The sequence below is a fragment of the Homalodisca vitripennis genome, chromosome 5, assembly GCF_021130785.1.
Source record: "Homalodisca vitripennis isolate AUS2020 chromosome 5, UT_GWSS_2.1, whole genome shotgun sequence".
Lineage (NCBI taxonomy): Eukaryota > Metazoa > Arthropoda > Insecta > Hemiptera > Cicadellidae > Homalodisca > Homalodisca vitripennis.
In genome coordinates this window covers 111972786-112044874 of record NC_060211.1, presented here as the reverse complement: position 1 = coordinate 112044874, position 72089 = coordinate 111972786, and the positions used below count along the sequence as shown (strand labels likewise).

Sequence of the window (72089 nt, the reverse complement as noted above, 5' to 3'; positions counted from 1 at the left end):
TTATGAGGACTGAAAGTTCTCAGTGTGCGGGAGTTGCCAGACTCTGAAGCTACACGAAGCTGGAAGTTGCCAGAGGACAGTACCTGCCAGAGGTTGAGAACTGCTAAAGATCAGAAGCTTCTAGGTCCGGGATCTGCAGGAGGCCGGAGAATTTAATTATGGAACAGTCTAAGAGAACGTAACGCATAAAACGATAAAATTGGTTGTCACGAAGCGTGGTTTCGTTTTAAACAGTTGCAGAGAAAATAAACAATTACAATCAATCAATCAAAGTTAAATATTAAACATGGTATATTGAGTAACCTCTGATAATAATAAAAAATACTTATTTTTAAGTATTTTATAAAAAAAAATCATTCATGAAAATGAGGTCATAACTGGAAAATTAAAATGGATTACAACAATACACTAAAAATAGGGATGGTAGCGCTTTCTAAATGGCTTTACAGAACAGAACTAGTCTTACCGATTTACCGAGCAAACTTTGCCACGTAGTACCCATAAGGATTCAGGACATATTCTCTTTTAAAGTCAAACCTGGAATCTGCCGAAGACCAAAATCTGCCAGATACTATGAGCCACCAGAGGCTGAGGTCTGCTAGAGCCCAGGAGAACCCAAAAGCCAGGAGCTGCTAAAGGCTGAGAGACCTCTAAGATTGGGACTTGCCAGAGGCTGAAACCTCCTAGTCTCGGATCAGGCAGGGTGCTGGTAGAGGACGGGGGCTGCTGAAAGCCATGAGCTGACAGAGGCGAGGAGCTAAAGGAGGCCGAGACCTGAAAGAGGATATGATCTTCCGTAGGATTGGAACTCCATAAGGCCGTTAACTGCTTCAAATCGAGACCAGATAGAGGAAATAGAACTAGCTCGCATTACTGAACCAAATCTCTACTACTCAATCCCCATATGGATACAAGATCTATTGTCTTTTAAAATCAAAAACAATGTTAGTGTTTGTGAAGTAGTAATTGTTAGTATTTCTCCCCGTAAAATACAATACTGTTATAGGGAAATATGGAAGAAAATGATGAAGTAGGCTTTGAAGTAGTTGTAGTTGGGGTAAGAATAAAGAACGCTTACATTCCTTCCAGGCCGTATTTCAAGTTTTAGCGGCTATCTGCCGCCCTTTGTTTCTTTCATAGCCAAAGTTGTATTAAAAACGTGATAGTTATAAACAACATTATAAGTTGAAACCAATTTAATCTTGTTATCTTTTATCAACAATAATAATGCATTTTAATGTACCAACACTGTAATATAATTATTTGAGATGAAATAAGAACATTTCACAATAAGAAACCAACTAATATATTAGAGTCGTACATATGCAAGCTGGCAAGTAAAATGTACATATTTATTCAGGAAAAAACAAAACAGAACTTTGTATCATTTGTCTCTCTATATTAATCAAATAATCTTTCTTCTCGATTTAGAGACTTAGAATGAATTGAGAAGATCTTCGAAAGTTAATATCTTGGTCATCTCAGACTCGATGGTTAAAACAGCCACACCAACTAAACGTGATTTAGTTTTCATTGATCTCGTGTAGATTTTTATCACAAAATGATCTTTCTGCTGAACAGTTTGTTGTAAGGATATTCAAAAAGAAGTTTCAGTGTTATTTCAACATAGGGGTATACATCTTAAACTTCGTTACATGTCTTGTACATATATAGAGATCAAACTACATTTTGGACGATCTTGCTCTTTAAGTTCTTTTGAGAAACAAAATAAGTAAAAACATTCTACAGATGAATCTCCTATTGAATAGAGACCTTGTTATAAAAACTGCATATTGTTTTACAGTAGTCAGTGTCTTTTTATACGAGTCTTCTTTTTCGCTAAAATGAGAAATAAAAAAGTCGAGCTCAGCTTATCGCAGTTTTCTCTTTTCCATTTCATTATAATATATCTAATATTACATAAAAAGTGTTTACTTTAAAGTTCTCCCTGCCTAAAAGTTTTCTTCTCCAGTATCGCTAGGTTGGAGCTTTCGTAGCCTCTTTTTTGACTTCACATTCATATATACATATTTCCAACTTTTGCAGAGATCCATTTTCATGAACACTGAACTCTTTTCTTATGCTACTAATTGTAATGTATTGAATTACAATAATAATTATAATAATAATTATTATACATATTATAAATTGTTACTGGCAAGTTAAAGCCACAGCCAAAGACCAACTGTATGATCTATGATGCTGTGACGTCATATGGGGTGATTAGTTTGAATAAATGCCATTGGCTGTTCTCATCACGCCACCAGATCACACCACCTACCACTTCCAGTGTCCTGCCCTTGTCTCTCTCTCTGTTACCCTCCAACCTTAACCGAGCACAGTCGATGATGTAAACTAATTCAGTCTTTTATTCCGATTCCCCGTAACCCGTACACAACAATTGGCGACGAGGTATTAATGCGATCCCGCGAGTGCAATGCAACCTGTTCGATTGTGCGTAAATAATTTCTCCGAAAATTATAGTGGGAGGAAGTGTGTCTGTAGTTTGGCGTCACGTGGACTCAAAATCGGTACATTTTGATGTTGGAAGACAAGGTCATAAATTGGAACATTTCGTCTTTATTTAGTGAAACAGTAAAAATGGCGGGAATTATTGGCGGAATCGGTGACTTCGACAACAGTGCAGAAACTTGGAATTCGTATGTTGAACGATTTGAATTATTCGTTGACTGTAACAGTATTAGTGACGACAAAAAGGTTAGTACGTTACTAACAGTCGTGGGTGTGAAAACGTACAGTTTGTTACGAGATTTATGTACGCCGGAAAAACCTTCAGTGAAAAAGTTTGATGAATTAGTGAAGTTAATTCAGGACCATTTGTACCCGAAGCCATCATTCATAGCTGAAAGGTACAAATTCAGCAAAAGGAATCAACAGGAAGGAGAATCAGTCGCAGAGTACATCGCCAGCCTCAAGAAATTGTCTGCATACTGCGAGTTTGGCGCATCCCTCAACGACTATCTCAGAGACAGACTGGTGAGCGGCATCAGGAGTGAGTCGACCAAGCAGAGGCTGTTGGGAGAGACCACCCTAACCTTCGACCAGGCTGTGAAAATCGTCTGCTCAGTGGAAGCGGCGGAGAAGAATGCGGCGGCATTGACAGTGAACGGCGGCAGCCGGGTCCAGCGGATGGCAGCGCATCACCACCCACATGTGAGAGTCGGCGGCAGCGGTGGCAGCGCGAGCTACAACGCAAGGCACGAAGTCAAGGTGCAGTGTACCTGCTGTGGGCAGTGTGGTCACTATAGGAAGCAGTGCAAATTGTTTGGTGTTGTGTGTCACAAATGTGGTAAAAGAAATCACATATCTAAGGTATGTCGATCTACTGAAATTAGTAAGTTACCAGACAATCAGCTTTCGAAAGTTAAGAAAGGTATATCTTATCAGTCTAATTTTCAAAACAAGAAAAACAAAGATTATAAGATACATAATTTTGTAAATGATAGTTCAGAACTGTCAGATTCAAATAATTCTAAGAATTATGTTCAGAGTGATGAAAATCTTGAGAGTTATGTCGAGGACATACAGAATTTATTTAAAGTAAATGAAACTCACCGTAAAAGAATTAGAGTTGACCCAATTAAGATTAAAGTCCTAGTGCAAGGTCGAGAAACCATATTTGAAGTTGATACTGGAGCTAGTGTCACAGTGTGTAGTGAGGATTTTTATGAAAATAATTTTAGTTCTTGTAAATTGTTAGAAAACGACCTAACTTTGAGTTCGTACACTAATGAACCTATTATACCTGTGGGCAAAGTTAATGTTGATGTTTGCTATGAGAAAATACATAAATGCTTAGATTTGTATGTGATTAGAGGAGGTTCACATCCTTTAATGGGTCGTGATTGGCTTAAAGTACTGGGAGTTGACATTTCGTTTAAAAATAACTTGTGTGTTATAAACAGACCTATAGATAACAAGGCTAATTTCGAGACAATGACGTCCGAGCTAACTAATCAATTTCCAGAAGTGTTCACTGAGAAACTAGGTCAGTATACAGGCGAACCAGTAAAACTAAATCTAAAAGAAAATGCTAGACCTAGGTATTTTAAGCCAAGACCGATACCATTCTCATTGAAAAGTAAGGTAGAAAAAGAACTACAACGCTTAGTTGACGAACAAGTGTTAATTCTAGTAAGCAGCTCGGAATGGGGAACGCCCATTGTACCAGTATTAAAAAAGAACGGTGAAATTAGGCTATGTGGAGACTTTAAAGTTACTCTAAATCAGTATCTAGAAGTAGACAAGTACCCTATACCTAGAATAGAAGATTTATTTGCAAATTTACAACATGGAGAACGTTTCTCTAAAATAGATCTTAGTCAAGCCTATATGCAATTAAAGTTAGACAGTGAGTCACAAAAATTATGTACAATTAGCACGCATAAGGGTCTTTTCTCATATTGTAGAATGCCTTATGGAATCTCATCAGCCCCAGGCATATTTCAAAGAGTTATTGAACAATCTTTGCATAATTTAGAAGGCATATCAGTGTTCATGGATGATATTCTTATCACCGCACCTAATAACGAAACTCATGTAAGTAGGTTGCAAGAGGTTTGTAAACGCCTGAGTGAAAAAGGATTTACCGTAAAGAAAGATAAATGTACATTCTTTGTAGACAAAATCGAGTATCTTGGTTTTAGTATCGATAAAGATGGACTGCATACCTCTGAATCTAAAATTAAAGCTATAAATCAAGCACCTGTACCTAAATCTGTCACTCAAGTCAAAGCTTTTATTGGCTTGGTGAATTATTATGGAAAGTTTATCAAAAATTTGTCAACAATCTTGAGTCCGTTGTACAACTTGTTAAAAAAGGACGTGCCATTTGATTTTGATGAAAAATGTCTCAAATCATTTAGCCATGTCAAGGATGTTTTGACTAAAGCACCAGTTTTGGCGCATTATGATTCAAAGTTGCCTGTAAAACTAGCAGTAGACGCAAGCTCGACAGGGCTGGGCTGCGTACTTAGTATCATAACCCCTGAAGGCGTTGAGAAACCTATTGCATACCACTCTCGTACTTTATCACCAGCAGAATGTCAATATTCACAAATAGATAAGGAAGCTTTAGCAGTAGTATATGGAGTAAGGAAATTTCATCAATATTTGTATGGCCGAAAATTCACATTGTGTACTGATCACAAACCTTTAATTAGCATATTTGGACCGAAAAAGGGTTTACCTGTTTTCGCAGCAAGCCGATTACAAAGATACGCATTATTTTTAAGTGGATACAATTTTGATGTACAGTATGTAAGGTCAGAAAAGCATGGTAACGCAGACGCATTATCACGCTTACCATTAAGCACTAAACACGTTGTAAATAATAACAATGAACCAAGGTGGAAAGGTACCTATTTACACTGTATCGCTGAAAGTTCAGTACCTTTAACTTTTGAAGATGTAAAAGCTGAAACCCAAAATGATCCTATTATAAAACAAATACATAACTATGTGATGTACGGATGGCCAAATTTTTTGTCAGGAGAGAATAGGGAATTGTTACCTTATTTCCAAAGGAAGGACGAGCTAACAGTTGAGCATGGCATTGTTATGTGGGGATATAGAATTGTTGTTCCTAACAAGTTGCGTAGCTACATATTAAATGAGTTACACGCGAGTCACTTGGGAATTGTAAAAATGAAGTCAGTAGCAAGATCCTATATTTGGTGGCCAAATATAGATGAAAACATTGAAAGCCTAGCGAACAATTGCTCTTCCTGTCTTATGGAACGTTCTAGTCCTAGTAAGAGTAATCTACATGTTTGGCACTATCCATCTATGCCATGGGAAAGATTGCATATTGATCAGCTGATAGGACTACACAGTAGTATTGTTGACAGTGACAGTCAAATTCCACCATCTCAGGACCGTACAGTTGCGGAGCGTGAGACAGGCGCTCAGTGTCCGCCAACTCCAAGCCCAGTCAGAATTAGTAACACTGACCCAACGAATTATAATAATGGAACGCGCTCTGGGCCGGAGAAACCGAGCCGAAATCCTGGGCTGCGTTCCGAGTCTGCAGGCGCTGGAAATGGGCAAGAACTAACTCCGCCCATATGGCAGGCATTATAGTAATGATCTAACATCACTTTAAAACGCCTTCTATACTTAATACAATTGTTAGATACTACAATTTATTTATTATTACAAATGTTAGTAGCTGCTTTTTACCGTGGATTTTTATTTTCTGTTAAAAAAACTGATTTTTGTGCAATATCAAAATAACTGAGATTTTGACTTTTATTTTTCTTACAAAGTCGGAAACAAATATTACAGGCATTAAAATATTACCCAGATGAAAAAAAAACAACTTTTTATTGACAGTATTTTATTTCAAAATAAACTACAAAAAATTTACAAACATGACACACTTAATCTACGTGTTAGAAAATAAAATTATTTTGACCAATATTTTTGCCTTATTTCTAAGTTGGTTTCTTTTTTAATGTCAAAAGTTTTTGTTTTTTCGATGTGATGAGATATTATTTAAAAAAAATAGTTTAGTCACAGTTTTAATTCAAAGTAACTCGTGGCTTCCTGTCAATTTAGAAGTGGTCGCATTTGTTTGAGATAACTAGAGTAAATAATAATATTTTACAATTTTCAATACCGTACATCATCACTTGATCTACTTAATTTACCCTTAGATTTAAAATCAATAAAAAGTTAATGTGTTCTAAGATCAGCATCATTGGCATGGAGTACAGAACTTGGTGAGTTCTTGCCCACTTTAAGCGCCTGCAAATCCATGGATACACCAGTAACGCACAGCTGTGTGCGACCGGAAAACACAACATGCTGCTTATGGGCAGTGCGCGTTCCAGTAGTATAGTTCGTTGCACTGACCTCACTAGATCAGCTGGTCTCTCCCCCTCCTCACCGCATCATACCTCTCCATGTCACATCACTACCCCTCATTCTAGACCACGTCTTTCTCTACCCTCAGCTGTTCCTTCTCCTGTCACTAGAACAGCTGATCATACAAACAGATACCCAACTCGTATTAGGAAACCTGTAGAGAAATTAAACTTGTAAATAACTTACAGTACTTAAGGATGACATTTAATAATGATATGTGTTATTTATATTTATATGTGTTAATTATATATTTATTATTACACTTGTATTGTTTAATTTATCTATGACTTGTGTGAATTCAATTTATTTTGAAATTTGGAAGGGAGGAAATGTAATGTATTGAATTACAATAATAATTATAATAATAATTATTATACATATTATAAATTGTTACTGGCAAGTTAAAGCCACAGCCAAAGACCAACTGTATGATCTATGATGCTGTGACGTCATATGGGGTGATTAGTTTGAATAAATGCCATTGGCTGTTCTCATCACGCCACCAGATCACACCACCTACCACTTCCAGTGTCCTGCCCTTGTCTCTCTCTCTCTGTTACCCTCCAACCTTAACCGAGCACAGTCGATGATGTAAACTAATTCAGTCTTTTATTCCGATTCCCCGTAACCCGTACACAACACTAATATACTTTGATAATGATCCATACATTAGTGCTACTGTTAACAAGTCGGTTTTAGATAGTCACAGCTTTTTACAAGTAATATTAAATCTATTGAGTAGACTCCCCAAAGAATTTACAAACATGCAGTTTCTAATACGTATTTAAAGCTTGCAAAGGTAGCTACCGGCTTCAATTCGTGTGGTTGCCTTTTCTGTTTCGCCATTGAAAATAATGTTGAGTGCCTCCATTACTTATTTCCAATCTTCATTCAATGTTTTGTAAGCGTCATCTCGCTAACCAACGTCAGTTTGATATATTATTTATGTTTAAGTTGTTTTTCTCTATCCGCGTATCAACGGAAACTACACTACTTGTTCCAAATTATACAGTGCAGACTACAATAATTGACAGTCTAACTTCCTAATATTTTCTATGGAACAGTGCAGTACACCAGCCTCGACATACACACCTTAAATTTTCAAATATTCTCAATAAACTGTACCCATAAGTTTATTAAAAACTTTGCCGCCCCCAAAATTTGGCCTGGAATGAAATCGTTCATATGTTTTCAGGACAACTATGTGTGCAAGTTATTGCTTAACTTGGTAAGTGTGAAGGTGTAGATATTTTTAACCTGTAACGTTACTTCTGTATTTTATAAACTTGCAGGAATTATTTTGCTGTTATCTTGGCTCACACATTTAAGTAATAATTTGTCTCTACTCACCTTGGATTCTAGCGCTTTTACCATAGCCACTATATTCATCACAGAAGGAATAAATATTGGAAAGGTTTAGGCTCCTTTGTGAGCTCAATTTCAATGACATCTAACATACAATTGGCATAATTTAAAAACTGGTATGAATTACTAAGCTTAGGTACCACATATTTTGAAGTAGCGTCACTTGTTCGGAGTTATTTCAGACCCGAATTGAAAAAGGTCCTTTTGGTATAGTTTCCACTTTTTGCCAACCACCTTTTTCATTTTTAAACAATTAATTGTTTACTTCACCATATATCACGTCTTATTCAGCTTGAGAACAATTAGTGTGGTTCATTGAGGTGTAATCGAAATTTATTTTTGAATTAATATTACTGTTTTGCGATATAATTAGTTTATATTTTTATAATAACATTTTTTTTAAATGAATGCAAATTTATTAAGCTTTGATTGTTTAAAAAATTATATTTTAAAAACTCACATTGTCACATTATTTATCTACCAAACACTGTCAAATACTAAGTATTGTGAAATTGGATATTTATATTTACTGAGAATAGTTGTTCTGGATATGTATATACCAGCCACTTTACTCTGCATAGTATAATACTATAAAATATTACTACTAGCTGTCTGCTGACGTACATATTATTTTATCTATGGCATCAGCTGATTAAAATTTAAACTTCAATATGTAAGACGAAAAACGTAATGCCAAAATATAGAAGTAATTCATTCCCGCTCTGGTTGTTGAAGTGCTCAGATCGTTGACTTGTAATTTTAGGTTAAACCTCTGTGCATACGTCCAGATCAATTACTCTGGTAGTGGTAACTACTTTGTGTATAACTGTTTGTCTAACATCACACTGACCTCTAACTCAAACTAGAAATATTTAATACTTTATATATTTTGTAAATATCTTAACATATAAGCTATTAACTTTGAGCCTGTTCAGGCTGGACCTGTCATGTCGACAGGTTCAGCCTCGCCCATGGAAGCTCATGTCGAGAGCGACATGGAAATACAAAAGGCAGTAAGTACTATTTTGCCCACAGATCATGACTATTCTAACCTAAATCTAAATAACAGGGGAAACAAAAGGGTACAAGAAAATAATGACACAGATTGTTCAGAACAAATTCAATCTACCAATCAATGATTTTAATCCACCACTTAAAAAGCCTCACATACAACGTCTCTATAAACCTGAAAATTCAGGACCTTTTGAGGTAATCATACAGGATAAAAAAAAGAACAAAATAAACCCATTTACAGTAGGAAAAATACTTAAAAAACATCATATGGACATTGACCACATTACACGAGCTGGTAAGAATATATCTGTTATTTGTAAAAACTATATAGCAGCCAATAATTTAGTAAATTCACCACATCTGTTAGAATTTAATGTATTTGTACCCTCAATTAGAGTACACACTCTCGGTGTAGTCTATGCAGAGCCCGAGGTAAGTGAATTAGAAATTTTATCTGAGGCATCGTCAATATACCCAATCATTCAGGCTGAAAGGATCAGACGTAGAGTGAATGGTAATGACCAACTCACTAACACTCATTTTGTTAAAATAACCTTCGAGGCTGAAAAATTACCAGATTTTGTGTACCTTAATTATGTTCGTATGAAGGTAGACCCCTACATGATCAGAGTGAAACAATGTTATCGTTGTTTTGCCTATGGACACGTAGCGAACTCACCTTGTAATAAACCTAGAATATGTAGGGACTGTGCTGGACCCTTCCACACAGATCCTTGTCAGGCTCCCCGCAAGTGTGTTCACTGCGGTGATTCACATAGCAGTAACTCTAAATATTGCCCAGAGTATATAAGGCAAAAAAATATTAAAGATCGGATGAGTCTCATGAAAGAAGGTTATCATGTGGCAGCACAGTATTTTCCTATTACTTATAAAAAACAAGGTAAACCATCTCGATTACTAGGCCTATCTTATTCACAGGTCGCCCAATTAGACTTCACTGATGATGAAATCTACCCAACACTACCAAGCTCACAGGCATCAACACCTATCAGTCAATTAAATGTAAGTAATAGGTATACACCACTGCTTGCAGTCTCAGAACCAAGTTCATCCAGCCAGCAACCGTTTTCTTCACAGTTTAAGGTTAGTAGAACTAGCTATCGTAGGCCCATCAGAAATAGTAGTTTATATAAACCTAAAGAAATAAGTAGGCCTATTGTAGATAAAACCAATCCGCCTACCAAACCAGTTCAGGATGATAGACTTAGTGTTCAGGATAAGTCCCACCTCACATCACTCCTGAAAATAAAAATTGAGGAAATTAGAAATAAATTGAACTCTACAAACATCACCAATCTCAAACAAGTTGATGAAATCTTACTAAGCTATTTAAAGACTGGTACAACAGTTCAACAGAAAATAAATTCACCAAATATCAAAATAAAATCTACTCCTGGAACATCGCCAGGTAACAAACAGTTAGGCCTATCTCAACAAACGAAATTAGTAAATAAGAATGGTAACAAATAAACTTAACATAGTACAGTGGAATGCAAGGTCTCTTAAGCCTAAATGGCCTGAGGTCATGCATTTATTTACAAAAAAGGAGATCCACATAGGTATTATCCAAGAATCTTGGTTACAAAATAATGATAACCTATTAGATAATAATTACATTGTACATAACCTTAACAGACCTGATGGATATGGAGGAACCTCCTTCATTATACATAAGTCAATTTCATATAATGTTGTTACAGAATACAACGATAACTATACACAAATGCAAGCAATACAGGTAAATAATTACAAGAGACCTATTATCATTTATAATATTTACTGCACAAATAATAAGATTAGGAATAGTTTTTGGCACGAACTATTTAACCAAGATGAAGGTTATACTTTGTTATGTGGTGATTTTAATGCCCATCACCCTTATTGGAATTCGAGCAAAGCAAATCACAGAGGTAATATAATTTTCAATGAGTATAATGAATCAAAATTCATACTATTAAATAATAAAAACCATACAACATTACCAACCCTTTACCACCAAGCATCTACAATAGATCTGACCTTCGCCACACCCAATCTTCATGCCTTAGTAGACGTATGGGAGGTAGGTAATGATTCGTTAGGCAGCAATCACCTGCCTATATTCATGCAATTTAATATTAATTCCCTATCTAATGACTTCAATGTACATACAAGTTATTTTAATACTAATAATAAATGGAACTTTAAAAAGGCAAATTGGTCTCTATATACAGAGACTGTTGAAAAATTGACTAATGAACTGCCAGACATCCCATTGGAAAAACAATGGGATGAAATGTTTAGTATAATTAAATTAGCAGCAGACAAAGCAATACCAAAGTACAATACAGCAATTAATAGGCTTAAATTTACACCAAAACAATGGTGGAATGAAGCTTGCTCTCAAGCTGTTGCCAGCAGAAGGCTTGCATTTAGTAAATTTAAAAACTGTATGACTGCTCTCAACTATCAAAACTATCAAGCTGCACAAATTGAAGCTAGGGAAGTAATTAGAATAGCTAAAAAACAAGGTTGGGAAAATTTATGTCAAAAAATTAATGACAAAAATAACTCCTCATTTGCATGGAAAATAATTAAAAAACTTAAAACTAATAATAAGGCAAATACAATTTCTTCAATCTTTGAAGACAACGATCTTTGTGACAAATTCATGTGCCATATAGTTCCGGATTCAGTTCCCATGGAAAGCGAGATAATTATTCCCAGGTACACCTTCTATGAAAATGCTTCTCCTATAGAAACTAATTTTAGTATTAAAGAACTAAATGTAGCCATAGATTTTAAGAGGAAAGATACAACACCTGGTTTAGATGGAGTATCTTACAGCATGTTAAGACATCTACCACTCGTTGCTCGATTATATATCCTAAATATATTCAATAATATATGGAATGGAAGTATAGAATTACCAAGTAAGTGGAAACAAAGCAGAATTATAGCCATCTTGAAACCGGAAAAAAATAAACATTTGGAGACTTCATATAGGCCTATATCGTTAATACCCTGCATACTAAAATTATTTAATAGAATTATTAAAAGTAGACTGGAATGGTTTGTTGAAAACTCTAACATTCTACCAAAATACCCAATATGGATTTAGGAAAAGAATAGGATGTAATGATTATTTAATTAATTTTGTTTCAGAAATTCAAACTGCACTGACTTACAATGAAACTACTATTGCTGCCTCTTTAGATTTATCAAATGCTTATGATACAGTACACATACCAGAATTAATAGAAAAGCTGAAGTGTTATAATATTCCATGTAAATTTATTTCCCATATTAATTCATGGCTAATCAATAGACAATTAATTTTAATTAGCTCTAAGTCAACTATAACTAGGGTCACGAATAAGGGATTACCGCAAGGTAGTGTTCTAAGTCCCTTGTTGTTCGCACTGTACATAGCACACATTAATGATTATATTCCTAATTATGTAAAATCACTTCAATTTGCAGATGACATTGTGTTATACTCCTCTGGAAAACATATCGAGGCAGTCTACACAAACATGCAACACACCCTCAGCACAGTACAATCAAACTTCAGTCAACTCCATCTAGAATTCAATGCAACCAAAAGTAAGGTAATAATATTCACACGAAAAAAAACATTAACACCGATAAACTAATTACAATTAATAATCAAATAATACCTGTAGTAAGTTCTATTAAACTATTAGGTATGATTATAGACAATAAGTTAGATTTCAAAATTCATATTAATAAATTGTTTGTAAAATGCCAAAAAGACATTGATATAATAAAGTCTGTAGTTTGTGGCATTAACGGTGCAACACCTGAGTTTGCACTAATTATATATAAAAGCTTAATAAGAGCAAAATTAGATTATGGAGCATTTCTTTATGGACATGCATGTAGAAAAGAATTAAAAAAACTAGATTCAATCCAAAACCAAGCCATAAGAATATCATTAGGCGCTTTTAAAACAACACCAATTATTGCTCTACAAGCAGAAGCCGGTATTCAATCCTTAAGCAACAGAAGAAAGTTTCTGTGTGATAAATTGATTTATAAAATCATAACTCATGAAAATCATCCAGCATACAGAAGTTTAATGTTTCTTAAAATGTTGACAGACTGTATGCCATACTGGAAGAAAAAAAATCAGCCACTGTACATACAATCTATATCAAAAATTCATTCCTTAGATTTAAATATATTAAAAAAGGAAAGTTACAAAACCTTTTGGGATTTCAACTATCCAATATTAATGATGACCAACAATATTAAATTTAAGCACAACATAGACAATCCACATACTTCAAAAAAGGTAAGCAATAGCACAATTACCAAACAAACCTTTTTGGAACTAATCAATACCAACTATGAACAACATTTGCACTTCTACACTGATGGATCAAAATCCACATTGGGGACAGGTGCAGCTTACTATGTCCCAGAGCTGGACATCATAGGTAAGTTTTCATTAGAAAATCAGGTTTCCAGTTACTCAGCTGAACTACTTGCTATTTTAAAAGCAACACAAACCTTTAATTCAATAGAACAACAAGATATAGTAATATTTACCGATTCACAAGCAGCTATACAAGCACTCGATAAAGTCTATAACAGCTATAAAGGAGAAGGCATACCAGTAAGTATTATCTATGAAGTTATTAAAAGTGGTAAAAATGTAACATTCCAATGGATCCCGGGACACTCAGGTATTATTTATTGTAATGAATACGTAGATAGCCTAGCCAAAGACTCAATAATAAACGGCAACAAGATAACAAATATTTACATTCCACCAGATGATTTCAAAGCCTACCAACGGAGAAAGTCTGCAGCAGAAAATGAACAGGAGTACCAACTATCACAAAAAGCGCAATGGTATAAGCAAATTCAGACAACGACTATTCATAATCGATGGTATAGTATTGCAGACTTCAACAGAAGAGAAGTGGTAAATATAATAAGATTAAGGTTTGGACATGCTAAGGTAAACGCTAGACTATATAATATTAAAAAATATTTCACACCATTGTGTCTAAGCTGCACTCAAGCTCAACGAGAAACACTAGACCATGTAATTTTACAATGCCCAGCCTACGAATATGCAAGAGATCGGTGCTTTAAGGTAATTAAAAATGTAACATCAATATCTAATATTAACTTAACGTATTTAATGAAATTAGAAGACACAAAAGTATATAAAGAAATAAATAACTTTCTCAGGACCATAAACAAATACATTTAATAACAAAACACAATACATATATGTATCCTGGTTTTGGCCTTTATATCCGTGGTCCATTTTTCGGATTAGGAATGCCTGAAGGACCCCTGGCGGGAAGACTCCCCAAATCCAGAATATCCATCTATAGAATCCCATAGTAATCCCGCTATGTATTAACAAACACAAACAGTATAGGTACACAAAACATATATGTCCAATACATTAAACCATAAACTTATAAAAAATAACTAATTCTTCCCAATTAAATTACCACAGAGGTTTAACAACACAGTGAACCACGAGGCTGCATGGGAGTATACCCGAGCCTTTATTATAAACAGAATAAAAAAAAAAAAAAAAAAAAAAAAAAAAATAGAAGTAATTCATCCGTCTGTATTGTAAAAAGAAAAGTTGACATACCCGGGTTGTTTTGTTTATTTGTCAATCGTGTATGGTATCATTTGTAAATTGATCGGTAAATAATACAATTGTTCTGTTGATTCATTATTTTCTTAACAATCCAGATTCTAGGCTAGTTTAAGAAGTGGTATGTGCGTGTATACTTACTTGTATGAGAGTTAAAAAGCTTAGATGTCTTAAATGAATTTGACCATTTGACCTGTCTAATTACCAATGTAATAATGCCTTCATTAAATTGGTAAGAAGAGATGTCCAATTAGGAATAAGTTATGTTAGGGCTTTGAGATTAAGCATGAAAATTTTGTGTTTTTATAATTTGATAATTATATTTATTTTCATTACATATACTGTCATACAAATTTAATATTTTTTTAATTGAACACATTTAACTGTTTAGTGAACAGTTTTGCCACTTTTAGGTTAACATAACAAGAAAAAAAATAAAGTTTGTAATTTCATAAGACACAGTTTTTTTGTATAATGTAGTTTTCTCTTTTAGCAGTTTTCCCTTGTAACATGCCTTCTTAACTGATTGTACATAGGCTACCCAGTACTCTCTTATTCGATAACATCCCTGGATCTGGCGAATAGTTATTTTAAAAGGATAGGCGGCTACAGTATGATAAGCGGCCACTACAACTATCGAATAATTCATATTTCTGATTAAATCTAAACTACCGAACAAACTGTATTACATTAGAGGTATTTCATGTTATGGTATAGTTCAGCTACCTTTTTATAGCTAAAAAGTAATAATTTAATGAGTTAAAAACTATATATGTGTATACAAAAGCAACTTGTAATACTTATTTCTTATTATTTGAAAGAATGCGTATCTGATAGCTTGTGACACAAACAATAAAAGTCATCACCATTGTAGTTGCGGTAATGTTTATGACATATTTTTGATGAAAATATATTGATAACTAGAAACCTATTAGTTAATATAGCAAGTTGACATTTTGATAGCTAGTGGCAAGAATCAGCATTCTTAGCTATTGAACGTTGTTAACATGTTTTAATTATACAATCATATGTGAAGAAATATTGCCCAGCTCATTGATGGGCCATTGCTAGTAGATTGTGTACACCAGAAGATTCTTGTGGTTAGGTACCTCCTGAGAGGAGATGACACTTTTTCAGAACTAGGTAGTCCAGTCTCTAACTTTTCAAAAGTTTATGTAATTAATTAACAACAGGAAGTTTCTGTACTTTTGCATTATTTGGAGGCCTCTATTTTTAGATGAGTTTTTCTTACCGGAACCTAAAAAAAATGCATTATTAAAAAGAACGAACTCTGTTTGACTTACTGTGAAATTTACATGTCATTACGGCAATCGGTTCTTCTAGGCCAATATGTCCCTATCTACTACTTGTTATTACATGATATAAGTAGGTTTAGATTAGTTTAGCATCAATATTTACTAGTAGTACCAAAGTTAAATATAACCTTATGAGCACCCACGTGATCTGAGCTAGATTTTGGGTGCTATCTCCAGGGATGTTTTTCTTTTTTCGCTAGAAGTGGTACTGGGGCATTTCCGGTCGATACTTTCCAGACATCAGATCTTATCTTATGTGATATTTTCCGATATCAGATCACATGAGCACTTTCTATAGCAACTTGAACATACATAAAGTGATGTTTGGTATATATTGACTGCAGCAACAGTATACCAAATTTAAAGTCTGTAATATATATAAGTACTTACTCTCAAAGTTAGTGGGTAAACATATGATCTTCAGCAGGGTTTACTTCTGGCTGGTTTATACCTGCTAGTAGCATCTATTATACTGGGTACAGCGAAGATTGATTTATCACTTAAATCTGAGTAACCCAAATGGGTGTCCAGGAGGAGCACATAGCCACAAATGTTGAGATAATGGGGTAAAAAGAGCTGTTTGATAAGTCTAGTTTACTTCAAAAGATGATTTTTTGAGTCTGTGGGGCTCAAGGAGTATGGCTTTCCTGCTTGCTGTGACTGGAAAACGCTGGAACAGAACCTATGGCTTCTTCCAAGGTGATATGAGTGAGATAGTGGCCGTTATCCCTCATGGTACCTAAGTATCTCTCTAGGAGATGGCCCCAGAACTTTACCCATCTTGAATTCCTATCACTCCTGAAGCAGTGAAAAAGTACATGAATACAATGTTTAGCTTAGTAGTAATACTATTATAATATTATACATATAATATTATAATTATAAATATCAATAATAATATGTATATATATATACATAATATATATATATTTATTTATACAGGATGGCTATGATCTAGTGTTACATTTTTTGTGGTTGTTAATACAACATAAATGTAACTCAAATACTGAAATTAAAAGATTTTATTACTTACACACTAAAATTGTAAAATTACTACCATTGTATTCCAAATTAAATTTTGAGTAAGTATGGATAACTTTTAATGGGTCTGAATATCATGAAATATTAATTATATCGACTTTAACTAGGAAGTTCTCATTTTTGAAAAAGTTAATAGAAAAAGCTGACATTCAAAATTCTTTATAAAAAGATTGTAGTAACTAGTAAATGTTATAGAGACTGCTTCAAAATCTATGCTTTCAAAAAATATAATACATTTTTAATTTTTTTATCATTTAAGTAGTTATCTGAGTTTCAATAGTGTAAAATCACTCATAGATCACAATTTCACTAGCAAAGCATAACTGGTTTTAGGTTATTTTTCAGAGCGTCACTACTTACACTGACACTGAGACATATTTTTCAGTTGGATCCTGATTAAAGTAAAACATTTAGGTAGTAATTACTATGTTTAAAATGACGTGCAAGGATAGCCACCTTACTTAACCATATCTGACTACCCCATCTAATATCATGAAATAAGGTCTGACACCAAAGATATTTGGTTTGGATAATTTTTATTTGTAGTGGATTTGGGTTATTTACTATTTGGCAGTGATATCAATATGCCGTTTACAAATCAGGAATATGCAGAAATACATTTTGTGTATGGTTTCTCTGATTGCAATGCTAGTGTGACTCAAAAAGAGTACACTGTCCGATGTCCTGGTCGGCAAGTTTCCAGTACACTACATAGTATTTATAAGGCTGCATCAGTGTTTAGTAGAATTTGGATCTGTGCAAAAGGAGTGGAGTGAGTTGGGGGCAGCAGTTTTGGATTTGAACACAGAAGAACAAATGTATACAGTTAGACAAGACCTGGAGAGTAGTAGTAGGGATCTTGCAGGTGACATCGGCATGAGTAAAAGTCGGCATGAGTTTTGAAAGTTTAACAGAAAAATAAATTTTACCCTTATCAGTTTACAGTCTTAAAGTGTACAGTCTTGAGCCTTCAATTCTGACACTAAACAATACAATTTTTTCAAAAAAATCTTATAAACAGACGAAGTTCTTTTTACAAAACAAGGGGTATTTAACTTTCATAACATGCACTTGTGGAATACTGAAAACCCCCAAAAAAAGATTTAGTATTAATGTTTGGACAGGTGTGATTGGCGATTGTTTCCTTGGGACCTCACATTTTTCAGGGAAGTTTAACTGGTGTTAGGTATCTTAACAATTTGCATCAAATGTTGGATGCGTTCAACCCTATACACTGCCCAGATATAGTTATCAACAAGATGGCGCTCCTCCTCACTTTACTATTGATGTCTGAAATTGGCTAAATGCTAACTATCCAACTTGGATAGGTGGAGAGGATCCTGTACCTTGGCCTGCAAGATCTACTGATCTCCACTCCATGGACTTTTTGTTTGGAGATTCCTTAAGTCTGAGGTGTATGCAATGCCTGTAAATAACGAAGAGAAGCTTTTGAATAGGATCCTAATTTCAGCACAGAAACTTAGGGAAAAGCTAAGCCATAAAGTGACTATTTGAGCATTGCGAAAGAAAGCCAGAGCCTGCATAAGAGAGAATGGAGGACATTTTGAAAATAAACTGAAATGAAACTCTTAAACTGGTATGCAGCTTCATTTAGTAAAAATATTATGACTGACTTATTAATTTGGATTATCAATATTTAGAGATCTAAAAGTAGTTGTGTTTTGCTAGTGAAATTTTGATCATTCTGTGTTTTAAATTATTGAAAATCACATAACTACTTAAATGATAAAAAATAAAATCAGTCTCTATAACATTTGCTAGTATCTAGAATTTTTTATAAAGAATTATAAATGTCAGCTTTTTCTTTTAAATTTTTTTCAAAAATAAAAACTTCCCAGTTTAAGTCTAATTAATATATCTGGAAATTCAGACCCATTAAAAGTTTTTAATACCGTACTTACTCAAAGTTTAATGTTGGATACAATAGTAGTAATAAAGTTTGAGAAATGTATTGAAATTTCATAGAAATTTTAAATTTTTTATTAAATTTTCATGTTTTCATTATAAAAAACTAAAATAATTTTTATATGTGTGAGTAATAAAAGCTTTTAATTTTAATATACGAGTCACATTTATGTTGTATTATCACCCAATAGGTCTTGATGATCAAAAATAGGTAAACATTTTACAATAGGTCTTGGCTACCTTGTATATATATATATATATATATATATATATATATATATATAATTTATTTATATATAACCAAGAAAATTTGTAGATTCAAGCATGGAGGTCCATACACAAGAGTACTTGAGATCTACAAGTATTCTAGCTCAGAAAATTGGACAAGATTTGGATGCAGCTCGTGAAGCTTATCAAGATTTCTGGAAGAAATTAAATGAAGAAGAGAAACAACAAGTTCTAAATGAAGCTATTATTGATCCTGCAGCTGTTCTCAAATACGCCAATATTACAAAAAATGTAAGTTGTTATTATTGCTTTTCACTAAGATAAAATTTTGTACATAATTTTCTTCAGTATTACATTTTCTACAAGTTTCTCTGTAAAAATGTATGTTTTTATTTACCTCTTGAACAAAATATTCAATTTATCATGTCAAAAACCATTAAAAAGAACTGCACTTGTCTCTAAATCCCTCTTTCCAAACTCCCAGCAAATGAACATTTAACCTCGGGTGGTAAATTGTGGGTGAAATCTTTTGTTGGCTGTTACTCAGTTACAAAGCATTTCTGAACCTATGTTTATATGAATTTTTATGATGTTATTTTTCTTCCAAAGTTTATAGAGGCAGTCTGGTTCATGCAGGAGTTCCCTTACACCACAGGCAGCACTGTATAAAGCCTCTATCATCGTGTTAAACATCATAACACTTAATGCAAACACCATTATTCTGAAAAAAAAAAATTTTTGGACTATGATACTTACGTTCATATTCATTACAATTATCAACTTATTTATTTATCAACATTCTTTAAATATATTTTTAAAGAAACCTAAATCCAACAATTGGCAAGTATACTACAATAACTGTTTAATGGTAATGTTTAATCTGCTGATTAGAGCAACTAAAATGAATACATATTATTGTTGCAGTCCACTAGCATTGCTGCCACATAATGGCGTTAGTTGAAATTATAGTATCATTAATTAGTAGTGCTCAGTCACAAAAATAAAAAAATTCCTCCAAATTGAACTATTTAATTTTTTAAAGTTTATATCATTGGATTTGTAATTAAATTGTCTAATGAAACAATAATTGTAACTTTAAACAAATCACTTGCTATTTGATATTTACTTCTTAAGTAGCCATCAGTTTAAAAATATAGGTTGCAGAACTTTAATTTTTTCTGTAATTATATGTTTGTGTCGTAAAGCCATGTACAACATTTAAACTTAGAATAACAAGCCGTTTTGAAATTAATAATTGTGTAAATTAGAATGTTTGAATATGAAATTATGCTTTGTCATTGGTCTAGGAATAATACTAAAGGATAGTAGAGTTCAGGGACACCTGTATATGGTCCTTTATAGTATGCCCCTGTGTGTGCATGTGTATGTGTGTGTGTGTGTACGTACACATGTGGTGTGTGTGCATGTGTGTATGTATGTGTGAGAGCACTTGTATGCATGCATGTGGATTTATGAATGTAACAGTAAACATATTTTTTGTTTTGACGATGGAATTTAACACAAGTATAATTGGGTGAAATTTTACTACTATATTTCCTATAGAACTAAAGCTGTTGCACTGTTGCAATTTGTTTATAGAAGTTGCAAAACCATGAAAAATAGGAATTTCCACATGCCAAAAATATTAACATGCCAATGGACTAATTTACAGTACTTAAAAAAGGTTAATTGTTAAGTATATTGGTCAGCAAAAATGACTCCGTTGACTGTACTTGTTATTCAAAACTAAACAGTGAAAATATTTTGTAAAATAAATACATATATAGAAGAATAAACAGGGATTTGTAAATATATACAGTGTATGCAATTTGTAAAGGATATGTGTGTTACAAGATGTGCTTCTCTTTTATTATTACTATATTATATTTAAATTAGTTTGTTTTTTATTTTAACTTTCTAAACTGTATATGTTGTTTAGGAACTTGGAAACTGTTACAATTCAAGCAATGAGAGCCAATTTTCATGGTTCACCAGGAGTCAGCTGAATTTATTCACAGACGTTGCCCTGAAAGGACCAAGAACACCAGCCAAGAAGACTGAAACGGTGACAGTAGTGAACAACACCCCACCTCAGGAACCTGTGGTCATAGAAAATAAAACCAAAGAAAATAATTTGCTTAATAAAATAAAAAATAAAGTAACAAACTTAAAAATTCCTTCTACGGTTGAAGAGAAACAGAGCCTAGTTGAGAGCAAGTCGCAAGTGACTGTGATGAAGTCGGTTCTGTCAAAACCAAAAACTCCTCCACCTCCACCTCCCACCAAACAGACATTGAGTGAAAAGAAAGCTCTGCTCTGTATTGACAATGAATCAGATCCTGATGACATACCAAAAACTGGCTTTGACTTCTTGGATAATTGGTAGCCCTGTTAAGTTTGTTGTAATAGTTGTTGAAAGTTAGCTATTTTAGGAGTGTTTGGTTTCCAAAAAATAATAACTTATAAAAGTGTCTGATGCGACATAACACTCACAAATAGTGTTTAGCTTAGCTCTCGAGTTGCATAGTGTCCTGTCTAGAACAGTCTGCATGTGTCAACTCTGGCAGTGAATGTGTTATAAAAGTTACAACATTTATATAATTCTAGATGTATTTAACCCTGTCAGTGCCAAAAGACGACTGATGATCCTGAGATATTCTCTGATAATGCAAAATGCCAAGTAGAAAGGCCTCTTCAAAATTTATTGTCCTGTTAATGGATGAATGTTTTGAATACTGTAATATTATGATTAATTTTTTTATGACATATGAAGTAAAATTAAATTTATCTGTCATGATTTACTTTAGCTGGTACTAATAACAGCTGTGTGATATAAACAGGAGTTGGTCTAAGTGCAGATGGGAGTTTTTAGAATTTTGCAGTAGAGTAGACCGGGGGAATCACGCCACCTTAAGGGAAATTGAATTTTCATGCAAAATTTTGTTAGGATTAATGTAAATTGTAATAACCATAGCATACTACAGTAAATAATCTATCTTTTAGTGATTTTTTTAAATTGGAAATCTTTAATAGAAACTAAATAAAATGGTTTTTTTCCAAAAGCTTGCACAGTGTGGCGGAATTACCCCGATACCTGGGGTTATTCCGCCACACCACTGGGGTTATGCCACTACACCACCAAAGCACATCAAATCATCTATGAGCAATAGAATAGGATGTAATAAAGCACAACGTACAGTAGTAAATTATATTTAATTGAATGAAGAAATTAATTAAGAAGTTTAAAAAAAATCACACGTGTAGTAAATGGCTATTACTTAGTCTCCTGCATTAGTTTTACTATTCTTAACAAATTAACACATGTAGTAAATCACTATTAGTTAGTCTATGTCATACTATTCATTAAAAAAACATGTTTAGGCCTATTAAATAGCTATTACGCCTAATTATTCTCTATCGTTCTAATCTGAGCAAAAATCACATGAGTAGTTTTCTGGGGAATCGTAACCACTGCACTCTGAGTGTGCCCATTTCCCACATATTACACACCGGGTAACCACATTTCAGAAGTAGGACCATACTCTCCACACACTAAACAGTATTCAACGTCATCGCCAAACAAATCAAAACATCTTCCTCTGAAGAAGAGTCAAAGTCTATTTGACGTCTACAGGTGCCACGTTTTGCGTTAGTTTTCCTTCCAGGTTTTTCCTGTCTCTTCTTTCTTAATACGTGGTCTCTTTTTAGGCGAAAAGACCTATGTCTAACTTGCTTGTCAATAGTTTTGCTGCTGCCCTTTTGGCAGAATTAAATTTTTTCAAATCTTTCTGTTTCCTTTTTTTCTAAAGCTTCTTCTAGAGTTGCTTTCATTGGAGTTGATGTCAAGATTGATGACTGGCCTTTCCGCCTAGAATTTCCCTTGATCTGGTCAGCTGCAAAAGACGGGAGTGGTGAAAACTTATTTATAACTGCTGTAATATTTCCACTGCAGTTTAGAGGTTGATTCTAAAGTGATTTTCTTTGACATTTCCGATGGTCCTGGCAGCCCTATGTAACCATCCTGCTTATTGATAGCAACTGTTGGCTCTTCAGAGACTTGGTTTTGGTCTATATTAGATTCGTTGTTCACAGGAGTCTGAGATAGATTGTTGTTAAGCTTGGTTTGAGATTCTTCTTCAAGATTTTCCTCGCCATCTGGGTCCTCAATGACAGGTGCTCTTAAACGCCGTTCAGACACGAAATCTTCTTCTTTAAACTTGTCTCGATTTACTGGATGAATACCTGTGCTTTCAAAGCCTGATATGGCTTTTTTCTATGGTCGCCACATTCATATAAGCTTGGTTGAAAATGTGAGCAATGTCGTAGGGTGTGATTTTCTGATAAACATTAGCCCTCATAAACTTGTCACACTCCTTATTGAAAGCGCTTTTCAGCGGAGCATAAAAGGACACATCTAGTGCTGGATCTTGTGTGATTGTGTGAGGAGGTATCGACAGAATGTGAATGTGATTCTTGCGGCAGAATGTGTAGCTGTGCAAGGAAATATGGCTCCCATGGTTGTCCAGAACCAAGAGAAACCGGTTCGTCTTCAGTTGGCTTGCAAACGGATTTAAAATGTTGCAACCAGTCCAAAAACAGATCCTCATTAGACCAGCCAATTGTGAGAGCAACCATAAATCGAACCGGGTGGTCCACCGCGTTCAAGAAGAGGCGTCATTCTTTTCCGTGGAAAAATAAACATCGGGGAGTACATACTGGCCAGATGCACTGAAGGCACAGACTACGGTGACGTTTCGTCCTCTTTCCCAACTAGTTACTCCACCAACTTGTTTCTGGCCCTTTGGTGCTAGAATGTGGCCAGGCTCTGAACGGATGAAATCCCAGTTTCGTCCATGTTGAAGACTCGACTGGCTGGAAATTTGTGTTTGTCTATTAGATTTTCGAGGTTCTTAAAAAATAAGTCTACTTCCGGTTTGTTGAACCCTATTACTCAGCTAAGACTTGTAGCAGATGGTTTCCGCAAACTGATCTGAGGATTTCTTTTCCGAAATCCTGCAACCCAATCCTCAACAGCCATCTGGTTTCCTTATTAAAGTTGTGGCTAATTTTTAGCTCTTCTGCCACAGAAGAAAACGCCAACCGTCGCAAGTCTGTTATGGTTATGCCGTAGAACATGTTAAGCTAAATCGATTACTCTGGCTGTTAACTCATTTTCCTGCTCTTCGTTAAACACAGGTTTTCTTCCCATACAAGGCTCGCACGTTTTTTCTGATTTTAGTCTGTCCCGTAACGTTGACCTTGGAATGGCAAAACTGTACAGCTACACTTTTTACTGATTTTCCCTCTGAAACCAGCCGGACAGCTTGTTTTAACGTTTCTTCGGTCCATTTAGCCTTTTCAGTTATTCTTTTCCGGATACGTGGCATCTAGAAAGAAAACAAATAAGTTGTAGGGCCAATATAAGAAATTTTGATTTTACGGGGTTATGCCGCTACCCACACAAGGATGTCGGCACAAACCCCGGAGTGATGTGGCGGCCATAACCCCAGTAAGACAAAATGGCGTAGATTGCTTGTTTAAGGGAAGGTAGATAGTCTAACTTCCCAACTAACAACGTGAAAACATGGCCAAATAGTTTCTCTTTTCAACTAGATATAACTGATTTATCTAACTTAAGGATAACAGTCACTTACCTCTTAGTTTCAAAAGACTCAAAATTAGATGACTCTCACTAAAAACCGTATTTGTTATTATTACGTTACACCAACACACCGCAACGGCCATAAGCGTCTGTACTACTGATTGCAGTGTTTCCCGCTAGAGTTCAACACTCACAGCCCCCCTCCACACACAACCACTGGTGAGATACAAGGGGTGGCGGCATTGCAACAGTCTGGCGCGATTCCCCCGGTCTCCCCTACATTCACAAAACTCAGTTACAAAGATGTACACTTTTAGCACCTTTAATGCTAAACATAACAATTTGTGCCTCATTCGTAATACTGAGGTAGAAAATTATAACTTGTACAACATTAATAACACTTATAAAATATAACATTCATAACCTGATTTGTTAGTATATTGAGTTGTGTAACTTTTTAATAAGAGTATTCCATGTAAAATTAATTAAGTCTGAATAATTAGTTTCATTGTGAAAAAGTATCAACATGATTTTCAAGGACCTATTTCAATCTTAGATTGTGTAAGTGATTCTCAGTTATGTGTAGTTTTGTGAATATTGTCCTATAAGTTGGTTTAATAATAATCTAACCTCACTTATCTAAAAGAGTGTACAACATTAACTGTTTTAAGTACACCTGGAATTTGTATAAATTATTTTTACTGAAATAAAATTATTTTGAGAGCGGGAAAGTTAAATAAAAATATTTTTAGAAAATGGTAACCATACACTCCTAAGAGGCCACTTCATAAGGATTGGAATTATAAGTTAAATCTATTGTGCCAGCTAATATACTTGTTATGAGATAAACCCAGTTTTGTATGTGTAAACATTGCATATCATTGTAGTAAAAATATACTCAGAAACAGTTGTTACGTACTGTTATGTTTTATAATCTTTTTATAACATTTGTATAATCTGTCAAGGGCTACATCAAAGTTCCAATATATTAATCTTAAATTATAAGAGTTAAAGGTTTTTAATTATTTTTACATGTACGTATTTAAAATTGTATTAAGTTTCTCATCTGAATTATAAGTTAATGAAATGCTTTAATTTCCTCTTTTTCAAGTGACATGAAAAGTAGGAAAATTTTCATTGATTATGGAACTGTCATTCATATTTTTTTTAATGCAAAGGAGTAAATTTATTTCATGGCTACCAGAAGATTAATATTTTAAATGCTTGTTTATAATAATATTTTGGTCTTTAATTCATTGTTGTGTGATTCAAAGTCTTAGAAAATATCAAGAATGACAAAAATTTAAACTGATCAAATGTGTGTATAATATATAAAACTTGGAACTTAGATGAGCTCTGTTAATGTAATTGCTCTCTATGACCATATAATAATGTATATAGCTGGTTTTTGTATGGCAGATTTAAAAATAGTAGTTAGGCTTCTAGCTTGTGTATCAATTTTTTGTCTCATTATTTTAGTTTGTAATGTATGAAATTATAGTTTTTCATAATTTGTATTCACTTGATAAATTAAATAAATTAAAATAAGAATTTTAACACAAATGATATATTAGCAGGTATATAACAGATTGTGAAATTTGTAAATTAATAATTTGTGAAAAGTGAAAGAAATCAGTCAGCCATGCCTGGGAACTCAGGAACAAGGTGCACTGATAGCCATTTTAATGTTTATTCTATGGTGAATCTTAATCCATTTTATTCTTTTATTTTTTGTTTCAAGGATGTCTTATTTTTAACCCTAGAACTGGCGGTCATTTCATCCTGTAGTGTCGGGCTGTTTTGGAGCTTCGCACAAGGTTGTTTTAAAAAAATTATTAAAAATATAAAATAAAAGCAATATAAATAAAAGTATATATTTTTGTGTTCAGGATTAAACGTAGAATTATACTATATTGTAAAATTAACCATACAAAATTTTTTAATAAACACTTTTTTTAATCAAATATAAAATTTACTAAAAAATATTTCTTAAATTTGGGGGGGACCATACCTAGCAAATGAAGTTATAGTGAGATATATTTAAAAGTGAGATAGCCATTCTGTGTCAAATTTTATCTAGTTTCAGAAAAACATAAACATTATACACATTTATGAAAGCATCATAAAGCTATAGAACAAAAAGCAGCGATGCGCATAAATTCTGAAAATCAGGTGTACACGTAAGACTTTGGTAAAACAAGTTTTGCTAATACATTTATCTATGAATACATGTTATATTGCATATTTTCTTACTTAGAATAAAATAGAATATACAGTACTAATGAAATAATTACCATAAATTGTTTTTTGAAAAGTAAAAAAAAGTTGCATTTTGCCATTATTCAAATAAAGCTTGTACTATATCAAAATTTATAAATTTATGGTTTATAAGTAATAGGAAATATTATGTAGTTAGAAAACTATAAATATAACTAAATATATGGAAAAATTATAGAATAGCCCAAACAGTTATTATATATAACCAAAGAAATTACAGGAAATATATATTTTATTGTGAAAACTATCTATTTACCAAAAATAAATAGTTACTTCAGAGCTAAAAGAGTGCTATAAATAACGTTTAGTAAGTGAAAACAATAACAAACTATGTGAAATGAATTTTAGCCAAGTCATTTTGCCATAGCCTACACAAAGCCGGTAATTTTTCAAACATATTTTCAGTAAATAGAAATTGATTTATTCTAAAATATATATGTTTACACTACTACGACATCAAACAACACACTACACATTAAATACGACACTAAAACACGCGTAAAACTATTAAAACTTACAAATATCCACAGCTCGGCACGAAAGTGATACAGAACGGCAGCGGCAATATGGCAGTCACAACAAACTGCGTCGTTTTCTTTTACGTTCAAAATGACAAGTTTACTACGTCATAACCATAATACAAAGAGGAATAAAACCCATCTGTTCCCTAGCATTTTTCTTCCCGAATCCAATGGTGCATGAATTATATCGATACGTTACCGGAGTATATTGTAAAAAAGTAATTATACGAGGGAATGTTTAACCGACAAAATTTTGACGGTTAACACCACAGAAGCGGCATTAACCGACATAATTATGTCGATTAACAGTTCTAGGGTTAAGTTACAGTTTGAACATAACCAACTACTCTTGGTTCTTTTGACTCTATTATTGGTTTACAAAAATACATCTCAATTCTTTCTTTACATCATTAAATCTATATACTACTAAAAAGAAGCTCAAAACAGTTATTCTCTGGCCACGAAAAAGGTAAAATGGTTTAAGATTACTATAGGACAAAATTTAAGATCATTTCACTTTAACTAAGTCAAATGGACTCATTACATTGGTTATAAAATCAATCATAAACACCATGAAACAATATGTGTCAGAAAATAAGAAGTACGGCTGGAACCAGGAGGTTTCATATACACAAAGTGGAGGGAATTATGACTGGTTATATTTCTGTCTTGTTAAATCACCTAATTCCCCAATAAAACTCAAATTTGTATCCTAAAGCGATTAGTATATATAGCAAACATTACAATTAGGAAATGATACCAAACAACATATAGTAAACTGAAATTGTCACAGAGTATTGCTTAGTCATGAGTCTAAAATGTTACTAAATGATCCGGAAAGGAAAAATAGGTGCCAAGCTGGCCCCAACCCTCTGTGCTCGTGAGGGTGAAATTGTTTGTTTGTGAGGAGAATACTTGGCCCTTCAGCCGGACTCCCTATTTGGTTAATACATCATGGTTAGTATAATCATTGGTTTTATAGTGCTGAGGAGCAGGTACTCTTGACCTTTAAGGTGCTGTTGTTAGAAGGTAACCCTTTTTTTTAAATACCACTTAGTTCTTCAGGGTCTCTTCTTTAGGCTTTGCTGAAGAGATAAAAGGTTTGTGTAAAATGTACCCAAAGTTGTTGACAATAAAACAAAACAGGCTCATCTTTCTTTTGTTTGTATAAGCTATTTATTATTATATACATTTTTCATCTTCCCTTCCATTGATAAAATCATGTAATTGCACTGATTAGAAAACAAAGAAGTAAGGTTACATTAATGAACAGTAGCATAAGACGTGACTGCACATGCATACAGTTTCATGAAATCACGTAATAGGCTATATTTTATACAACACCCTGCTAAGAGAAACTTGATTGAAAGTATTACAGTCTAGTTTTATGATTGATTCCATTAAATCTAATTCAACTGCCGATTGAACCAGTGTCATGAGTTTCAATGAAATTAGTTATGTTTGTTTTATCCATGTAATCACTGCCATCATACGTAGCCCTAAGCATACTAATATTTATGAGGACATATACTCATCATTCTCTGTTCAGTTCAGTTGCTCTTCCTCCATAAAAGTCACAACATGTGACATTTTGTTGACATGAGGCCTATATTACCGATACAATTATGGTTCCTTTTTATTAGCCTGTTAAGCTCATTTATATATTGGTTAGCATAATAAGAAATATTTCTATACTCACATGTGTTAAAATAGCAATTGTTAAGTATGTGCACTTTGGCAGTTTAATTTATGATTGAATAAGTATTCTTCCTGAAAAAAATTATTTACGCTTAATCTGCTATCTCTTACTGATAAGATCTTAACTTGTATTCTAATGTGATATTTTGAATCCTACTGCATGTATAGTTTTGTATTTAAAGTTATCTTTCATAGTCCTACTTTGATAAAAGTCAAATTATTGAAATTGATCAAATTATTGATATTATTTTTCTAGTGCTTTATTCAGAAATTAATTAATGTTTAGTTAATTTACTTGAGCATTAATTTTTGCCTATTTTTCTGTAATGAATAATTTGATTATCAACATTAAAACATACAATTGAAATTATAAGATTTGTAATATGATGTATTACTTTTAAAAAAATTGTTTGTTTTTGAATGAGTATTGTTTAGCGAAGCTGTTTGAGTTGAGCAGCAATATGAATAGTCAATCAGCTGATTAGTCAGGTCTGACAAGTCAGGTGAACTGCGTGTTAAAAAGCTGTATTGTAAGCCTAACCAGTAATGTTAATTCTACTCGGTTAGCCTAAATGGTGGATGTTCATGATAAATACTTTTTCTTCTCTTAATTTTTCTAGTGTAAGTGAGACCCAGGAGGAGGAATTACTGGGACCTTAGTAAACAATGATATTGTCATACTTGGCCAACACATTGGATGTTCAGTAGTGGACTGTGAATGTTGAGAACTGGGGAAGGGGATAGGTCAGTTAATGGGCTCACTTCCACTAGAGAGGAATGGCAGCCTGTATGGCTTCCCTCAGTCCCAAAAGCTATTAGCCTTGACCTTGAAGGGGCGATTCCTCATTGCCTCTTGACTGGCATAGTCTGGCAGTCACGAGTCTCTTCCTTCAAAATGACAAATCATAAATTTCTGACTACAACTAATTATTTTCACATTAAAATTAGAATATTAGGACAGATGTACGGTACAGATTCTTTCCAAACAGATTGATTGTATCTGCTCAGTCTCATAACTATCGACACATAACTCATCCCATTTTATTTTTATTACTGTATGTATATTTATCAAAAAGAGTGTCTTGTGTTATCTTTTCCAGTGAGCAGAATGAACAAACATTTGAATTCATAACAAATAACACATGTAAATGTGATTTTTGTGTGTGTTTTGTCCCTTATTGAATATTTTTGGTACTAAATTTTGTAGGTAAAATTTTTTAGTTCTTCTCTAATTGTAACAATATCTAATATTTGTATTTATAAAATAAAACTTGAATTATTAACCTTTAAGGTTGTGAACATCATCAAGCTAACTGTTTGTTTTGAGTGTTGTAAGTAGAACAGATGGGGAAACACAAATAAACGGGTTTAAATAGCACCCCATCCTACCTATTGTGTTACAGGAGATGCCAGATATAGATATAATATACAGTATATTGAATTATTTTCATATTTAGTTTCATATTCATATTGAGTTATTTTAGTAATTATAGATAAAGTAGTGCATGCAACAGCGACACATATTATCTATACGCTTATTTGAAGTTTAAATATATTGCCTTTTGCTTGTATCCTAACATTTTAGTCTTGCGTTATGGCCCTCATAATATGACCGTTGCGTAAAGACTATTTTAAACTTTTACCACACTTTTCTACAGTTATGTTAAATCTTAAATTGTATTATGGTGCTTGGATTGTCAATGTGATAAATTATTTAACGTAATGAATGTTTGATTTATAATTAACTTTAACGTTGTTAGTGTTTAGTAGAGCCCACAGCAAGACAAAACACAGTATCCAGAATGGTGGTTATGTTTGAAAATTTTCATAGGTAATTAATATAAAGAATTTTATAATATTTATTTTACATATTGTACACATGAAGATCATTGATGCTTCTGTTTACAGTATTACATTTCTATTACATGAGTTTATTAAACCTTCCGTGTAAGAAGGAACAATTACATTTTAAATACAATTCAGGAACATGAATAGTGTTGCAAGTGTACTGTTTTTTTAATGTTATTTTAATTGAACTTTTTTGAAAGGCTGGATTCAAAATATTTGTAAAATAAATTGCGATAAAACAGTTGATATCTCTCTTGTGCTATTAAGTTGTAAACATGACATTTTGTTTCATCAGTCTGTTATATTTATTCTCATGCTTAGTATTTGTATTTTATATTTTGTATGTGGTGTTTATAGACTTTTAAAGATTTTTTTACTTATGTTGCAGTGTGCTTTTGCTGTTTGTAAAAATTATTGATAAAGTAAAAACTGAAGTAAACTTTTACCACTTCTCTTTATTACTTACTTTTCCTATGTATTGTACACTATTATGATCCTGTTATAGTTATGGTGGAATATATTTTTCAGTTTTTATCAACATTATTAACACATTTGATTCCGGTGACACAACGGTGGTGTCGAGTATAAGGAAGTTTTTAAGCCCCCGAATGTTTAACTATTTCATACTAATCGTAATTATTGCTATATTAAATTTTTATTTAGATGTCTAAGAATACCAAATAGACTTTGATTTACGGAAATCAGTCTTCAAAGTATTTATTACTATTCAATGTTTAAAACTTGAGTTTCAGCTTGTAACAGGTCAAATTACGACATTTGAATATTCGCGGGGAATTGGCAGACTGTGACATCAGTGAATCGGCAGAGTTTGATAACTTTGAACACAGCCTAGTTATAATATAAATTTGTAAAATTTTCCTGGTAGGCTAGTTAAACAAATATTGGGCCTAAATTAATAATAGAAATTTTCAAATTAAAAATATAATATGGAAAATATATATGGAATATTTGGAAATAATAATGGAATGTAATATATATATATATATATATATATATACATATATATATATATATATATATATTATATATATATGGCTATAAAATGGAAGGCGAACAAAATAATGAAGGGCCCGCACCAATATTTGGACCAGTAGAAGTAGATCTTCATAGCTCAGGAGATACAGGGTTTTTAGGTTGGTCATCCCCTAATATAGTAGAACATGAGGCGTCGACAACAGATGACAGAAATTCATTAGAGAATGAGGTTAGCAGAGTCAGTAGTCCAGTAGGAGTTGATAGGGATGAAGGTCTTATTGCATTCATGAGGAACTATGATGAATAGTCCGAATGAAAAGATGGATAAAAATAATGAGGGATTAAGGAATCTGAATTATAAAATAGATCAGAATAATGAGGAACTAAAAAAGGAAATTCAAAGAAGTAATGAGCAGTTAAAACGAGACATGGAAACAGATGAGAGGTGAGTTAAACAATAAAAATAGTAGAGACAACGGAGGTTTATGAGAGTAGAGATAAATAGACAAATACTTTTTGGATAAAGAATTAAAGAACTTGGAGGAGGGGTCAGACTTGAATTAAGCGAACAAGCTGAGAAAAACAAAGGTGAGAGGAGTAAACTTAAAAGTCAGGAGAGGTTACTACAGAGATAAAGAAATTAAAAGATAAAAGAGTAGAAGATATGAGGGAAATTGAGAAAAGGTTTGTACACATTGAGGATGATAAAAAGAAAATAGATCAAAGATTAGAAAAGTTTAAATAAGAGATTTAAAACAAGATTAGATGAATTAAATGGTAGGGTAGATAGGGACAGAGCTAACTTAGAACTTGACCAAGGATGGAGAAAATGGTAAGGCGAGTAGGGATGTAGAGAACAAGTCAGTAACGGGCAGTAGTTTACAGGAAATAGAGGACATGGGAAATAGAGTAGAAAAATCCCTGAATAAGAGATTGGATGAAACTTTAGGTAAAATTAGAAAATAAACAAACACAACTAGAGAATATGATGAGAAATCAAAGCATGGTGGGTATGAGAATAAGCCAACCAGCAAACACAGAAATATTCTTATTGGAATTTGATCCAATAAAAAATAATGTACATCCTATGGAATTTTTGGAAGCTTGTAAAAAATATATAGAGAAAAATGGAGAAGGATGGGACTTCCAGGTATTGATAATTTTAAAATATATGAAAAATGAAGCAGGAAAGTGGGGACGACAGCACATAAATAATTGGAAAAACTTTGAACAGTTTTATAGGAGTTTTAAAGGGAAATATTGGTCATAGGGGAACAGAAAAGATTTGAAAAAGAACTAATGGGTAACGGTACATATAGGGTTGGATTTGATAATCTGGTAACCTATGTATTGGAATTTTATAATAAAAGCCAGTATTTAGAAACTCGACTTGACATGGAAACATTCCTAGCATACATAAGCAAACATGTTCCTAGAACCATAAGTAGTGCAATTGCTGCAGCCCAAAATGTTGAAAGATCGGAAGATCTAGAAAACCTGTTGAATCAACTTAATATACTGAATAGTGACACAAATAGAAGTTATGACAGATCATTTGATATGAGAAATGAGGACAACACTTAATAGGAATGTAAATCAATACAAGAATTTAAGACCTAGAGATGCACCATATAGAGGGACACAAGTTAGAGGGAATATAAGAGGAAATAATTTGACTAGAGTTGGCTCATACTACTATAGGGACACATATAATAGGGAGAGAGTAGAGTTTGAGAAATGATAGGAGAAGACAAAATGATAATAGGGGTAGAGGTACAAATGATTATGGAAAGGAGAAAAGAAAGGTATGAAAACAACAAAACGAGGTATCAGAGAGATCGATATGAATATACAAGAGGAAGAGGAAGCATGAGAGGTAATAGGCAACTAGAGGAAAACCGGATGGAAAACAAATGGGTAGGACAAGGCTAGAATGAAGGAAACGATTGAGAAAAAAGAACCTAATTTTGAGGGATACCAAATGATAGGACACTCTCAACTTAGGAGATTTGGAGAGAAAATAATGAATTTAAGAGGTGAATATAGAGAGAAAGGAGGAAAGAGAATTAACTTATGCATATGAGGTCAGACAATTGAACAGTTGACCAGAGAGCTAAAACATACAAATAATTTAGAAAGACAGATAATAGTAATGATAGGTACAAATGATATTATTAAGGGATAAAGAAGTAAAAAGCATTTGTAATGATTATGACAAACTAGTAGAGGTTTTTACTGGAGAGAAAGCTGAAAAAAAATAATCTTGGTAACAATTCCACCCATACCAAAGTTAGCTGAGAATGACAGGTATCATTTAAATAAACTTGAGAGAATATAAAAAGTAAAGAAAATAATGAAAAAGTTACAGTTTTAGAAGTGGCAGAGAAGTATTATGATAACTATGATAGTACAGACTGTAATGTGAAATTATATGAAAAAGAAATATTTTATAAAGGAAAATGGTGTGTGAAGATTTAGTACATCTGAATAAAGAGGGTCTAACAATTCTAGCAAATGAGCTTAGAAATCTGATAAAATCAGATAAGAAAAAATCCTGTCTAAGACTAGGGGTGAATACAGCTTTTATACCAGAGAATGACATGTTTTGATGAATTGACCAATGAAGATAATTATAATAAAATTCCCATTAAACCAGTAGCAGATGCACTACCTGAGATAGTTGGAAAAATAAATAAAGAGGAGTATCACATGATAATAGATTTAGGAAGCCAGGCGACAATAATGTCAGAAAAGTATTATAATGAGATAAAAGAAAGAAGTGTACTTGAGATTTTAGAGATGCCGGTAACAAATTTGAGTATAATAGGAGTAACAGGTATTAGAAGTAAAAGGATAGATAAACAGGTCATGATAGAGGTGGAAATAGAGAATAAATTATTTCAAATAAATTTTCTAGTAGTTAAAGCAGTGAACTTAGGAATAATACTAGGATGTGACTTCTTAAGAGAACACAATGCAAAAATTGACTTTGAACATGGTAGGATAAAGTTGGAGGTAGATAAGGAAATATTAAATGTTGAATTTACTGAATCAAACTGTGAATCAGAGGATATAGTCAATGGTATAAAGTTAATTAGGTGCAATTACATAAATACATTAGTAAGTGAAGATGAGCTGAAGAATTCTTGGAACAACATAGAATTTTTATGTAAAACACATACAGAAAATATGAAGGACAAACTTGATGATGAGAAGGATAAACAGGTTTTAGAAATATTAGAACATTGTGAAGTAAAGGAAAATGAAGATTTAAATAAATTAAAAAGTATACTGATGAAAAAAATGAAGATATTTTTTTCAGACGAACCAGGTTGTATAAAGAATTATGAGGCCAAATTAAATATAACAAATGAAAAGCCATTTGTAGGAAGATCCTATCCAATACCTTATTCAAAGAGGGAAGGTGTAAGAAAGGAAATAGAAAATATGTTGAAAGGAGATATAATAGAGGAGTCTGATAGTCCATATTTCTAACCCATTGGTATGTGTAGTTAAAAAAGGATCTTTCATTGAGAATATGTCTAGATAGTAGGAATTTGAAATGAACACATAATACCAGATAGGGAATCACCAATAAACATAGATGATGTATTAAAAAAGTTTATTAGGAGTTAAATATACAACATCATTAGATTTATAACAGGGATTTCTACAAACACAATTAAGTAGAGTCCAGGAAATATGTAGCGTTTGTCTTCGAAGGAAGGAAATTTACAATATAAAAGACTACCATATGGTTTGAATGTTAGTACTACGCGTTGTTCATTAAAGGGTTAAACAAAGTATTAGGTCATGACTTGACAGAGTTTGTAACTACATATGTGGATGATATATTAATCACTTCAAACAAATATGAAGAACATTTAAAACATGTAGACCAGGTCTTAAGTAGATTAAAAGAAGGAGGAATAACAATCAAATTAAATAAATCACAATTGGGCTTTAGCATTACAAGAGTTTAATCTTGAAATAGAATTTGTTAAAGGGAAAGAGAACATTCCGGCAGACATACTGTCAAGGACTACACAAAAGGATAGTCAGAAATTCAGTAGAAAAATACAGTATCAAGGTTTTGTACAACAAAATTGATTTAGGTTTTAAAGATAGCGAGATAAAGGAAATATTAAAGAATCTAGATAAAAAACAAGAACAGGATGAGTATTTTGGAGAGATATAAAAAAATATCTTAAATGACAGCAAAGGAGTTTCATTATGGAAAAATTAATAAAAATATTTATGGAGTATAGAGGAATAATTTTTAAGAGAAAGGATGAAAATAGTGATATAAAATAATGAATAAAACTAAAAAAACATCGGTATTTATTGTGTTTTATTTATTGTGTTATAAATTTATGACATAATTTGCTAATTAAAAAAAGTCAGTGAAAACACATTGGTTAGTAGAGTGAAACGCCCGCCTACCGCATCAGAATACAACGATCCAGTCAGAAATGGCAGCGCTTAATGTACTTCACAATGTGTACCTAAAAGAACCCGCCATTTCTGATTGGATAAACCTTTTGAGATGCGGTTTTGCGGCATTCAACTCTACTAAGTGAGCTCTTTCAAATGAGGTATCACTCGACCCATGCTTCAATTTAAGATTTCCATGTTTTTCCTCTGTGGGCCGTCCCCCCATGGTTGGCATGTCATGGTAATAGCAAGGGAGAATAGTTTACATAGCCATAATGACACTGTGCAAAGTTTATAGATGTTATCTCCTATGGTTTTTAAAATATTAAGCCGTACCCATACTTTTCAAACACCCTGTAGATATAGACTTGTTGTTGGTGATATCAACAACACACAGACATTGAATTTTGATAGTTATTTGGTATCAACTTGGAATAATATGAGTTAGCCAACACGAAGTAATTTACATAACCAATGAGAGGGAGCACATTTTGAATACCGATTGGGAGAAAATTGGGACAACAAACATGGGTCTGGAACGTGGCAGAGTTTCAAACAAACGAGGGGACCGTAAAGCAAAAAGACACAGCTAGCTTTGGGCAGATCTTCAGCAAGATGGCGACCAACGCGATCCGCAGCAAATGGCGCATAACAACGTGGGTCCTCAACAACATTGAATACCCGATACGCAGCAAATTGGCACAGCAACGTGGGGCTCGCAGCAAGCTGATTTGTAGTCAGCTGTTCTGATTCGATGACTCGATTCCCGCCAGTTTCTCTCATGTTCTATTGCTATCAGCTGACTCGTTCCTCAATGAAGACCTTTAATTATATTTCTAAATAAGCACTAAAAATAAAAATGCCACAAAATGCTGAACCTTTAGATTTTTAAAACTGTTTGTAAATGACGAGTTTCTTGACTTGCTTACAACTGAAATAAATGCTCAAGCTCAGTATATAATAGCAACTACCAATAAAAGACCTCACTCTTCAATAAACCTTTGGAGTGAAGTAACCCAGGAGGAAGTAAAAATATTTTTGGGCCTATTGTTACATATTGGTGCTATTCAGTGCCCCAGAATGAGAGACTATTGGAAAACTCATAGGGTTTACAATATTCCATGTTTCAAGCAGTATATGAGTCGAAACCGATTCATGTTTATTATGCAATGTTTGCATTTTGCTCGAAATCCGTTAGGTGAAGAGCTAGTACCACATGACTGACTTTACAAAATTCGGCCAGTCGTAGAACACTTTAACAACTCTATGAAAGCTATTTATGAACCAGGACGGGAACTGTGCATTGATGAGTCTATGGTGTTATGGCGGGGAAGACTAATTTTCTGCAAGTACATCAAGAACAAAAGACACAAGTATGGTATCAAGCTATACGTACTGACGGAAACAAATGGACTTGTCATAAATTTTGCTGTTTATGCCGGAGTCAATGATTTTGACCTTGGTGGTGTTGGTCATTCAAAAATTGTGGTCTTACATCTTATGCAAGATAGGCTTAACTTGGGTCACGCGTTATACATGGAAAACTATTATAACGGTCAAGTTTTGACGTCCAAAGAGCTACTTGACCGGAAGACATACACTACAGGCACCCCCAGAGCTAAATGCAAAAATACACCTTCTGAGGTTGTAGAAACCAAGCTTGTATGTGGGAAGGTAACATGCAACTACGCTGATGGAGTTGCTATTGGTAAATGGCATGACAAAAGAGATGTACGCTTTATTTTAACAGAGCATGTCCTTGACATGGAAGAGTGTATGAATAAACGAGGTGAAACAACAATGAAACCCACTGCTATCATTGAGTACGACAAGCAAATGAAAGGGGTAGATCGTCAAGATCAGATGCTGGCATATTATCCAGTTACACGCAAGACTACACGATGGTACAAAAAACTTGGAATATACATAGTTGAGATGATGTTGGTGAATTCTTACATGTTGTTCAAAAGATTTTCTGGAATATAGCAACTCTCTCTTTATGACTTTTGCCTCTGTGTGGTTGAACACCTACTACCACCTCTAATGTCTCTCCTAATCGAGGAATGAGAGTAGATGTCCAACCAAAGCCAAGAATGCATTTTGCATCCAAGTTGCCTGTTGCAGGTAGTGGATGGACACTACGAAAGAGATGCAGTCTGTGTCTACTAGAAGGGAAGCGAAAAGACATGATCTACTATTGTACTAAATGTCCGGGACAGCCTGGTCTGTGCTCGGACACTTGTTTTTTTTCAATTACACAGTGAAAGAAAAATGAATATATAAACTTCTGGTAAAGAACAATGCATTAATATATTCTTGTATTCAATGTATTGCAATTATTTGTGTTTTACAGAGTAATTATGAAACGGTTTATTGTAGCAATGCGTCTTTCATTCATCTCAATAATCTATTATCGGTAAGGTTTTCAGTCATAAAACCGTGACAAGCAAATATTTTTAAGCAATATAATGTATAAAAAAAAAAAAACAGTAGCAGTCGTGGGACTGCCGATAGAAGTGAAAACGGAACTATTAAGTTGAGAGTAATTAACAATACGTTATAGTAGCAGTACATCTGTAATTGTAAATGTGACGCGTTTTTAATTTTCCAATTTTAAAATCCACGAAAAAATATTATCAAAAATAACTAGAAATCTATTTTACCACGCTAGTAAGTAAGATAAATCTTATACCGTAATAATACTTATTTCATGATGAAGAGGTTAAATATTAAAAACATAATTAAAATGAATAATGCTAAATTTTAAATACAAATATTCGTACAAATATTAAAAATGTTTAAAAATATATTCGTTGTTTTCATTATTCATTTATAAGTGAGTAAACACACCGAGTGAACAACAGTGAGTTGAACACTGTTGTAAATAATACAGTTATTGCTACGGATAAAGTATATAATTGCAATAACAATTAAACCCACAATATTTTTAAAACTAATAAATTAGTTAAATTAACTTGGTTCTTTCGTAAAGGTATTTTTATTGCACAGTAAACTAATTTATTGAGTTAATACGGTATCAGTGAGCCAATGCGCCAACTACAGTTTCCGGCAGAAACGTTCACTCATCACTTCATACGCTACTACAGGCTAAACTAAACTTCCAATAAAAAAATGATAAATTACAAAAAAAATATTCATCTATTTTCACACAACTTTCTCGCTGACAAATTTTTGTCTGACCAAAAAATAAAAAAAAATCCTCGCTTACTACTTTTTTCTTGTCATTGTAAACGCTATGTAAAATGTAAACAATAATCAAAATTATTTCAAAATTTTTTTAATATTTAAAAATGTAAGCAATAGATTGCCAATATTAAGAGCTTTAATTTGACGCATCTTACAGAATTGTACGACATTGGCTTCACTTTTAAATCGCGAGAGGAAGCCGTAAAGGTCACTGATTTTCGCAGTCTGTTTTCATACTCCGCCGGGACAATTTTAACACAGCGAGACTGACTTTTTCATGCAGGTTAGTAGTCCGCGGCGAAGTCTACGGTTAAAAAACACAGCGAGACTGACTTTTTCATGCAGATTAGTATCATTAGCATGTCGGTGACGCGAACCGAGGATTTTACCCTCTACCAAAACGCTCAACGCGCCTAAAGAAGTTTTCACTTCAAAAATTTATATTCTATGCAATGACTACTGCATACTTGAAATATTTCCACAGAACTATCATTTTCACCATCCTAAACCTATTTGAGGTATTACTTTCACGATTTTTTTACAATGTCACTGTTTTGATATTATTACCATTTTATATAAAAAAATAACGTTTTACCTGTAAAAATAATGATATTAATTTATTAAATTATAACTAGATAAATGGTAGTATACTATAACAAGAGTTTCAATTCAAATATTTGGTAAGTATGATGTATGCCAACACCATTTGTACTGAAGACGCCAATGTACTTTTAACACGTTATATAAAAAAGTATTTTGTTTAGCAATGTCATTACTATATAAAATCAGGGTGACACGTGTCCACACCGTTAGAATTGATGAAGCCATGTTGGCGTCAGAGTAATTTTAATATAAAAAACAGTATTTTTTCATAAAAGTGGTTATATTCCGTAGTTATTATAAAGCTAAATGAAGACATTAGGCTAAAAAACAAGGTTTGGGTATTCGGGTGCTATACCCCGAACTAGGGCTGATCTTAAACGTGTTAAAAGCTTTACATGAAATATGGTACTTTCCTAATGTGACTATTGCGTAAATAATATTTTGAAATTCAGTGCTGGTAGTGAGTGACTTTAATCGTCAAAGTGGATGTTTCTTTCAATTTTCCTTTTTGGCCAACCATTGATTCTCGCATTTTCATACTTGAGAAGATCTAATGATGTCCAAACCAATTGTGACTTGGCTTGGATCATAATACTAAAGGCAACTGATTATCAATGGGAGCTGCAATGTTTTCATTGAAAATGTTAAATTTTTGGACATTACATTACATTTAACAACCATTATTACATGCAACAAGAAGGATTACCAATGAGATCACCACTATCTGGATTATTGGCTGATATATTCCATGACAACATGGAAGACAAATTCATATTAATCGATAAAAATAAACATCTAACACAAATAATTTATTATTACAGATATGTTGATGATATAATATGTAATGTAATGATGATTCAAAGGAAATGAAAGACAAATAGACATGTTCAAAAAATTTACCTTCAACCAAATCCATCATAATCTAAATTAAATTGAGAAAATAATACAATAAATTACCTTGGTTTGACTATAACCAAGATCAACAGAAAGCACAATTTCAAAATTTACAGAAAACCAACATACACAGATTTAGTTATTCCTTCCTCATCGAATCACCTACATCACCAAAAAATGGCTGCATTCAAATCAATGATCGACAGATTACACAAAATTCCAATGAAAACTGAAGATTTTTATAGAGAATTAAATATTGTTAAATACATTGTCCAAAATAATGGATACAAACCAAGCATGATTGATGTATTATCAAAGAACTACACAAAGAAAGAAAATAAGAAGAAAGAGATATCAAATAGATTCAATCAGACTACCTTGGTAAATATTGCCACAAAATTAACAAATCATTTTATAAACAATCAATTATATCAATTGTCTTTCAAAACTTCTAACAACCTCGGACTTATAATAAAAAACAAAGGCAATTTAACAAAACAAAATCAAAATTCAAAATTTAACAATAGTGGAGTGTACAAATTAAATTCCAATGATTGTCAATCCCACTATATTGGACAAACCGGCCGATCTTTCAAAATTAGATTTAATGAACATATATAAAAGCATTGAAGACATGAAATTCAAAATATGCAGACCATTTAAATAACATCGCCCTTACATACACAAACATCGAAAACAATCTTGAAATTTTACACACATGCAAAAAAAGTAACTTATTGTCAACTTTAGAACATTTTGGAATTTACAAAAGTGCCAAAATTAATCATAATGTATTATTAAATGACAAAGATTTTCTAACAAAAAATTTATTATTCAATAAATATAATATTTAAACAATATACATTGATCACATATAAAATTAAATACTATAAATTTAGCCACCAAGGTAGTTTAAACATATGACAATCTGGTTTCAATTATTTATTATCATAATTTACCTTAACCTAAACATGTAGACTGCTGGAGATTGGTGACCGTGGTGGTGGTGTTGCTCTCTGTGCAAAAAATGAGTTAGTTTAAAAGCAAAATAATTCTTGACAATGTCGATGATAGAGTTGAGTATGTTTGTGGATCGGTTTTGTTGAGAAGTTTCAAGCTTTGTGTATGTGTTGTATATAAACCGCCAACTGTTCCTTATTTTCCCCCCCCCCTTGTTTGAGGTCGATTTTCCACTCATTGTTTGTAGATGAAATGCCAAAGCTTTGATGGTGTGGTGTCTATTAGAGATCTGAATATTAATCTTCTTGAGTCTGATAAATCTGATAGTAAGTTTTTATTGAATATTCTCAGTTCTCTGAACCTTCGGCAGCTCGTAGAAAAGTCCTACACGGATAACAACAACTTCATTCAGCCAGGTAATAGATCACATAATTTTAAATAATGAGATGGATGTCTCAAATATTGGCATTGTTGATACCTCGTCTATAGTAGATCATAGGGGAAAAACCTAATGTACCGATCACAAACTAACCATTATTGCGATATCCACACAAAACGAAGAGAAAAAAAAGAAAGATATATTTTCTTATAGAAACTTTAAAAAATTTGATACCTCAAGGTTTCTGAAATTGTTGCGGCTGAAGCCGATTTGGGACAGCATTTCTCTTGAAGGATGATATTAATGATATTGTCGGCTGCCTGTCCCAAAAACGTTCTAAGAATATTTGATATATGCGCACCAATGGTCAAAAAGAAAGTAACAAAAAGAGAGCTCCATGGAGATGTGATGCAAATTAGGGAACTGACTAGGCAAAAAAATAAATATAAAATAAAGCTATGTGTATCATAGATAATAGCGTGGAAGCAAGAAGACGATACTGCGAGGCAAGAAATAAACTGAATGCATCTATAAGGAAGGCCAAAAAGAAATATTACAATGATTAATGCTGAACTTAAAAAACTCGAAAGCTTTTTGGGCTACTCTTCGATCCTCGGGTGCATGGGAATCCAAACAGGCAGGTGATGTTTATGGTTTTTCACCTGATGATTTCAATGACTATTTTTCTCGAATGGGTTGTGAAAAAAGAATCAGTGAGGAACAGCTGGAAGTGTTATGAGAACAGTCAGTGTGATAGAATTAAAAACAGTTTTTCATTTAAGACCATTACCGAACAAGACATAAAAAGAAGTGATAAACAGCATCTCCTCTACGGCCTGTGGAGCGGACGGTATAAATATTGTAATGGTGAAGAGTCTCAGTCCTTTCTGTGTCTTGGTGTTATCACTCACCCTAGTAAATAGATGCCTGTGACTGGCTGCTTTCCTGATTCTTGGAAGCGAAGTATTGTCTTGCCTCTGCCAAAGTCTAACAATCCTTCATTACCCTCTCAACTTCAGACCTATCTCGATTCTTCCAGTGGTCTCCAAAATATTAGAAAAGATAGTAGTTGAACAAGTTTCATCCTTTATAGAACAAGAACATGTCTTGCCTGAACATCAATCTGGTTTCAGAAAGGATTTCAGTACTTCCTCTGCTCTTGTGGATATTCTTGATGACATGTATTCTGCAGTTGATAGGAATCTCTGCTGTACCTTGACGTCTTTTAGATTTATTCACAGGCGTTTGACTCTGTCAATCACCGAATGCTCATCGCAAAACTGAAAATTTTTATGGGTTTGATGATGCCTCTGTAAGATTCTTTGCATCTTATTTAAGTATGAAGATCTCAAATCACCAAAATTGGTAATGATTCCTCTAAATACTGCACAGATCTGGTGGAGTTCCACAGGGCAGTTGCCTCGGTCCTATTTTGTTTTCCATCTATATACGTCTGATCTTGCCGACACGATAAGGTTTTGTTCCCTGCACTCATATGCTGACGATTGCCAGCTATTGCTTCCTTACCCATCCTCAGAAAGCAAAAACCGGCACTAACAAAAATTAAACAATGATTTGTCAAAAGTGCTAATGTGGTCGGAGAGAAATGGGTTGGAGTTAAACCCCAGATAAATGTACAATTTTAAATCTGAGATTTAATAATGCCGGCCAATCTCTTCCGGTGAAGTCATGTTGAACAACTCGCCCCTGTCTCTCAGTGAAACTGTTAAGATTCTGGGTGTTAAAATAGACTCACAACTAGAGTTTACAAGTCATGTAAAATATATATATCAGAAGGTCATTTGTAGATTGAGGATTATTTGCAGGCTGAGGTTCGTTCCTGCCGGTGTCAGCTAAGCTCCAGATTGTCAAGTCATTGATATTACCTTTAATATATTATGCTCTCCCGCATTTGGTAATAGTTTGACCAAAGAAAAATTATTAATTTTAACAAAGTTAGAAAACAGAGCCATAAGATTTGTGTATGGTTTGAGGAAATATGACCATATCAGTTCTTATCGTAAATTGGCTCAAATTCCATCAATACAGGACGCTTGCAAATTCAAACTGTGTCTCTTGTCCACAAGGTAATTGACAACCACTAGGCCAACATATTTAAAAAAATAAATTAGTTTGCCCGGTCAATAATCAGGGAGCGTAAGACGAGACAGGATGCCCTGCTGGCGGTGCCGCGCGTGCGCCTTGAAAGAGGGAAAAAGGGCTTTTCTCTCACTTCGGTCCCCAGCGGTACAACGGCCTGCTGCCTGAAATGAAATATTTAAGTATGAGGGCGTTTAAAGACAAATTAAAAAAAATGTTAGCTTTAAGTGGAAATATTGTTAGAGTTATTTTTATTGCTTGGTTGTATATTGTATGTTTAGTTTATCCATGACCTGAGTTATTTTGTAAAACAACATCAATGTTGAAAATCGCTCATGAATAAAGGCCTTTTTATTGATTTATTTATTACCCTGAAGATGAATTCATAGAATTTGAAATGTACATCATACGAAATAAAAAAAAATATATCCAAAGCGTTCAAAAGGTTTATTTTTGTATATGCTTAGGTTTGTTTGTGGGTGTAAATTTGTTATGCTGGGTTCCTTCCTTTGACTGTTAGGAATTTGCTGTAGTGTATCTTCAACTATGTTCACAAAGTATATGTTAAGGTGATTGGCTACTGCTTGAGGGTTGCTTGTTATATTGTCATTATTATGTTTAATGTGAGCTCTTTGTGTTTAGCTGTTTTATTCCTTGCATTGTTTATTACCTCTCATACAGCTTTGGACTTATTTACAGCTCCATTTATATGGTCATGAGATGCTCGCTGCCTAAGCATTTTTAGCTGTTGGTCACAGGCTTTTTTCTTTTGGGCAGCTTCCACTTTGTCATTGTGGTTGCCTATCAGTTCATATTGTTCTCTCTGAAGCTGATGTAAAAAATAGCCACTGCTTACATAGAACATCTACAGGATCCTCGTGGATTGTATGTATAGTTATATTTTTATTGGTAAGAATAATTTGTTATTTGGTTTGAAGAACATCATTGTGTCTGCACAATTTTCTGCACTAATAAACATTACAATGTTCCTATAAATAAGGTAATTCAATTGAATTTTTTTCCACTCTTGAGTATGTATAGGATATTAAACTGTACAACATTTTTCTCTATATCTAAAATAAATGTAGATATTTCTTGTAATGTTGTTTAGATGCTTGTCTTAAAAGGTTAATTATCAACTTTAATATTAAATTCAAAATTATTCAATTTCTCATCTTTTGGTTTACCTGGGTAATATACAATATGTGTGTAAGTGTAATTTAATGTTTTACATATTGTAGTTGTTGTTTTCTTTTATTAGTTATGTGTCCCATGATCTAAAGCCAGTTTTGGAGGAACTCTGAACTCGGTCCCACACACAGGATTTCAACCCAAGTGGGACCTTCTCGCGTAATGGCTAATTTATGTTATTGCTACTTTATTAAATAAATAACATAATTTTAGTTTATATTCAAAAGAATTATATTGTTTATTGCATCTTATAGATTATTTCTATATTACCTACACTTTATAGTCCATATCAAACATCTTTCTGATTTGATGTGGTAAAAATCCTTAGCCTGATCCATAATAGAGTATACCTCTTGTGTGTGTGTGTGTGTTTTGCCTGCTAATTTGAATTATATTTTCCAACATAGTTTTCATTTTATATAAACTAATTTTGAGTCCTGTAAACAGAACTTGGAAAATATAAAACAATTAATAATTTAAAATAATCATTAATTAGTGTTTGTGCTTATCTTTTTTTTTATATATACTGTTTTACATGTGGATGTTTCCATCAGTTTAATTCTTTTATTGTGCAGGCAAAAATAATATGTATGGACCATGTTATTTATTTCAATTTAATGTAAGATATTGTAAATCAGGTAGTACTTTATCAAAGAATTTTAAAATGAGTTTAAGAGGGAATGCTTATATTAAAAGGATTTTGAGAAATAAAAAATCTTTCTATACTTTTTTGTAATATTACAAAGCTTTTCAGACAAAGATAATTTGAAATGAAAGAATACAATATTTTTTAAATGAAAGATAAGAACTAGTACTTTACTGGTGTCACAATCTCTCAAGATAATGTTGTGAAGAGGCTATATTAAGGTGTTTGTATAGTTAAGTAAACAGAGAAGGGCAATTCACGCTACCTTGAGCCCTTTAGTCTGCTCACACTCTCGACAGTGTTTGCTAGTTGTGGGCGTGCGTCAATTTGTGGCTCATGACTGTGCTTAACATGACATTCCTTGGTAGAGAATGATTGTTAACTACATTAGCAGTGCTCATTCATAAAACTGATCAAGACCAGAATTTACTCTTCAAGAATTACAGATTGATCTTGTGTTTTTCCTGAAAACATTTCAGTGTGTGACCTGTTATTTTTATTTTAAAACATGCAATTTATTGGAGGTAAGAATTTTTCAGTGAGTGCACATGAATTTTAGTCATATGTTTTAGTTTTAATCTAAATTGTATTTATAATGACATAGACTGAGCAACCTTCAACAATTATTGTTTGGGGTTAATTTTCAATAGTAAAGAAGTTTATACAAGTATATATTACAAGATGTTCTCTCTCATACATATAACTAGCTCAATTACTATTTCATGTTCATTTTGTCTTTAATTTACTGTACACAAAATGAAAATGAAAGCATTTGTATATCTTTGCATAATTGAATTATTAAGCAATTTGATTTAGTTCATTATCTATTAAAGATTTGTTGATGAGCACATTATTTATTGATTTTCTTATTTTTAATGATAGTAAACATGGATTATTTCATATATCAGTATTCCTCCTAAGATGTGAACAATATCATTAACTAAAATGAAGCATTGATATTATATAGTGAAAATATTTTAAAATCTAAAGATTTATAGATCGTATATGCTGACTGATTAATTTAGTGCATAAATTTGACATTATGTTTTCAAGTAAGTTATTAAATTATATAATAAAAACCATTACATCCATTCCTGATTCTCCTTTAAGAGATCATAAGCGAAAACAGTTATTACTGTTCAGAAATTAATAAGTTCAGGAACTTCATCTCAAACATTTTTTGAGAATATTAAAGAACTGTCAATCTAAGTTTCTCAGTATACTAATTAATACAGCATTGTTAAAAATTGTATTCTAAATCTCATGTCACTTTTTTAAGTCACATTGTTATACTGTGAGATGAAACTGAATATGGATAAAGAGAACACCTATTAAACATTTTATATTTGAGAACCTAATCAGTACCCTAGTAATTTTTTAAAATAAATATTATAAATGTACATTAATTTTAAGACATCCTCAGACATTTAATTATACATGTAAATACATTTAATTAGACATGCTCATGACTCTGTGACTGGTTTTGTTTCATGAATATTCTACTCCACAAATTTGTCAAACACATCATTTACACAGTTCTCCTCAAGGGTCTTTTGAACACTAAAATGGAGCATTCATCTTGCCACAAATAATAAATATATCCATGTGTTTATTGGTAGATCTATAATAATACAAAATTAGAGCAAAAATATTTTTTTAAATTTTTGCAAGTTACAGTGACAGCTTAGTTCACATTAATATTTAGATATACACACATAGTTGCAATTCAGATATGGCCTAATTCAGATAGATCTCATTATGTATATGCGGCATTAAACGAATATAATAATTAATTTTATATTCTAGTCATTAAGTGGTACTGTAAAATTGGTTGCCAAAATCCTTTTACAAACAAAGTTCCACAAATTTACACCTTTACTATTTGGTGGTTGAGTGGCCAATTTCCTGTACATTGTTTAAACAAAACTTAAGAACTTAAAAACTTAACAAATGTAAAGAATTGATTTCACCTGAACTTTTAACACATTGAATAAACTGATCTGTAAATTTGTGTATACAGTGTAAATAATTGAAGTTTCACACTAGTTTTGTTTATGCACTCTTTTACAATGATGCGATTAAATTATTATAGTCAATAATAAACTTACTAGAGCTTACAGTAAGTCCAGTTCCAAAAATCACATTCACAACATTTTACAAATAACTGCTTGTTAACCAAAGTTAATTTTATACCATTGCTATTAAAGTATTTTGTGTATATACATATACAGTACGGTACAGTACGAGATACACCAGAATTTACAGAAGTAGTCAGTTGTGAATTTCACCACAGCTATAAAGTTCTTATTGGATCACCTGATCCTGAATCTTTGGTGGCCATTTATTCCATCTATTCAAATTGATATGGCTACCTTGGCAAACTCTATTCATCTCTAGCTACCAAGGTCGTTACAATCTGAGGTGATCAGATACTGTACTAAGTAATAGTACAATATAAGAAACAATATTACTGATGGCCTTAACATTGTATCTCTCACACTGAGATATTCTTAATCTGGATACTTAGGTATACTGATATTTTTTACTTTCATAGCATGCCAGCCAAAACATAATACATCTGGAATATCATCTGAGTGTTAACGTTTCCTCTTCTTTGTGTTAGTTTCTTTCTTTTATGCCACATAAAATTATCAATCAAAATGTTATGCTTTATATTTTTAACCCTGTTTCCCATTTTGACCACTGCCAATATTAGTGTAGCTGATAATCACTTTTATCTTAGGAGAAATTCCCCTATCAATTTCCCCTAGAGTCAGCTAACAATATGAAGACTGACTAATTGAATCTGGATAATTCATTATCCATCACATTATGAATCACAATATGAATCACATTAATTAAAGCGAATGTTGACTTCCAGTCTCTATCTTATTGGGTGATAAAAACAATTATTTACAAGTCTTATGATTGGTTATATGTCAGTAAAGCTACAAAATAAGATCTGAGAACAAAATTATTGTAAAAGATGTGTAACCCTTTTGTTGCCCTTCCAATTATATTCCTGCTGAAACTCTATTGTGGTTGCTGATCAGTTTTTGTTTTAGGAGAAATTCCTCAATAACATTTCATAAAAGGAGTAGGTTTTGTGTTTATACAGTTGAGTATTGATAAGTTATGGGATATAAATCTACTTGCTCTTTGCCATAAAAAATGACAAACTACTCAGGAGTTTATTAGTACTTTTAGGTAAATTTTCCGATGCATAGGAACCATATAGACATGACAGCATCAGATTAGAATGATTTTGAATTGGAAGTATTTTATGTATTAAAAGCGCACCTCCAGATATTTTTGGTTTCATCTCTAAACAAAGGCGTTGACAAAAGAAAGTCTCCCCTACTGTAGGGTTTACTTCAACATAATATGTTTACCTTGTCATTGCAGGTTTAGAGGGGAGACTAGTTCTGGACCCAGAAAACAAAAACTGTTGTTAACTGCAGAAAATAACACTATTATCAGACATTTCCCAACAGTACAACTATTTTATGTAACAAATCATAAAACAATACAGGTCTTATAAAGTATTAAATTACAAATTTACCAAAACACTCAGATCAAAGAGGGTTTAAAAGCTGGTTTAAAACTTTTTCATTCTTAAAAAACCACACTCATACTGAATTTTAAGTTTTTAATTATAAATTTATCACATTAATTAAAGCAGTCTAATAATTGCTGTTTAATATATTACTTTGTTTGAATACTTTTTAATGAGTTTTAGTCATTCTGCCGGGTACCGGGGACCTGACCCTTGACCATGATGTTTGTTACTATTGCTAACCAAACACACACACACACTCCCCCCTTTCTCTCTCCCTTTCTCTCTCTCTCTCTCTCTCTCTCTCTCTCTCTCTCTCTCTCTCTCTCTCTCTCTCTCTCTCTCTCTCTCTCTCTCTCTCTCTCTCATCTCACTTCTCCATAAACTGATTATTTAAGTTTAGCAGCACATACCATTTTTATTTAATTTGTTTTTTCCACCGCTTGATTAAAAACAGTCACTTACACAGTAAAATTCAAGTAGCAATAGACATATATCCCTTTATCTTTTTACCTTATTCTTACTCTATTACTAACATTCCCGCGTATTATTTAAATTTTATGTTGGCGGCTAGATGCAACTAGGCCTACGCACAGGCAGATTGCCCATGTAGGCTTTCCAGTATTGTTATTTTTTATTCTGCTATTCGTTACATTTTTCTTAAATTTCTTCTACATATATAAGCTGCTGTATATATAATAATAGCTATTTCATTTAAGAACCATTGTATATATGTCACATATAAACTGCTGGAATAAACGTTATTCATTCATTCATTTACTAACTTGAATGTCAGCTATATGTGATGCATAGAGGCCCGTACTCAGACTGGTTTTTTCAGATAATTTTACTGGAGCCCAGGCCCTGAGGGGGCCCTGGCTGAACCGTGCCACATGTCTATTTGAAGGGACCGTGTTGACGGACGAGATAGCACAATCTGATAACTGTAACGCTATTATAAGCTAAATTTATAATATCGTTTATTACAATTTTGAAGAAACTGTAACCATTACAAGGAAATGTTGGGGAGGGGGTGAAGTGGTGTAACAGGGGTGTGGTGCTGGTACATGACGGGACCCGGGTGAATATCTTTCCGGGGTCTGCTAGAGCTGAGTCCGGCCCTGGGTGCATGTCCTGATTCTTCTAGTGGTCATGAGATAAATGGAGAAAATGAGTGTACATGAGAGAAGAGGTGATTGGTGGAGGGAATTCTCCCATGAACATCTGCCAGATTGATAAAACAACGCAGAAAAACATCTGGTTAAAAGAATAGCTATGTTAGTGACATTTCCACCGTAGTTTTTGTAAATGACTACTTTAGACACTATAAAAAATCCTTTTAGAGTAACCAATACACAACTAATAGCTAAGCATGGTTGAATTGTATTGCCTTGGTCACTTGTTGTTTTATTCTTCAGCACATTTTTATTAGTCTCTTTACTGATCTCATTCAATAGAAGATTTTAATAAGAAAAATACTACTGTTAATGGCCAATAAGTGGTTTTAAAACATTTATTTATAAAGACTCAATGGCAGCTGATTTCTACTTTACAAGAAGACGAGCTCCATCAGTTTCTACATCTTATGTCTCTTAGTCAGCTCTTTATGTAAGTTCAGTGTTTATGTTTGAAATTGACAAATTGTCAGTACTTTAAAAAAGTCAATATTATTTTAACTATTTGATGTTAGAATCACTGCATGTAATAGTGATATTTTACCGTAATACCTATTGTATTATTTTATTATATTAACAATATTTTTTTATGGATGAAATTAAAAAGACCAAAATATTTCAATAATATTATTTGAATGTTTAGCATACAGATAATATCCACAAAACATTTGAATATTTAACAGGTTACAAAAGTTGCTGGCAATACTGTAATCCTCATGTAAAGGTTGGGGTGATGCAATAAAACACAATGTATTTGTATAAAGTGACTGGCATCTTTGTAGATCAGATAAAGAATAATCATTACAATTTCCTTTCAGTTAGAAGTTTAATTTAATTTGTGATAAATGCCTAGTGTGTACTTTTCAGAAACAATACATAATATTAAATACTGAACAAACATATTCAATACAGTTTATTTTTCTTAATTTTATGTGGAGCTTATTGAAACTGCCTTTTAATGTAAAAACGGATTTAATACAATATAAAATATTTTAATATAGTAAAGATAAGTTATTGAAACCTAGTAAGCTGTGTAAAATAAGGGATATCAAATTGAACACGGATTCCAAACCCTTGAGGCAATGGTCTGATTGATTGTATCATGGATATTGCTAATTCTCATTTTCCACAAAGGCATTTGTTTGGACGTGTCATAATCTTCTCTGGTAATACCAAACACAATTAAAAATTGAAAAATCTGACCTCCCAACAGCTGGATCATAACAGCTTAATTAACCTAGTGCTGTAAATACACCAATAAACTGTCAATAAAGTAATATTCTGTCTAAAGTGTGTAATAGTAATGAATTATCTTTATACAAACTAAAACCGTTCCTACTTTTATTTTAAAGGGTCAAATTGTTTAATGGAGGACTTGCATGCAGAATGTATCAAGTTGAAGAAGTCAAATGCTAGTTTTCAGGCTTACCCTCAAGAGTAAGTATCTGTTTAATTTTAGAACTTTAACTCATTATAGAAGTGATTAGCCACATCTATGAAACAAATAATAATTGAGAATTACTTGTAAGAGGTTTTGGAGTCAGAAGACAGGATAAAATACATTTTATAACCACAATCTTGAATGTCCTAGTTGCCCTTGGATCTAAACCAAACTTAGTGTGAGTGTTTTACAATGAACGAGTTCATTGTTAACCACACCAGAAACTGAAAGCTGTCAGAGTCCCTGAAATCAAGAACTAACCTAGATTAAAATGAAATAAATAATCAGAATAAAACACATAAATTAAAATTACAGTCTAAAATATAGATTGAAAAACAAACATCAAGATACATTAAAATTCAAAGTTTGTTCATCAAATGGAGTATTTACAAACTAATCAACATTACAAGAGATTTTCCAAAAGCCATTTGTGCATAATCTTTTTAATTCTACTTTTATTCACATGAAGGGCTGAGTTAGGAATTTTATTAAAATATGTTATAATAGTTAAATTAAAAGATGACATGGATTTACTAAGCCTATGTTATGGTTTATGGATAGAATAATTTCATCTGGTATAATGGCTATGCATATGACTAGATATAGTGAGTTCACTTAAATTAAATTTAACATGATGCAAACATGTTAAAGTGTGAAGGTTTTATAACAGTAAATACATTTTATTTCTTAAATAATGGCCTATAGTGGTCTAAAGCAGAGGTTCTCAAAGTCAAGAGTATCATGGACCCCCACCTAAAAACCTACAGTCTTGGAGGACCCCCTGACTTACATAAACCCCATTATGCTAATTATTATTAGTTTTACCAATACAATACATATATATTTTATTTAATATAACTGGTAAATAAATACACACTTTCCAATATTGATTTTTATTCTTGCAAGGCCTTTCGGAATCAATGATTCTGTTATTTTCAAAAATATACGAAATATACTTAACATGAAAATATATAAAAGTAGATAATTTATCAATTACACATTTTCATACCTTCACACTCATAAAAATTAGCACCAATTAAAAGTTAAAAGTGTTTATTTTACCCATTTTAATTGCAGTTTTAGCGTTTAATGTAGTTGTGTAGTTAAATTACCAATTCATACTTGATTTGGTGTAATGTTATTCTTCTGAGTAGAAAGTGCTTTTAATTTAAAACATAAAATAACGTTTTTTAACAGCAGCCTATATATTTTTCCACATTTTGTAGGCTAGATCCGCAGACCCCCCGGCATGGGCTCGTGTACCCTTGGGGTTCTGTGGACCACACTTTGAGACACTCTGGTCTAAAGAATTATAAGAAGTTAAAATTCTGACAGCCTTTTTTGCAATAAAAGAATTTTATTTATACCCACACCATTACAAAATATCATATAACAGTATACTATGAAAGAAAGCATAATAGCATTGTTTCAGATAAAAGCTGGGTATAACATCTTTTAAACGTCTAAGCACATATATGGTCCTCGACAATTTGTTACAAACACGACTTCAGTATGGGTCTCCTATGAAAGACTACAATCAAAATGTATGCCAAGAAGCTTTAACACTTAACTTAATTAATTATATGGTTTCGCAAGCAATTGTTAGGAGTAAAACTCATAAATTGAGTTTTTCCTCTGTCAAGTAAATACTTATCGGCGGCATAGCAATTGCCTGCTTTACTAATAACTAACTTATCCATGTCATCACACTTTACTTTAAAAATGAATAAGAAGAAAAACTTGGTTGTCATTTCAACATTTATACTGCTATTGATCTCCACAGAGGATTCAAGTGAGCATGTTTTTGGAATGCCTGGTTCATAACTTCAGCAAATGCAGTGCAATCCTTCTGTTACCTATTAGCCTTTCATGAATCTTTATTATCAATGCGACTTCTTCCAGGACTGCAATTGTGGTGACAGTCTGCACATTATGGATAATATAATCAAGAGTCCATCAAACTGTCCAAAATTCAGACTTGCCTCTCAGAAAGACAAGTAATCGAACTTCCCTTCAAGAGTGGCTATACCACTCTTTTATATATGAGCTGAAACCCCTTATATACCTTTGTTGCCTGGCATATTACCAATAACAATCATGGTCTTTTGATGATGACATCTGCCAGAAGAGAAAAATCCCTCTGACTATAAGTCTCCCATCATCAATCTATAGTTGATGGATGTGGTAATAATATGATATGATATGTACCACCTATACTCCAAGACTTTGAAATGAACTGGAATTTTTTAAGAGTTTGTTTGGTTTGGAAAGGAACCAGATATGAAAGGGTGAGAATGAACAGGAAAGAGAAATAAACCAGAGCTTAGAAGAAATGTCTGTTGTTACATGTAAAGACCCAGAAAAGAGATTTTGGGTGCTCCTTCAGACCTCTACTTACTCAGCGTGGTTACCATAGGGACTATTTTAAACACTTCCGTTCTACTTCCAAACAATAAATATGTTAAGCAACAATATAGACTCAGTAATAGAAACAATAGTAGTCAACACTGGCTCTAACACTAACATTTATTCCCTCAGTCTTGAAAACTGGGCTGATTTTCTTCGCTCACCGGTGTGTATGCATCAGTTTTGTTTTCTGTAGACTAGTTTATTTTTATTTTTTAAGAAGGAAGAGATTTACATAATTGAGCTTCCCCAAAATAATACTTACAATTTTAGATTTAGAAAACAAATGCTTTTAATTTTACATCTCAATCAAGAATGTTAAAATATTAATTATGTGTGTGTGTGTTTATATTTTGTTGCACATATCTCTTACCATTAAAATATAAATGTATGTGATGTCATTCATTGTCATTGGGATAGATCCCTGCATTCTATTCTATTGCAGTACACAATTAATGTGTACTTCCAAACAGAGCTTCATTTGGAATCCTAGACACCCTTAACATGAATGGCCTTATTCAACAAGAAATCCTGTCCTCTTCACTTGAACATGTGTAGTATAAAGTCGCACGATGACCCAAGAGGGTGACTCATAACCTGTATATTAATAGTATAAAATAACCTGTATAAAATATTAATTATGTGTGTGTGTGTTTATATTTTGTTGCACATATCTCTTACCATTAAAATATAAATGTATGTGATGTCATTCATTGTCATTGGGATAGATCCCTGCATTCTATTCTATTGCAGTACACAATTAATGTGTACTTCCAAACAGAGCTTCATTTGGAATCCTAGACACCCTTAACATGAATGGCCTTATTCAACAAGAAATCCTGTCCTCTTCACTTGAACATGTGTAGTATAAAGTCGCACGATGACCCAATAGGGTGACTCATAACCTGTATATTAATAGTAAAATATACCAGATGTTTAAAATGACTACATTCCGTGTTACTTGATAAACGTACATCTCTCTCTTTGTTGGACAGAAAGAAGATCAGACTTGCTCTGACCTCTCCCTCTCAGCTTCAAGTTCCTCTCAACTTGGCTTTACAACATGGAGAGTGTAACATTAGTTGTGAGGGTGGCACTCGTAACAAATGTAAAACTTTTGTGGATGATTTCTACTGGCAAAATGTAAGTACCTGTACATGTAATTAAGTTGGATTAAAAACAATTACTTATTATTTCATATGAAGTTTGGCTCTGTTGATTTTATAGCAATTTCAATGTTTATATGAGTGAGTGCACCTTAAGCAAGCTCTACAAATGAAAACATGGGAAAAGACTTAATTTTTTTATTGTTATCTATAGTCAAACTATGTATGATTTAGTATAAATTAGCTCATGACTTTATTAACACCTTAAGTGCTGTCTCACGCTACTTAATACTACCTAGATATTCCCAACAGTGTACATAAGACTCTGGCAATGTAATGGTAAAACTAAAAAGAATAACATTTATACAGTATTTTCTTTGATCATTCATGACAACTGATCATTAAAATATACTTTTTCAGGTCAGTTCCTCATTCTACTTTGATGGGAGTATGGTTAACTTGACCTCTCTTCACCAATATTGTGTCACAGCTACAGTATGTTGTTCATAACATGTATTATTTTATATTTATTTAAGATAATAATTATCTGTACAGTTATTATTAATTGTTGTTGTATTTGATAGTACAATAAATCATAAGCTATTTATACAAAATACAATCTAACAATATTTTAAGTGTGAAAATGCCTTTGTTTGTTTGTTTTGCTTTCACTAGCTTAAACTATTCAAGCGATTGTGCTGAAATTTGATATGGACATCCTTAGAGTCCCTGGAATGAATATAGGCCTATTTTTACTTCGAAAGTCCATCTAGGCCATGCCACAATGGTCTCTAAAGCAATAAAAAATATCATCGTGCTCTCTAAAGTTGTGTAATATGAATTGAAAGAGCCTGTCAAATGTACTCAACTGTTGTTTAAACATTGTATTATGACAGCATGACCATATGTTTAGTTAATTAATTAATGTTTCATAGTCAAAATTTAACTGACACTAAAGCAAGGGCGTATATAAGGGGGGGCTCAGGGGGCTCGAGCCCCCCCGAAATTTGAAACACAAAAAAAATATTATAACTTATATACGATAATTTATTTTTATTTTCAATAAGCTGTGCTTCTATACTTTCGACTACATTAGTATTATAGTTTATAGTGGAATTTTAAGAATACATTATGATACCTAACAATATTCAATATTTATTTTTTTCAGAGGTTGAAATTACTAATATTTTGTAAGCATGCAAATAAGCGTTGCAACTGTAAAGAGTGCGAGGTAGCCTGACGCTCCTGACTGTCGCGTCGGCCGCTCGTGTAGTGCCAGCGCCAGGCATGCGTATATGACGATGACGTGTCGCCGCGGCCCCGCTGCCTAGCAACCCTCCTCCTCCTACAACCCCCACCCACTCCCACCACACCTGACCTCATTCCGCACTACCACGCCATTGTCTGCTGTTTGTCTAGTGCGTATCACCCGTGGTGACATTTTTAAGTGCTGTATGCATATGTGCTGTGATTGTAGTGACTGTTATCAAGTGATATGTTTTGTTGTCGCGTTATTTAAACATGATCTGATTACTTTATAGTTGACAGTTTACGTGTGAAGTACATAGGCTACATTAAACATTTAAAATGAAGAGACAGAGTTCGATTCAAGCTTTTTTCGTGAAGAAAAACGTGTTTCGTCTGAGATCGACGAGCAGACATCGTTTGAAATAACACCGAGTCCCTCCACTTGTGCTACATCAACTGGCAGCGTTGTTGAGATCAAGGATCACACAGGTGAAATTGAACATAACCTTAACGAGAGTAATCACACTTTGTTAGTTCACAATATCAATGATATTGGGTCCTTACTGCTCCTCAACTTCCTTTTCACTTCAAAATGAAGAGAAAATTTCAATTCTTGAGAACTGTTTGGAAGCCTCAACGTAGTTACGAATTTCCTAAAGTTGAAAATAACAGAAGTTTTCAATATAAGTGGTTGGAAGACTTCAAATGGTTAGCTTATTCGGAAGCAAAGGAAGGGGCCCTGTGTAAATATTGTGTTTTTTTTCTCACACAACACAGGTGGGAAAGGAAACCATCAGAGTTTAGGAGTATTAGTATCAAAACCACTTACTACAAGCTTAAGAAAGCTAGGGAGGTTTTCATGCAACATGAAAATAAACAATATCATAAAACTGCAATGTTTAATGGCTGAAGACGTAAAATCCTTAGTACATGGAAAAACAGAAAGTGTGATAAACAGTATCAACATGCAGAGAAAAATGAATGTTCAGGAAAACAAAAATAGAATTATACCGATAATCCAGACAATTAGATTTTGTGGAAGGCAACAAATTGCTCTTAGAGGGCATCGTGATGGTGGAAGAGTGGATCTTGACGAGCCTATACCAAAATGATGGTAATTTTCGCTCTTTATTAAGGTACAGGGGGCTAATTACGGGGACAATAATCTTAAAACACAGCTAGAAACTGGTGGTGGCAAAACTATGTATACTAGTTCTGTTATCCAAAAAAATGAAATTATAGGTATTTTTGGTTCCCAAATACAGTCAAAAATTGTATCCAACGTGAGAAAATCTGTATTTATTCAGTATTAGCAGATGAGACAACAGACATTAGCCAAAATTGAACAATTTTCCCTCTGTGTCCGATATGTTGACGAGGAATTGTTTAAAATTAGGGAAGATTTTCTGGCTTTTGTACCCGTGTATGATGTAACAGGTCAAGGTTTAGCCAATACATTTAATGTCAAGTCTAACCAGTCCTGGACTTGATTTAAACAATTTACGTGGTCAAGGATATGATGGGGCTTCTGTCATGAGTGGCCAGTTCAGAGGGGTACAAGCATACATAAGTGAAAAAGTACCCTCAGCCATATACACACATTGTTCCTCTCAACTCTCTTAACTTATGTCTATCTGATGCATCAAAAATCCCTATGATAAGGAATTGTAATGGGTGTCATCAGTGAGGTGTGTAGTTTCTTTCACAAGTCAGCTAAGAGAACTGCGATACTTAAGTCAAGTATTTCTGAATGCTGCCCTGAGATGAAAAGAAAAAAAACTTATATTGTCTGTGTGAGACTCGCTGGGTGCAACGCCACGATTCAGTTATAATGTTTAAAGAAGCTTTGGAGCCTATAATTACCGCTCTATCAATATTGAAGAAGAATCGACTGCAGAAGCTTCTGTAAAAGCACACACACTAATTGCCTCCGTGACCAGTTTTCAGTTTGTTGCATGTCTTTTTATTTTGAACAACTTGCTTTCTTTGACTATCCGCCTTTCAGAGATGCTCCAAAAGAAAAGATTATAGATCTTGCTCAAGCCAACAAACAGATTTCCAATGTATTGGAACTAGTAAAGGAAAGGCGAAGCAAAGCAGAAGAGACATTCCAGGCTTTGTTCAGTGAGCTAAAAGTAAGCACTGACAAAATTAGGTATCAAAGAGGAAACCCCCCGTACATGTCGCAAGCAAACTAATCGCTGCAATACTCCTTATACAAACGTGGAAGAATACTACCGGCGTGTAGTGTATATACCATACCTTGACGATTTCTGCTGTTCACTTCAGGAGCGTTTTAAAAACCACAGGGAAGTAATCGACTCACTACAGAATGTTTCTTCCTGAGCACTGCATTAAAACGGAATTTTCATCCCTGGAACCTGCCCTGACGTTTTATGAAAAAGATCTATCTTTCAGAGATGAGGTACGAAGTGAATTTCTACTGTGGAAACAAAAGTGGAATCGTGAAGAAAAAGAAAGTTTGCCAAAAAACTGCAATTTCTGCTCTTGAAAAATGTGATAAAGACTATTTCCCAAACATGTTTAATATTTTGAAATTGTTAGCGGTTTTACCCGTTTTCAGTGGCTTCTGCAGAAAGGAGCTTTTCATCTCTCCGAAGACTTAAAACGTATCTGAGAAAACACAACTTCGGAAAACAGGTTGAATGGTCTTGCACTTTTATCTATTCATAGAGACATTACCATAACTGATGAGGAAGTTTTAAAACAATTTTCACTGAAGTCTAGAAATTTGGATTTTGTTTTGTAAAATGACCAATAAACAGTGTTTCATGAATACTTTTAGCTATATTTCATTTTCTTCCCTTGTAACAGTTCATAAAGTAGGCCTACAATAACTGGTTATTGTAGCTTGGAAGGCTGTTTGAGATTTTAGTTTTTTAAACGATATAAATATTTGAATTGTTGTGCATACTGAAATTACTATTTCTGATTTCATTAAGGTAAAATTAAAAAAAACTAAAATAAACAATTCAATTGCTAAAATAAATATAGTATATAGTCAAACATTTATTAGTTTCAAACTTATAATATTTGTGTTGTGTTGTGTTTTAGATACGTAGGACAATATATTTCTTTGTATAACAACTATTTTAAACCAAAGATTTTAAAAATAGGACTTTATAGCCTCTATTATTTTCTATTTTAACAACTGAAAACTACCAAACTAGCAGACACTTAAGTTTTGAATTTTAATTTTATACAAAATAATATACAAAGGATACAGGTCCTTCTATATAAACATAATAACGCTAAAATGGAAAAGTGAAACCTGCTCGAAAAGAAGGAAACTCGCCATGAAAAACTTAAAAATCTCTCCGAAAGAGTGATTTTCATTCTTTCCATTTTAGCGTTTATACATGCCAAAAACCTTAAAACCTGTGTTTTTAAGACTTAAATTGGCAAAAATTTTCCATACCCCCCCAGACCCCCGGTATTTCAGCCCCCCCAAAATATTTTTCTATATACGCCACTGCACTAAAGTCCTATTGTCAATAGTAAGATTTACGTATATTTTCTTCATCATGACAACAGGCAAATTCAAGTATGGCACTGGAAATAACTTAGAACAAATGAAAATTACAAGAGACGTGTAAGTAGACCCTTTTTTGACAAGTTTTTTTTTCTGAGATCCACATAATATCTATACATTTTCTTGGTCGGGACAATAAAGTAAACTCACCATAAATACATTAGACAGTTAATTTAAATGGCCTGAAGTAGACGCTTTGTGGTTTTTGGCTGAAGTAGGCTTCTCAGTTCTATATATTCTATTATCAATACAATGTGGGAAATTCTAATAAGATACTGGAAATATCTTAGACTGGAAGTCAAAGCTTTGATATATTTTATATATATAAAATAAACATTTTGTTTTTTGAGTAAATAAAGCAAATTTAACTGTAACACTGTAAATATGGTAGACTGGAAGTGAAGTTAAACACCAGGGTGTAGACACTTTTTGACCGTAGTAAGCTTCTCAGTCCTAAATAGGTAAATATATTTCCTTTGTCGGCACAACGAGGCAAACTCAACTATGACGCTGGAAATATATTAGACCGGAAGTAGATCACCAGAGCTGAAAATAAGTGGTTTGTAACCAAAGTAGTGTTTTGAGACCTATGTGTCTATTTTATTGATGAGTGCAATGAGGCAAACTCAGTTGTGGCATCGGAAATATAATTAATTTGAACCAGAAATGGACTTATTCATGCCGAACTTGATATAAAAGTTAGTTTCTCAACCTCTGATCATCTAACCATAAACACTAAAATAATATGAAACTGATCGTATGCCTACTTATGTTTGACAAATATTATAGGGGACCATCATATCACATCATAAGTGCTTTGACAAAGTAGTCTACGGACTCTGATCTTAAAAACTGCTCGTGAAGTCTTGGGTAACAGCTAGTTACATATAGTTTTGTTTGATACCATACAAACTGGATTAATCTGAGACATCCTTTTACTGAATATACTGGGTGAGTTTCTCTTATTAAATAGTGGATTTAACTTTTGATTTCACTTCTAATTTAATATACAGAGTGTCTTTGAAATCTCAGGGTGCTTAATGCATGAGGTATGGTTCTCGATAATTTTAAATATAAAAAATTCATATTTACAATTATATCAAAAACGTTTAGTAACTGCAACAGTCAGTATATTGAGTTTTTGCTTAAATGTATTAATTAAAGGAACAAGTATTGAGCTGAAATTTCATATGAAAGTAAAGGACTAATTAGGCTACAGGAGATTATATTATTCACTCCTCCTAATTTTATAATTTTCTGTTGATTATTTTCTAAGTGGTGACTGTATTTGGCTGTAATTGGCATTGCTATTTTATGAAGCTATTCCTAAAATATCATTGTCCATTTTTCCACCAGTATACTTTTCAGTCATAAAAGTAATGACCTGTTATAAAGCTGAAAGCCTACAAATCTGTTTTGTTTGAGAGCCTCTAATGAGGGGATCATCATACACTCTTACTTGGACTTTTAGGAGCTTTCAAGTGTCAGTGGTAGGTTTGTGAGGAATTTAAATCTTTACATCACAATCTCATCTGTTCACTACAACAAAGTTCATAAACTTCTAATTGTCTTTGGACATACAGACAACAAGATATCCCTGTGCATTCCTGTAATTTTAGAAAATCCTTATTTGTTGTTCCCTTATGACTAGAAGCTAAAAAAACCTGTAATTAAACTTTGCCTGAAAAGGACCTTTGCACTTGCTTTCAGAGTGACAGGATATTCAGGATGGTTGGGATTGGGGGTAGGGGCCTCCTCCTGTTGAGATCCATAAGGAGTGATAGCTGGCACTATATCTCAGTCAAATCACTTTAGTATAAGTATAGGCCAACTCTGTTCCAGACTTTCCAATCAAAACAGCGAGTAGGGGTAGCGAACACCCTTATGACTAGACTAGCAACACCTTTTACACTTAGGGAGCTGTAGCAACTCCTAAAGCCATCCTCCGCAGTAGACTAGACCTATATAATAGACCTAGATCTACTCTTGTACCCCAATATCTCAACACTTGTGATCTGCCATCCTGGGCATTTGTAAGGTTGCTCAGTTTCAAGTGACACATTGGTTTTGCTGTACCCAGTGTAGGTTCAACTGTAGTAGGTATGAACCTTCCAGAAATGAACCCTCTTAGGGGTTTGCAAATCCTTATGTTTACAACCACACTATTTTACTGTACCAGGACTGGCAAAGCTCATTGAATCTAACAAAATGTCATTTAGTAAACTCATATGGATGGCATGACGTGATATCTCCGAGTATGTGATAAAGCAGAACAATTGCTGTATAGGCATTGTAAAGAATAACATATATTTATACGAGTACATACATATGAGGGAATTACATGAGTTTTTTTATTAACAAAGTAGTTTAATATTGGCAATTTAATTTCTTTTGCTATTTGAAAATAACAATGTTTAGTTTGCTTAGTATCCACAGACTTTCTTCTTTAATAAAGAATGTCTTCTAGTTGTCTGTGTTGTTGTGCCTATAATGTTGTTTAACTGTAATTTTATCCTAATGATGTGGTTACATTCAATGACAAATATATGTACAAGTACTTTTAGTTCAAATATTCTGACATTTTTAGATTAAAATTGATTATGTTATGTTTTAGATTGGAAGATGTTGCCATGTTTTTACAAAGACAATACTTTTGGAAGGTAATAAAAAATCTTCAGTTATCGTTTTTCACACTATAAGTAAACTTATACTCATTTTTAGAGTTTATTTTTACTGCTCTACATTATGTGCAATCTACTTGTCTGGCTAATCTTAAAAATTGTGAAGAGCTGGATGAATATGTGTGGCCAGTGGCTATGGGAATTTTACATAGATCAATGCTGTTGTAACCTAATATGCCTCCAATATTCTGCACTTATTCCCAAACATTAAACACCTTCATAGTATTACAAACCCTGGTGTTTCACATCGTACGTACTGTGTGATGTGGTAATAAAATCACCTTCACAGAATTACTAAACGCTTGTGTCTCATATCGCATGTACTGTTTGAATCTTTAAACACCTTCATAGTACGTATTACTAAACAATCTCAAGCCTCATATAATTACATCATATCATAATCATTGATGGTATATATATGAAACAAGACTCTAGGGTACTCTGTTTGTTTCTAATAAAAAAACCAGATGGTCAGAAATTCTATTGTGCAATGAGTTCTGAACACACAAAGTATTGATTTAACATATTTTCGAGATCTGATGATCTCATAACACACCAGAAATAAAAAGAGGTTAGTTTACTATTATTAGTGAATGTTTTAAATATGTTCTTGTTTTGTTACAGATTACGACCATCATAATTTCTCTGCTGATAATCCAAAAGAGACTTTTTCAGCATCAATAGCTGCTGCTATCGTCATAATTTTTACTGCCATCACCTTAGCAACATTTGTTATTTTGTATTACATCAAAGGTAAACTGTTTACTTTTATTAATTTTAGCCTAATCTCTACCTGAAAATTTATAATTTTTTATTATTATTACTATCCACTTTTTCAATTTCTGTATACATAATATAATTGTTTTAAATAAATAAAGTTGATGCTTTTAAAGGAGTGGAAAAATAACAAAAATTGACTGTAATACAATGCTTGGTTTCAATGCAATTATTTAGTTAGTGGAATACTTATTTATATAATTGGATATTTATAAAGCAGAGAGAGTAAATTTTTAACGTTTTTCATAACTGTTTATAAAAAGTTTATTAAGTTCTAAATATAAGTACCAGCATAAAAAATATGTGAAAACAAACCATGGTAAAAAGTAATTTTCTGAATGCAAGTGGAGAGATACAGTATTGTATAGATTATGTAATATAGGGTAATTCAGAAAGTGAATAACTCCTGAATAATGTCACAAAGCGAGTGAACCTCTTTATTCTGACAAGACATTCATTACTCAAACAATTAAAAGATTGTGGTTAGCCAACGAATCAATAAATGCGGTTTATAAAGTGAATTTGAGTTGACTATGTGTGGTCAGGTCTAGGGTAAATCAATAGGTCTGGTATACTGCAGAGGTTGACTGTTGGAGTAGGCGGAGCTCCCTCAGTATGAAAGGTTGTTGCAGGCCTGGACACAAGGGAGTTCTGTCCTATGCTCACTTTGACTGGACAGGCCTCCCCTTCTTCCAAGGTGACATCAATGAGTTATAGTGTGCCTGCTATCTTTCCTCATCGGATCTTGAAAGGAGGTGGCCCCTACCCCCAATCTTATCCATCCTGAATATCCTGTCACTCCAGAAGCATATGCAAAGGTAGGTACCTTTTTAGGACTAAGTGCATTGAGAGAGTTCTCAACTTCTTGTCCTAAGTGAAAAAAAGAAAGTGTGGCCAATCTTAACAGCAATGATGCACACTATTGTTGAACATTGAAGAACTGTATGAAATTTGTTGTGCTTATAGTGAAAAATATCTTAAACAAGTTTACACTTTTGTTACAGCATGTCACAGTTCAAACCACAGGAGGCCTAGACAAAAACATCTATCATTTATACAACTACACTCAGTACACCTTGAAGATGGATCCACTAATATCACAGTAATATGCATGTATGTAATGGACAGAACACAGCCATTTCAAGATGAAGTACTAGATCTCAAGTCATTTTTAAGGTTCAGAGGACTGAATGTGAGTTCAAAAAGTCTAAGAGCTTTGAATTATATTTATAATTAATGTAGGCCTGTTGTACTATTTTAATATCAGTTATAATACTCATAATCAATTGATTGATTGATATAAAAGTGTATAAATTATAAAATAAATGTCTAAATTGTTGTATAACTGTTGGATATTTAGTATGAAAATCTTAAATATACTCGTATGTAATATGTACTTTAAAAATTAACATAATAAACTAGCTACCATTGATTTATTGATTTGGATAGGCCTTATATATTTGAAATAAGGAATGAGATTTTCTTCCAGCCATGTATAAATTAGCTTCAAGTCTAAAGTGCAATGCCATGTGAGTTTACATTGGCTTAACCTATAGAGCAAAAAATGGTGGTTTGTCGTTTTCCAGGGTAATTTTTAGTACTAATACATAGTGAAATATCATTTATCACATTACAGCACTCAGGATAGCTGTAATAACAAAGAATTTTGTCTAATAATTAACTACTGTCGGTTAGGAAGAAACAAACAAACATTAAAAACTATCACTGTTACAATAAAAGTAGTATAAAAATGTTTTTAAAAGTGACTCAAAAATAATAATTAAAATCTCTCTGTGAATCACATGTACTTCTTATCTGGACATTTCTCACCTAGAAATTATCAAGCAAAAACAAAGATTGGTTTGTATGGGCCTCCAAATTGGCCTTAAGATGGGGTGCGCTACTGACATTTCTTATGTCAAAGGTACACATAGAAACCGTCAATACTTTTGTATGCTATGCAAGATTTTTACCATATCTGCTCACTGCTCCATTTGCAGGGTATCTGATGTGACCAAGGTGTATACTACAGTGTATACACCACCACCACGGTGTATATGGTGGTCACCATAGTGACCAAGTTACTATGGTGTAATATTGTCTAATAATTTGGGTTTTAATATGTTAAAGTCAGTATCTAAACCTAAAAATATTTTTACTATGGTTAATTAAAATCTCAGAATATGGTACTGCCCATCTTAATTTAAGTTTTATACTTTAAAATTAAATAAAATCCTTTATTACCAAACAACTTTTCAGTACAGGCAATGTTTGGTTGTTTTTAAACTGTTAAAAAAAGAAGTAAAGAGCGTTGTTCTTAACCTTACAAGAAATTATTGCCTCTGTCTTTACCAAAAGAAACGTATTTTGAGACACAACAATTTCTTTGTTTGCCATAAATGTGAACTGGTCTTCTAAATAAAAGTTGTATTTAGTTGAAATAAAGTTAATGACAAGCAATAATCTTTCTGTTTCAGGCTATTGATATTTATGACGAAGAAGAGTACATCAGGTCCTCTTTCTCTCAGTGGGTTCACAGAGTTTTGGAAAACAAAACGACAAAGTTATTATTGATAGATTCAGAACAAATTCGCCCTTTATGGAATGGCAATCTTAATGGTTGCAGAGAATTGCAGTCAGTACAGCAAGCCATTACTTACATTGGCTCTTGTGTTCCTGTATCTGAACTATTCAATCGTTTGTTTGTTGTCAGGTAATCTAAACATATGAAGTCAATCTCTCTATTTGGTACAGTAGTTACAGCTAGAGTTATGCAAACATAAAGCTATAAATTTGGGTTTGGAGCAATTAACATAATAATAATTCTTCTTGAGTATTATTAAGTTTCAACAAGTCATTATGAATTAATATGATAATTGCAATTTTGTATAATATAGCCAACAACATACTACCTCTAAATTTTGTATAATAAGATGGATTAGCTTCCAATAAAAAGCTTTAGTAGATAATTCATTGGATCAAAACAAGCAAAATATATATTTTTTCTGTATCTATGTTCTTTGCTCCATCCAGCTCTTTGTTTAGCTTTTGTTCATTTTGTTTATTACTTTAAATTTTATAAATTATGTAATGAGTTCCTTGAAAAAGGGGCTTTAAAAGAATTGTGAGTTGGCACTAAATACAAAATTTAATATTAAAATTGTTGAGACTGTATGAATTACCTGACTTTGTTGAAATTCAATAGATAGAAGTAACTTATAAATTATTTTAGAATATTTGTTTATTAGTTAAATAACATTTATAAAATAGAACTCACAGGATGTTGATAAATTATCACTATTTATAGCTCATAAATGGTTTTAAATCAATTATAAATACCAAATCTGGACTAAAATTAAACAAATAATAACTTCAGTAAACCTAGAATTTAGAAATGTCTAGCAATTTAAGTGTTAAAGTGTGCATTGTATTAAGTAGTCTAGTCAACAAATGGCCAAATGAGGAGTCTAGAAGGAAAATCAATAAGCAGAAAACCAACTATGGGAAGTTGTTTGAGGTAACTGTTAGTATAACATACTAAAAGTCCTCAATTGTGGGGGTGATGCAAGTGGATGTCAAAGCTCCCTTTGTTTGGTTTTTCGCTTATATCTCCGTAGGGATTGCTCCTACAAAAATTGTACATATATATTTAGATATATAAAAACTAAAATTGATGCAATTTCATAAATTTTTGTTCTTATAGTTTTTTATTACATCTTTTACCGTAATTGATCTCTGGTAAATTTGTAATTTTCTAAAAATCATTATGACAACACTATTTTTGCCAAATCTCTCCCATGCCTCAGGTCTTCATTCCATTGACTATTTGTCAAAAAGAAAGTTGTAGAGAATTTACTTCAACATAAGTTTTTTATTATTTTGTATTCATAGCCCCATGAAATTAAGCAATTTTGTCAAGAATTTTTCATTTGATTTTATCATCTCCCACATTTGTACCTTATTTAAACTCATAAAGATCAATTTACTATTTTCAAACAAAATGAAAACTAATTTGGAATAAGAATGATTTTTTATTTAAGAATGACTCTTCATTTCCTTCTTTCTTCCTACTGTCAATCCCAATAAACCCCATTCTCTTCTGATAAGACTGAAGTTTAAGTATCATAATATACAAAGAGTTTAAAGTATACAGAATATAAAATTTTACTAAGTGCTAGTTCCTGAAAAAAATATTAACTCTAGTAAAAAAAATCTTTGAAACGCTCTAAATTTTGATTAAATCCAAATAGGCCTAGAAAGATAAAATAAAACTCATGTTAAAGTAAATTTTATTTTCCACAACTTCTTTTTGACAAATTTTCTTTGGAATGAAGACTTGTGAGGCACTCAGGACAGATGTTTGGAAAATATATGTTGCCATAAGGAGTTTTTCCGAAATTGTGAATTTATGAGCTTATATCATTAAAAGCAACATATATAAAAAAGAAACTGTTAGAACAAAACATATAGGAAATTCTATAAGCTTTAATTTTGTATATTTAAGTTGTGTTGGACAAACCCCTACTGAGATGTAAGTGAAAACCCAAAAAAGGGACCTTAGACCCTTCCCTCCTCTTGCACCTCCCTTAGGCTTGAGGACTTTTAGTAAGTTATACTTACTACCAGTTAGCATGAACAAATTCCCATAGTGTGTTTTTGCTGCTTATTGACTTCCTTTTAGAATCATTCATTTAATGTAATATATTGCTCTATTGATAAATCATAAAACACTGGTAATGCAGCAAACAGGAGGCCATTTTACTTTGGACATTCATTTTGTTTGATGTATAAAATGAATAAGGAAAAATTGTTATGAGAAGACTTAAAAAGGGTTTGTTTGATCATTTAATTAAATCCAGAATTAATGTTTTATATTATTATATAATAGACAATTTTTAGGCAGCTACTTTACAAGAAACATTATCTAGTTCTATCCTAATTTTCAGTTTAATTTAAAAATAAAGTATATATAGTAATCAATTGTTGTGAAACAACAGGCTAAAAGCAATGAGACCTATAGAAGAAGAGTTTATTTATCCTGGAAGTGGAAGGGTCTACGTGTTTCCCACTCAAAGAGAAAGGCTTTGGAAAGATCTTATGGTAAGTAATTAATTTAATACATTAATCAAAAGTGATTTATCAAATCAAAATAAATATTTTAAATATAAGAAAGAATTTGAAACATTTATTTACTACCAGAATAACCTTTCACTAAAAATGTATTTAAATGGTTGAAATCATTATAAAAGTTTAATAACTTGTTTTGATTTTAAGTTTGATAAAAGTTAAGAGATAGAGATGCTTATAAATGATGTGTCATGTACAGCTATTACATAGTGATATACACGAAATAGGACTGAATTTCTATAGCGAGGCAATTTGTGAAGCAGCAACATTGCCTCTGATTGTTAAACATTTTCTAACCTTCAGATATGATTTTTAATCTTAAATATTGTCTCATAACAAAACAAACTTCAAATGAAACTTATTTTCTATTTTTTTACGTACATTTCGGGTGTGTTTTAGTTTCTATCTGTCTCTTTCCCCCAAATGATATAATTTGTTGTAGTGTAGCAGACGAATTACAATCACAATACCAAAAGATAAGTTAATATATTTGATATTACATTTATTGGGACTATTAAGTGCTCACCGCCAGTAAACATGTTAAAAATTAAAATAGTAAGGCTGCTTCCTGATGAGCATTTGCCTATTTACATTCATTATATGAAAAATCTTACTATAACCTGTGAAACGAAGCATTACTATATTCTGTAGAAAAGTATTAAATTAATTTGTTGAAATTAACATGTTTCAGAAATCAACATCAAATCAGGCAGTGCAGCCAGCCGAAGAAGAAAGAAATTAATATTATTTATAAATAATGTTATAATGTTTTTTAATACACACTTTTAACTACAAAGGTTTTTAAATTACGAAACCAAACTACAATTACATATTAAATTAATAAATTTTATACATTTTTAATGGCTGTTGTTAAAAAGTTTAATAAGTGAACAAAAGATTATTAGTTCCTATCTTTAATACTTAACATACAATTTAAAGTTAATCATTTTCTTGAGCATAAGTCACAGCGTTTTTCCTCTGAAAACAAATCACAGTTTATAAGTTGATAATAAAAAAAAAAAACTTGTCTGGCTGTATCTTAGGTAAATACTAATATAGTTGCATAGGCAACATTTACATCTTGAGTTTTATCTGTTTTTCAATCCAACATAAATATTTATGTGTCAATTAGAATTTTCAGAATTATATTTGGATTGACAGACTAAGAATTTCTGACTGTCAATAAAATATTATTGAATACATGTCAGGTGGTTGTGAATATTTTACTTTGGTTTTACAAGATCTAGACAGATCTTGTTCTGAAATATTTTGGATATGACTAAAATGTTAATTAAAACTTTGACTGTCTGTAATTGTTTAATGAGCAGTAATGAGGATTTTCTCACTTTCACTGTTCCAAAGTAAGTTATCCTGAAAGGCGTAGTTTAAAATTAAAACAAAATAATACTTACCAAGAACCGAATACACCATATTAAATCCATGCCAGCAAGTGTTTGCCGAAGAACTGTGAAACACACAGAAGTAGAATGGGGGACACATCATCTTGCACCATTGTACAATGACTGAAGTTTGAGCAATAGGCTAATTTTACCTGACCAAGAATATAGACAATTAGAGAAACTCTGGAACCCATTAGCTACATGTATTACCTACCATTAAGTAAACAGAGGCCAGTCTTATAGTATCTCCCTCCCCACCCTCTCACAAACACATGTTGGTGTACCCACTTCAAAACATGTAAATGACTGATTATAATTTAATCTTATTACTATTTAATGTTCAGACTACAGCATTTATCATTAAGTAAACAGTTTAATAACATCTGTATTCGTGAAAATGGGTGTGTTTGTAAATAAAAGTCTCTATTTGTTTTGACGTGAGAACGTCTTAAATTAGGTTGCGGCTCGGAGTCACTCATGAAAAAGTGTAACGCCCGGTAACGTTACGATGCCCGTCCAGTGGGTCCGCCACACGGGATCCGCACGGGATAAAGCAGATAACTGTGGGTCCGCCGCACGGGATAAAGCAGATAACTATGTTTATTCGTGAAAATGTGGAGTGCTTAGATTCGTCATTTACAACAACTACAACAATAAAGGTAAATAATTGTACACTGATATTTCATTATCGTAAACTATGATTGATTGATTAATTGTTAGATTGACACAAAAGTTGAGAAACTGAGTTTATAGGTTATGTCATACTATTGACAAATGTTGATAGTGTTAAGTAAATTATTAGTTTAAATCACTCTGCAATCAATCGTAATTC

General features: G+C 32.8%; 2 protein-coding genes across 2 annotated transcripts; both read left to right on the top strand.

Annotated features, from left to right (window-relative positions):
* Positions 1–14872: 14872 nt before the first annotated feature.
* Positions 14873–22052, top strand: LOC124362711. Its single transcript, XM_046817428.1, has 3 exons — positions 14873–15152; positions 19520–19722; positions 21371–22052. The coding sequence occupies exons 2-3, from the start codon at positions 19528–19530 to the stop codon at positions 21815–21817; spliced, it is 642 nt and encodes a 213-aa protein (XP_046673384.1). The 5' UTR covers positions 14873–15152; positions 19520–19527; the 3' UTR covers positions 21818–22052.
* Positions 22053–47052: 25000 nt separating this feature from the next.
* Positions 47053–70653, top strand: LOC124362709. Its single transcript, XM_046817427.1, has 10 exons — positions 47053–47311; positions 52871–52955; positions 56361–56508; positions 56892–56966; positions 63887–63932; positions 64578–64706; positions 65735–65922; positions 67208–67443; positions 69728–69830; positions 70549–70653. The coding sequence occupies exons 1-10, from the start codon at positions 47296–47298 to the stop codon at positions 70597–70599; spliced, it is 1077 nt and encodes a 358-aa protein (XP_046673383.1). The 5' UTR covers positions 47053–47295; the 3' UTR covers positions 70600–70653.
* The last annotated feature ends 1436 nt before the right edge of the window (positions 70654–72089 follow it).

What these genes read in the sequence shown, in the direction of transcription:
- LOC124362711 (XM_046817428.1), top strand. Translation starts at nt 19,528, where the DNA reads ATGGAGGTCCATACACAAGAGTACTTGAGATCTACAAGTATTCTAGCT. An exon ending in ACGCCAATATTACAAAAAAT is followed by an intron (nt 19,723 to 21,370) that starts GTAAGTTGTTAT and finishes TATGTTGTTTAG; the next exon opens with GAACTTGGAAACTGTTACAA.
- LOC124362709 (XM_046817427.1), top strand. An exon ending in ATGATTTCTACTGGCAAAAT is followed by an intron (nt 56,509 to 56,891) that starts GTAAGTACCTGT and finishes ATACTTTTTCAG; the next exon opens with GTCAGTTCCTCATTCTACTT. An exon ending in TATTTTGTATTACATCAAAG is followed by an intron (nt 64,707 to 65,734) that starts GTAAACTGTTTA and finishes CTTTTGTTACAG; the next exon opens with CATGTCACAGTTCAAACCAC.